Here is a 72,089-nt window from a genome sequence, read left to right on the forward strand (position 1 = left end):
ACTTTACTGCCAGAACATGACACAATGCAAGAGATAAATTTCAAAGTTCCACAGATAATTTATAATGATTCCTTTTCAATTACCCCCAGTTAGTGTGGATAAACATTTCCCCAGAAGACAAAACCCTAAACCACATTCTGGTATTCACATTGACTTTTTGGAGGGACTGACTTTTACAAAGTGATATGCTGTTTCATGGGAAGAAGAAAATTCCATTTCTGAAAATCAAGCCTTTGTTTTCAGAGAAACCCATACAGATTGCATTTGCTGACTCTCTTCATGTGTTGCCAGTGAGTGGGTATGGCCTGAGCCTGACTTTTCCTTCCTCATTATACGTGGTGCATGTTTGCTTCTTTCGTGGGCTGTGTTTTCAGTGTTTGCTTAGTTTCTCACTGTCTGCCATACTGACTTCTTTATTCTTTCACTTCTGAGTTTGCTGCATATTTTATTTCTGTCTTGCATCTGGCCTCTTCTTGTTTTGCTCAGCTGGATTTAGCATCCTGATTGTAAAAGGATGTGTCTTTTTTGTCATTTTAACCTCTTCTGCCTTAATGCTCTGTTGGAGAGACTGAAGAGGACACGTAAAATAATTAAAACCCTAAAATAAAGTTCTACTACAGCAAGAAGAAAATTTAAAAGCAAAAAACCAGTCTTTGCAAGGTTAAAATTATCAGAACACACACAAAGTTTTAAAATATGTATAATTTCTTCCCTTATACATGATCCAGATGTTACTCAATGAAAGAATCACGTTTAAATATAAAAGAGTCTAATTATTGTGTTGCATAATCACTGTATTAAGTTCAAGAAACATATGAAAAAGCCAGGTTCAGTAATTCGCAGCTTTCACAGGAATGCAAACCTTTCTTAGCATGGTTTATGGCCATCACAGAATATGATCCTCTTATCTCTGGTAAAAGTCTGCAAGGTTTATCATCAGCTCCCAACACAAATGAACTTCAGATCTGGCTGCTTTTCTACAGAAGCTATCTGGGATCAGTGGGGTCATGCTATATCTGCACTCCCTGCAGAAATATCTGAGAGAATCATATTGGTTATCTTCTTGCTTCACATCCCCTCATGGAAAACTGGTTGTCAACATTTGTGTCAATGGGATGTCACTTGATGAGATACCTCAGATTTCTAAAGTGAACAGCTGTATGTATCTCATAATCTGTAACTGAACATAACAATCAACCAGCTATAGCCAAGCCTGGGAATAGAGAATGTCAGAAGGAGAAAAGAAGCTATCTCAAAATAAGTTTGAAGAGAAGATGAGTAGAGCTGACAGATGGTACAGCACTTCAAGGAAATCACGACTTTCCCCTTCTTCCATCAGTTGCTAAGGAGAGATTATATATAAGAGAGTATCAAGAATACCAGCACCCAGGTAATACTTCATTCTGATAAGGGTTTGAACACCCATGAAACCATCTTACACCCCTTCCATCTTAATCCAACCTGCTTCTTGGGGCTGGGACATTTATCCCTGTATCTATGTCTAAAATGGAAGATGGGAATGCTCTGTCTTTTGAAATGTCCAGAAAGCTGTTCAGAAGCATTAGCCAGTCTACTGTGCAGCTATGTATCTCTTGAGCTGCAAAGGGAAAAACATACAGCTCAGAAAGTATCTCCCTGCAGCTTAGTGATTCCCCATTCAGTCACTGCTTTAAACCAGAACAATGATCTTTTTCTTTTTGGCTTTCTGTAGGATAGGGTTTAACCCCATCCTGCATGGGGTTAAACTGTATATATATACAGTTTAACCCCATAAATACAAGGACTGTATTTCCCTCCTTACCACTCCAGGGATACTTGCCTCAAATATCCTGAAATATCCTGAAATACCCTGAAACGGCATAAATACCCTGAAATACAAGGACTGTATTTCCCTCCTTACCACTCCAGGGATACTTGGCTCAAAAGGGATGATGTAATTGTCTTGACTGAAATGAAACTCAGATCAGTTGAGGGGACTAGTGTGAGGAACACACATTTACTGCAGAAATTCATCTGGAAAAAAATGCAGATCATTGCTTGCTTTTTTAAAAAAGATGGCAAGGTGCATATTTTTTACTCAAGCTTTAACTGACTGGAGGGTAAAACTGAGAGTGTTGTAGGGAATGAGACTACGTCTGGATAGAGATCAGTCACCATCAGTGCTCCTCAGGGCCTAATCCTGGGAACAGTTATGTTCAATATGTTTATCAATTATTTGGGTGCAGGAGTTGAATGCACCATTAGCAATTTTGCTGATGATACTGAACTGGGAAGTGTTGTTGACTGTTTTGAAGGACAAGTGGCCTTGAAGAGAGATATGGATAGACAAGAACATTGGGTTATGATTAGTGGGATGAAATTTAGCCACCTGAAATACCAGATTCTGCACCTGGGAGGGAATACTTCTGAGTATAAGTGTAAACTAGGAGAGGAGTGGCTGGAGAGCAGCCCCATGGAAAGGGGCCTGGGGCTGTCAATTGACTGGAGGCTCAAAAGGAGTCAGCAGTGTGTGCCCTGGCAGCCAGGAAGGCAAACCTCATCCTGGAGTGCATCAAACTAGTAGCCAAGAGGGATAATTATCCCACTATATTGAGCTGCTGCAACCTAATTTTGAGTATATTGTGTATTTCTAGGCTCCAAAACTTAAAAACTATGTGAAGATCCTTAGGAAGGCATATCCTTTGAGTTGCTTATCTCTTCTCCTTGGGATGCAGTGATAGGATGCATGGGAATGGTTCAAAGTTGCACCAGGGAAGGTTTAGTCTGGACATTGGAAAGCAGTTCTTTACCAAGAAGGTGGTCAAACACTGGAATATGCTTTCTAGAGAGATGGTTGATGTGCCACAGTTGTCACTGTTCAAGAGGCATTTATTTGGACTAAGTCCTTAATACCACACTTTAACTTGGTCAGCCCTGAAGTGGTCAGGTAGTTGGACAAGATGATCATTTTAGGTTCCATCCAGTTGAACTATTCTATTCTATCTTCTGTATATTCTATATCAAATATTCTGTATTCTATTCTAAACCTTCCTTCAACAGAAGCAGGCTAAATTATCTCCCTTGTCTCTTAACTACCTTATATCTACTAATTTCTCAAAACACAAAAGCTATTGGAAAGATGCTCCAGCTGAGGATGAGCCAACATAATTCTTGGATGTAAGAGAAGTCACGTTTACAACATCTTCCTCGTAAACAACATGCAGAACCCTAAAAAATGGCCCACTTGTTTCAGTAAAGCAGACTGTTTTATGTGGTGGCCATCCATAATCATGGCAATTATGAGGGAATTCATATGAGTTAATGAGAAGCACTCTTACTTGAGAACTGAGACCCACTAATGGAACAGGATCTGCAGGTGTACAGGATGCAGAAACTCACTATCTCAGAGAAGGAAATTTGTATTTCATGAAGGGCCTTCAGGGAAAGGAAAAGAACCAGGCTTCTACTTTTTTGAAATGAAAAGCAGAAAAGAGAGCCCAAAGCACCCTTAAGTGTTAGTGGGAGAATCCTTTGGGCTGTAGCGTGGGTCAGGTTTGAGTAACTGGCAGCAAAATGTTCTGCAGATTAAGTGTACATGATGGTAATATCCAGAATGGGAGGCACAGAAAAAACAAGGGACTGGTAAAGCTAGTAAGGGGACGGAGCCAATGGTGGTATCTGGGGGAAATTCATAAATTTCATGGCTGGAAATGAAGATGATGAGAAGCAAGGCTATAAAAGTGACTAATATGATTTAAGGTCAGTAGGAGAGAGACAAAACAGTCGCTGGAGGCAAGTTTTTTTGGTCAGAGCACAGCAGTGGGGGTGAGGATAGCCAAATCACTCAGGTTCATTTCCCAGACCTTTCTGTATCTCTTATTCCACATAACAAAGACTTAACAACCTCCTTAAGACTCTTTTTTGGCTTGACTTTGACTTGACTTTAATGAACTATCTTCCATACTGGTGGTCTTCAGAATTGGTCTTTCCCTCGTTTTTTGCTGTGTGGTCTGTAACTATCTCAGTCAGACTGCAGGCTCCATAGTAAATGATTATAGTGCTAAAGTATAAATCACAGAGAAATGCAGCACCTGTACAGTAGCTAAATTGCACTTATGGTGTTCTATAAAATAAAAAACCACCCAGGAGTTAAAATCACAAAAGGGTAAGATCCAGAACTTGAACTAGTTGTGCTATAGCTCTGGTCAAATTAGGATGCGGTCAAGAATTTTAAACATTACGCTACATATTTTATCCAAAGCATTAGGTAGTACACAGAAAACCTCTTCACTTGGGAAGAAGCTGTGATGTATTTCTAACCCAAGAAATATCACAGAGTGATCACCAGTGAAAATCACTTTGGACTCAAGTGAAAGAAAGGGTAAAAAATGACAATAGGAAGCCATTATAGGACACTGGGGGAGGATGAGAAAGCAGAACAGGAAATGTTTATGTAGATAAAGGAAGCCTGCAAAATAGCTACAACAGGAATCATAGGAATTTCAATTGTCCTGTCACTGAGTGGAATCGTAATTAGGAAATATCAAATAAGCGTGAAAAGCTGAAGACTAACATAGCTCTGAATTGTCTTTAGAAAGTTTGTGAACACGCTCTACATGTAGAAGCAACAGCCTCAGAAATCTCACATCCTGGCTTTTATCTCCAAATCCAAAATAGTGCAGATTTGAAAGAATCAGTTTATTGACCTTCTGGGTTATACTACTAGCTCTATTTTCTCAGGCCTTCTGCAGATGGTTGGGGGCTGGTATATTCACAGAGGATGTGGTTCATTTAACTTCTGGGGATTGACTCTTGTCATGTTTGTGGAGAGCGTGAGCAAAAAATTGTTGAGAAGACAACTTTGCAAGCTATGAGATGGTAAAGTGGCTATAGGTTTTTACTACCTGAGTTATTCTTAATTAAAGTTGGTATAAAAGATAGGCAATTTCTGGAAATCTAGTCATTTCTGGAAATCACAGTATACACTAAAAAGTTTAGTCAAATTTGTATTTAAAAAAAAATGTGCAAAATCCAGTCTTCTGCCAACAGTACCATATTGGCTTCTGTGAGGTTTAAATTCTCTGCTGCAAAAGTGCAGTTAAGAATGGGAGGCATTGGCAAAGCTTCTTTGTGTTGCAGTTGTAAGAAAGAGCTGTTAAATGAAAAATTACTTTCAGCTACTCAGGTGATGTTAAAGCATCTGGTAGCATTTGTCCTCTGTCCATCCCAAGCTTTTTTGCTTGCCTTCTACTCAGGTTCTTTGTGTCTGCTGCACCACTGCAGGCTTCCCTTTGCCCAGGGTTTCCACCTGGTACTTCCAGTTGACATTCAAATGCCCTTGATGCTTGCCCCATCCAAAACCAGTTTGTTCCACCACGGGGCCAGCATAAAACAGGTGGCAGTTCCCTCTGATACTGGACTTCAAGAGACTCGAGGAACATTGTCTCATACTAACAGGACTGCACTCAGGAAATAAGAAGAGTCGCAAGAGTAACCACCAAATATTTATGAGGAGTAATTAAAAGTGTGTTCTTCTGAGAAGCTGAAGCTCTGAAATTTATTGCACTAGACTCAATTTTTGCAAAGATTTATCTGAACAATCATCTGGTATGTTCCAATTCATAGCACATACGTCTGCCATTGTATCATTCTGCACAGCAATAATCACTTTAGTATTTATCTCTGACTTAATTCAGTATTGCTACTATAACACAGAATTTTCCTTGACATCTGCAAAAAAGGACAACATAATTTCACAGTATTTTATCTTTCTGGCCTTTATTTGCTCTGGTGAAAGATGATATAGCCTGATATTTCTCAAGACATAACTGTTGTGTCTGGAGTCATCTTTGTTTGTGTAACAAGGATAGCACTTGTGAGACTTGCAGGGGATTAAAATGAGCATTTATTTTATAACGTGATTGTAATGTAATTCACTAAGGTTTTGATGAAACTGTGGGAGAAAGTGCATAGTTAATTCTACTTTTCTCTGGCTCCATGTACATTCTGGCCTCCAAAAGTTGCACAGAGTTTCTCAAGAGTAAACTCTAATCAAACCTTTTCACAGGAATTTTTTGTTAGCAGCCTGCAGAAATGCCTGCTTTATTTTAATGAGCATTTTCAGTAGTATCACACAACTGTTTTCATAATCTTAACACTCTTATTTAAAAAACTGTGACAATCAGGCCAATTATGCTCCCATAGACCAATTTTTAGTTATCTTTGGTCAGCTTCCACTAAAAACATATTTGTGCCTCCTTGCTGTCAGCTGAAATTTTTTTTGGAAATCAGTATTATTTGTCTCACTAATTAGTCTTTAACTTGCTTTTGCTTATTTTTACAAATTTTCTTTTTTTTTCCCTCTACTAGATTATTTGCTTTTTTAAGGCTTACTACTTATTGTTTCTCCTGACCTTTGGATCCCTGAGCCTATGAGGCTCTGGGATATATTTTCCTATTTAAAATACAAAAAGGGACATTTTAGTTTCCTTTCCTTTTCTTTTTTTTTTTTTTCCCAAATATTTTCTGCCAGCAATTCCCTTTCATATGACTGCTTGATTTAGTTTCCCCAACTCATAGAAATTCAGGTTAAACTAGGAGTGGAAGAGATTCTTTTGGCAGCCTGCCTGCTGAACTCCAGAAATGCCACTTCATATAGTCCATGCTATGGATGGTTGAGTGAGCTCCAGAAGATATAGCTGGGAAGAAAAACCTGCGGCCTGAAGCCTGTTAGTCTGAGGAGAGGGGAAGGTATCCTGTAAAGTGCTTCTTCTCGAACATCACGTCTGTTTTATTCTGAGCACTTCACGTTGGCAAAGCAATTCATTCTCTTCACTGCTCCATTAGTCGGTCACAGTGAGAACTCAGCCAGCAGGCACTAGGTGCTGCCCGTGAATTTTGTGCCACTGACACCCATTTATTAATAAGCCATTAAGATATGGCAGACAGACAACCATACAGTTATTAGATAGCAATGACTTCAGACCTGTGCTTACCTGAGCATCCTTTAGGACAGGAATCTAGCAGGGAAAGGATGGCTCTGTTGTCACTTCACGGTCATCCTCCAAACACAACATTCCTAATTATATAATTGGGAAGCCCTAAAAGCATCTTGGTCCTTCATAAGTGAAATTAAGCTGCCAGTTTAAACATCTTTGCATGGAAACATCTTTGCATTAAACACTCCATCTTTGCATGGAAAACGTTAAAATTCACAGCAGATTTCCAGACGTCTGCTTCCCAACTGTTTTTAAAATCTAGGTCATTATATATAGGTGGCATCAGATATGTCTCCATGGAAGTCTCAGAATATTTTAAACAGCAAAATGGGTCAGCCTTCTTTAAAGCTTGTAACCATCTAACACAAATTTTTGTATGTGTACAGTCCAAGAAAGGTTAAATATCTCCCTTGACCCCTCATTGAATACGGATTTTTAATGTTCCATGTTCTCATAGCTCTGTGAGGCAGCATTTTCTAGATAAATGCCTCTGCTATTTCAATTTGTATGATGTTGTTTTGCCATCCAGTATGAAATCTATGGCAATATAAATCCTATCTTGTTCCACACATTGATCATTCATTTCCACATGTTGTGCAGTCATTCCTTGACTGCAGGCATTTTCCACAAGCTGAAAATTTGTTTCTTTGATTTTGTGATTATTATTGTACTCATTACATTGCCCCAGACTGGGACTGAAACAGTGATTCCAAAAGATGCCAGGCTCCCTGTGTGCAATTTTACACATGCTTGCAAATAATTTTCAGATTAGCAGGCAACACACATTACTTTAAGCAGTGTAGAGCAGAGGTATGGGGTAGTACAGTGCTGGAGAGGGCTACTAGATGGATGCTGCTGGGAAGTAGAAGGGATTAATGGGAAAAGATGGTCACCAAGCAGGAGGGAAGCACAGAGAACATCAGACCCATGTGGTTCCAGTGCAAAAGGATGATGAATGAGTAAGACATTGCTGGGTGAGAAAATCAGTCACTGCTCTGACTTGGCCTTTCCAGAGGTAGAAGCTACTTTACCTGTAGAGCAAAATGTTGGGGATCCTGCTATCACTGACAATAGATGTGTCAGCTTTGGAACCTTTATCCTGGTACCCTTGTCTTGGATCTGGTCCACTGCTTAGGGCCATACTCTGGTTACAGAGAGGTCATGATTACACAGGAGTAAAGCCATGGGGGTCCCTAACAGTCCAAAGAAAGAACTACAAGCCAAAAGCCTGACACATTTTCCCACTGCCAGCCTGAGTGCCTGAGAAACCAGCTGAAAGCCAGGCCAGCGTGAGAAGGTCCTCACTGGCCTGAGTGAAATGCACGACATTTGGCAGCTCTATGGGCTATTGAAACCCATAAAAACATTCCCAGTGCTTCCAGAGGACTGCAGATCCTGCCTACAGAACCTGCTTTCCTTGCTCCAGGAGCTCAGATAATATTACCACCTTCTGCACATTAATCCACCTGCATCTGAAAGTGTTAACTATTTCTTCCTGAACTTTTTACCTCTGCTACTAGTTTTGCTGTATCTTCCCACAACTGCCAAAGAATGAACTTGTCTCTTTTTAAATTTCTTTCCATTGCAGCCAATATAATCTCCTTGTGCCCATTGCAAATTCTGCCACCACTGAGCTCTTCTGGCATCATGCTGGCTTGTGTTTTTAGGACAGAGGGGAAGAGGGTTTTGTGTGGTCATTTAATGCATGAGAAAACTCATTAATAGATTTTCTGGGTAACTGAAATGTTGTTTTTATCTGCAGAATAGAAGGAGCCTAACACTCCAAGTTTCCTCCTGATGCCCTGGCAGTCTCCTGCAATTCCAATTTGGTGTGACTGTTTCTTTGGAAGGGAAGAGTAGCTTGAACTCTGTATTTATTCATTCTCTCTGCTGGAGCTAATCAATGAAACAATTGTAACTTTTTGGTGATGTGAGTGTTGCCATGTTTTAAGGCGACAGGAAGCCCATTACTTGCACAATTGCTAGGCCACAAGGTAAGAATGAGATGGAAACAGGACAGTGACTTAGAATACACAACTGAAGAAACTCACAGTGCACTTCTAAACACAGTTGAAATAACCTGTTCCTTCCCAGTGGGGCATTTGTAACCTGTTGCTGTGAAATTATGGTAATGTCAAGAGCAGATAATTACTTAAGCTAAGCTGTATGAAACAGCAACGCATAGATGGCTCAGCCAGAGAGTTACAAAGATTTTGTCCAACTAACAAACACCTTCAAAAAAATAAATAGATGAACAATACTGTGTGCAAATTGAACCATTTGGAAACAACGAAGTGAAAAGTCTGTGAACACTGTCTCCTTGTATGCCTGGGGAAGAGCACTCTCCTTGGCCATGGCAATGCAGTGTTGTTCCCTGAAGGTGGCTAGAAGCAACAGAGCCATCTACTGACTGACAAGGTTAACCACAGCATCTCTGTGTTAACTTGCCACTTCCATCCTAAAATTGTGGCCTGTGGAGAACTGGTTTTCAGCGGAAGCTAATTACTGAAGCACACAGTTAATAGCTGATTAGCAGCTTGCTGATTCTCCCTATTACTCACCGCTTTGACATCTGGTTAGGTACCTGTGTGGATAAGCACTCCTAAGAATGTGCCATTTATTTTCTCAAGCATGAGATGGCAACACGTCTCGTGGTTGAGAAGCAAGCTTGGTATTTGCCAAACACTGATTACTTTGTAGAAAGCAGAGAAACACTCTGGACATCAACACAATGTTATTGGAGCAACCTGGCAAAATAAGAGGATGGATATCTTTGACTTGAGACTTATTGAGGGTCCTTACTTGTGTTTAGGAGCTGTTTGTAGGCTGTGTGCTGATGCAGGTGTTTGAAAATGGAGCCTGACAGGCAACACTCTTTGTGCTATGTGACCTGAGGGCTCGCATGTCCTAGGACCACGAAGTCTTGCAGGAAGTCCATGTCTTGCCAGAGATTCTCATTAAAGCAAAAAAAAAAAAAAACAAACAAAGAACCTTTCAAGTTCATGCAATTTAAAATGACAGATGTGAAAATGGAGTGAAAGTGCTTGAAATATTGATTTTAAAGACCATTTGTGTTACAGTAACATCTAGATCCTGGATAGATGTCAAGAAGCTCCCTCTTACCAACCTTCTGTTGGTTAATAATCATATAAGGTTCAGCAGGAACAATGTCTGTGCCAGCAAACTGAGAAAATACCTGGCATACTTACTGCACAAGTAGCTGGCTGAACAGTCCAAAAGGCACTCAGACAAACGCAGTCAAACAGCAGACTGTCAATAGAAGAAGTCTGGCATTGTTATGAAATGACTGTAGGGATCAAGACTGGCCAGAGCAACTGACCCTGCCCAAGCACTCTCATAACAGCTTGTAGAACCTGGTCTTCACAAATGGTGCATAAAGTCCCACGATCCCCCTTGGGTATAGGAGGAGGCGTGTAACCTGAAGTGCTCTTGAGGAAGCTCTATGTGCTCTGCTAGGAAGAAGGCTGATTACAAATACACATAGGATTCCTTGCTAGAACTGGAGCACCCAGATTTACACGGCTATGACTTCTCTTTGAAGTGTCACTATGAGGAAATTGTGTCTTTCTTCCTCTTGCAACCACTTCAGCATGGCTTGAATTAAATTATAACTAGGTTTAATCCCTATTGCGTACACAACCTATAGGCTGAATTCACCCTTTGCAATTTTTAGAAAATACAAAGGCCAAGACTTCAAGAACTGCAGGCAAAATACTTCTCCTAGGTTATTTAATTGTATCTTGCTATTGTAAATGGGATGTGAATATAGATTCTCAGAACACAGTGTAAAGCTCCACATATATGAGCAAGGAGCTTTTGAAACTTTAAACTGAGACTCAAGACTCTTCTTATGATATTCAAGAACTTGTAAAATCTTTCTTTAAATAAGAGTGTGATGTTTAGTGAACAGAGATAAATGTTATTATAAAATCTTCTAGCTGCAAGAACAGCATTTCAGACTGAGAAGGTTATATTTTTCAGAGTACAGATGTCAGGATGACACCTAAAAAGACAAACAAGAATAGAAAAGCATTTGGAAACAAAATATTTGGAAGCAAAATCTAAACCAGCTTGTTTCCACTCAAAAATATATGAGTGTCATTACAACAGGCATGAGACAATGGCTCAGATATAACAAAATATAAATATACAAAACATATGGATTTCCAGGACAACTGGATCTTGTTTCTGTAAATACCTATGCACTGAAATGGATGCATGAAGTTTCTTGGGACTGCTCATGAGTAAAGTTATTAGTTAGAGTCTGTAAGTCTCCAGTCATGTGCTGTGACATCTGCAAACCTGTAAGACTGGAACTTCAAAAATGATAAACCGTTCTGAAGAACGATGGTTTCTTTTCTGTGGACTGGATAAAACTCAGCAAGCATTTGATAATTCTTGTTATAAATAAAAACAAGGCATAAAAAGACAAGAATTAGGGAAGGTAGATACTTTATAATCATTAGACTGCCCCTTCTCAAAGACACAATCTCAGCATTTCACATTCTTCTGCCAATTAATGAATTACTTGTGTGGCTATTTTCACCTGTGTAGCACTGACACACAGAGTGTATGGCACAGGGGGAGAGAGAAATCCCGAGGGCATTGCTGCGAGGGATACTGCCAGGAGGTAATGGCTACACCAGAGTTGCAAGCAGGGAGGAGCTGCCTTGCTAATTCCAAGCATTTTCATCACTGAGCCTGCCACACCTTGTTCTCATCATGACAATTCTGCCATAACCACACTCCTAATTCTATTCCTTGTCCCACAGGTGCCACTGAAAGAACATGCTGGGCCATACCATGCATGAAGCATGGTGAAGAAGGCTTGGAACTGGCAGTGCTGCACTGCTCTGCCCTTATAATTCCCTTGAGTGTTCTGCGAGCTGGGGAGGCTCTCGGCGACAAACACCTCTGTAGTGGTTAGTGGAGGAGCAATCCCTTCTTTCATGAAAAGCTGGATATTCACCTACATATCTTAATTCTTTCCATGCATGTCCTTTCTTGCCCTCACCCCCGAAATCTTGTTAACACAGAAAACCAGGAGTTTGGTCTTAAGTCTGGAATTTCTGGATAGATACCAACCTGAGTGGATGTGCAGTAGTGCAGATCAAGTGATGTCTGTCCTGATAACTGGCCAGCACACATACAAAGATCAGCTGTACTTGAAGTGAATAAAAATCCAAGGTATCTGGAGCATGTCACACTTACTGTGCAGGTGCCAGTTATCTGAGCATTTGCCAGGAGATGCCTGCATCCCTTTTTCTGCCTGTGTTGTCCTGAGCTGAAATTATACATGCTGACACAAACTTTACACAAGAAAAGGTAAAACAATTATAAAATATCTGATAGAGCTTCTATAATGTAGATCAGGAACCTATCAGGTTTCAGAGAAAATTCTCCTTTGAGCATGAACAATTCTGGCTACTACAAGTCTCTTGATTTTTTTCCCTTAGGTTTTTAGCCCTGAACACACTCAAAGAAAAAAATAAGACTATAGGAAGGAGTGATCTTTTCAGTGGCAGTAAATTTTATATTGCTGTTGATTCAGATGAGTCCATTACTGCTTCCTGGAGGTGAAAGGGATGATACTCTTATTGGCAATGCTTCAACATAGCTTGTATGCTATGGAGAATTAAAAAGGCACCTTTTCAGGCTGCACTTGTTCTGTTCTTAGCTGGGGGCCAAATTACTCCTTTCCTACCATGAATTATGCCCTTCCCTAATCAAATGCTTCCTGACACTGCCCTCAAAACTGGGGTTTGGGAGTATCTTTAGATATCAAGTTCACAGACTAATTATACACTTTCGTAAAAAGAACTATGAAAAAAAGGGTCACACTTTGTTTCTTATTTTAGTTAAGTATCGCTTTGTTCTCAAATTATGAGAAATCCTTTCGAGTTTATTGCTTCTATGGTTATGGACCCAGAACTGTGGGGCTGCATGGGCTGTGCCCTGATGCACAAAGAAGCCCCAGTTCCTGCAGACAGTTATGCACCTCCCATGTTTCATACATGTCCATAAAGCACAACCAGCTTGTTGCTTGGTCTACAGCCAGGCACTGTGGAGAATAGTCTCTGCTCCAAAGGGCTTATAAACCTCAAAAGGAAGTCGAGCAAGTAGCAGAAAACAAGGAAACATTTAGAGTGAGAAACACTTTTTCAGCTCTCAGTGTCATTTTATCATATACTACCATATCAGTGTCTTTGTGGGAGCTGCCTGCAATTTCTTTCATGTGGGCAGACTGACAGGTCTCTTAATGTTAATGGGGCGTCACATGAGTAAAGAATGCTTCTAATGGAAGCAGAAGCTGGATCACAGCACTGATCTCATCAGTAGCCTCTTGTGGGCAGTAAGGTCAGAGGCTTTTTCAAAGTTAAAAATCAATTGTATCAGTAGACTTTCCTGTACTTACTGCCTTGCAAGAGATCATTCTTTGCAGAAATGCTGATTTGTCTCCAATTTTTCTTTGTAGAGTCTTAGAATTATTTGAAATTTAAAAAGACAAGGAATTTGCTAAATGTATTTTTTACAAGAAGAAATGCTCTTCTAAAAAACCCCATGATAATAGCCAGTTTTGATAGATTTCCAATGGTCATTTTAGCAATGTTTTAAATTAAGTATTTGAAATAATTTTTCTTTTTCTTTCAGAAGCCCATTTCCATGTTGCCAAATATTCATCTGCCACCCCTTGCAGACTCGTGGGGCCTTAAACTGTCTCATTCTTTACATGATTTGCAAGTGAAAACAAGTAATTCTGTATTTCCCTCTCAGTCTGCTCTATTTGAATTCTCTGGTGGCTAGAAAGGAGAAAGATTATTAGCTTTCTTATCAGTGAATATGTTTATAAAGTCTCTCTCTCTCTCTCTCCTAATAGCCCTGTAGTTCTTGCGGCCTTCAAGTAATTTCTGACTGCTACCCCTTGTGATGTTTGATGGAAATTTGCCACTGAGTTAAAAGTTTAGAGGAAGGATCAGCTGGTGCATTAAGTCCTAACAAAAAAACGTGAAAGCCCATTATTATACTTAAAAACATATGCATTTCAGCTTGTTTGCTTACAGAAATATCAGAAATACCACTGACAAATCGCATACTTCTTGTCAAAAGACATGTAGTCAAACCTGTTTGTCAGTGCTGTTAATATGGCAACAAAAAGGCTTACAGAGACATTTTTCCTGATGGAAATCCATTATGGAAATTCCTATAGTACTGTTGGGAATTGTAATATTTCTAGTACTGAGAAGATGATACACACTTCCAGAGTGAGAAAATCCATGTGAACATGACCTTTCCCTTAGTTTTCTTAAGGAATAAACCACTCTGGCTGCATGTATACAACTGAACGGAGCAAAAACAGCACAAACCCACTCTTTCTTCCCCATCAATCAAGTTTTCCAAATCACTAACTGAAATGTAAATTCTGTGATTTATGAGAAAAAATCTTGGCAAGGACTGAAATACTGATTTTCTCAGTCATTTGTTCTGGAGAACAAATGTGGGAATCCTTGTGATTGTTTCATGGTAAGGCAGAGTTTTTAAAAAGTCTTGGAGAGAACTGATGTGTCTGAGCATAGAGATTCTCAAGTTCCTTCTGGTTGTCATCCCACATACAGGTCAGACATTTCACATGACCCCTACTATTAGTATAAATAACAGAAGAGGCTGAATTTGTTAGTTGCAACTCAGCTTGTAACTCAGCTTGCAACTGCTGTGATTTTACTTCATGTTACAGTGCCTAAATTGTGCCCTGCTGGCTTCTGCAGAGGAATGAAAGAAAGAAATGATTCAAGTTTTTAGACTGTATACTACCTTATCAGTCAATAAATAAATTAATAAAAATGATCGAGAAACAGAGATGGTATTTTACTGCCAATAACTTGAGATTTTCATCTATTCCAGCATGATCAGTGGATATCAGCATGGACTGGAATCACAGAATCACAGAATATCCTGAATTGGAAGGGACCCACAAGGATCCAACTCCTGCCCCTGCACAGAACACCCCAGGAGTCACACCATGTGCCTGAGAGCATTGTCCAAGCACTTCTTGAACTGTGTCAGGCTTGGTGCTGTAACCACTTCCCTGGGGAGCCTGTTCTGGCAACCAACCACCCTCTGGTGGTTGCCCAGCCTAAACCTCCCCTGCTATAGCTTCATGCTGTTCCTTCAACCCCTATCATTGGTCAGGGAAGAGACCAGTGCCTGCCCCTCTGCTTCCTCTTGTGAGGAAGCTGCTGGCTACAATCAGGGCTCCCCTCAGTCTCCTCCAGGCTGAACAAGTCAAGTGACCTCAGCCACTCTCTGTATGAATTCCCCCTCTAGACTGGTCGCCATCATCATGGCCCCCTTTAGATGTTCTCTAGAAATTTTATCATATATGTATATTCTGTGCCTTAGTTAAGAGCTTGGAGATGCAGGATCTTGTAGGCTATGAATTTCCTTGTGGATCGGCTAGTGGCTGTATAAGAAAGCCCAACTCTCAAATCAGGTACCTGCTTCAGACATTTCAAGAGTCAGAAGATGACCCCTCAGTCTTTTATAACATTTTAATGCATGAATTCCTTTACAAAAAAGAAAATTTTTGGCATTCTTAAAGATTTGCCATAATTTTTTTCCTCTGAACTACAGAAATGTCACAGATGATACGAATATGCAAAAAGATTACAGTGGATGTGTCAAGATAGGTCAAGCCAGACAAGTATTAAAAATAGCAACATAATTTCTTGCATGTTAAAATATCAAATGAACTCTTGGTGTCATATGATACTTCACAGTGTATATTCATAAGACATTTATGCCCCCATGGCAGGGGTTTGGAATGATCTTTAAGGTTCCTTCCAACCCAAATCATTCTATAATTCTAGGAGTCTCATTTTCTGGAGCATAAATTAATGCTGAACCATTTTTACAAGGTTTTAACTTTTAGTCCTAAAATGAGATTGTTGCAAGTGTCATGCTGTCCCCCGAGGGCCTGTGCACAGTGCAGGGATCTGCTCACAGAGCTGGCACACCATGCATCTTCTAAAATGCCACCACCAAAGAGATCTTACTGTTCTCAGGTTCTAACTCAGGAGATTTCTCAGTCATCCCAAGTCTGAAATTTTGTATAGTAGTTAAAATGTCCGCTGTAGAAATACTGTGTGTATTTACAGACCACCAAGTTGTCAAGCTATAAAATTTCAACCACTCTGAATGAAAAATTCTGTGGACTATTTGCCTTGATTTTTGCATATTAATCTTTCCAACTCCCCTAATCAGCTAGCTGATCCTTATGTACAAATATCTGCCAAGTGTTTAGAAATTGTAGTTTATTCTTGGAGAGTCCCAGGAATTCCAAGTAACATGCTCTGGTAGTGACAGCATGATCAGAATTTCAAGAGCAAACAATTGCTCTTAAATAACAAGGGAGGGAACTGGGAAGCTGGTATGAGCATGTCAAGCGTTGTCACTGAAGGTGCTGTCAAGTACCAGTTGTCCACATTTACAATTTGATAAACCATCTCAAAGACAACAGGTGCTGTAGGAACACACCTGAGGTCTCATGCTCCGTCTCAGATATAAGGCATACAGAAAGGTAATTAAAGGCATACAGAAAAGTAATTAAAAGACAATGAACATAAAAATAAGGACTGTTTCCTCTGCTTCTGCAAATTCTAACATTAGCTGTCTGCATCCGTGTTTTATTTAAACAGGAGAATTAGGTCCTGGGGGCTAATGATATTCCTTCATGCTTTTCTTTTTATCTTTCCCTTCAGAAGCTGGAGTTCTTTATGGTCCTCTCTTCATTAGCAAACTTCTTCATGCCTCTCTCCAGCTTAATTAAAGGTCTGAATCTTTGGCATTAAAGGGACACTATCTACTGGAAAAATCAAACCTGTCTGAAACCCTTGAGCCTTCTGTAGCTACATACAGTGTTTGATGACAGAAGGGAATAGAAGGAAACATTGTTTGTTCAAGAGACAAATTGGGGTTTTATAAGCATTTTTAATTTTTTGTCAAGTGAGTGAGGCCAACTTTTATTGCAAAGATTCATTAGAAGTATCATGAACTGAACTTTTCCCTTATTCATTGTCATTTTATCCATCCACTTTGATGGTTATCCTTTAAAGTATTTTCTTCCCAACAACTGAAAAACCACATTCATGATTAAATGTTTGCAGTGCTAACCTGGAAATTCAGAAGCTCATTTTATGGTTTTAGACAGAATTCTTGAGCAACATTTGGGGTCCATATTGAGACAAGTGTCTCAATATCACTATGTCTATCAATATGTCTTTAATATCTCCATTAATTATATAAATAAAGGGACTGAGTGCAGTCTCAGCAAATGTGCAGATGACACCAAGCTGAGTGATGCCGAGATGCCATCCAGAGGGACCTGGACAAGCTCAAGAAGTGGGCCCATAGGAATCTAGTGAGATTCAGTAAGACCAAGTGCAAGATTCTGCACTTGGGTTGGGGCAACCCTCGGTATCAGCACAAGTTGGGGGATGAACTGATAGAGAACAGCCCTGGGGAGAAGGACTTTGGGGAGCTCATGGATGAGAGGCTGGACATGACCCAGCAAAGTGCATCTGCAGCACAGAAAGCCAAACGTGTCCTGGACTGCATCCAAAGCTGCGTGGCCAGCAGGGTAAGGGAAGGGATTCTGTCCATCTGTTCTGCTTTGGTGAGACCCCACCTGCAGTGCTGCATCCAGCTCTGGGGTCCCAGCACAGGAAGGACATGGACCTGTTGGAGTGAGTCCAGAGGAGGCCACCAAGACAATTAGAGGGATGGAGCAGCTCTCCTAGAAAAAATGGCTGATAGTGGGGTTGGTTCAGCATGAAGAAGAGACAGCTCAATCTAGGGTCACTGAGTTGCAGCCTTCCAGTATCTGAAGGGAGCCTACAAGAAAGACGGAGAGGGACTATTTACAAGGGCATGTAGTGACAGGACAAGGGGGAACGGATTCAAACAAAAAGATAGTAGGTTCAGATTAAATACACGAGGAGGAAAACTTTTACTGTGAAGGTGGTGAGGCACTGGCACAAGTTGCCCAGGAAAGCTGTGGATGCCACATCCTGGGTACTGCTCAAGGCCGGGCTGGATGGGGCTTGGAGCAACCTGGCCCTACTGCAAGATGTCCCTGCCCATGGCAAGGGGCTTGGAACCAGATGATCTTTAAGATCCTTTCCAACCCAAACAATTCTGTGATTTGGTGATTCTTTGTGATTCAGTGGCCTCCGATCTGGTTATAAAATAGCATTTCCTGACCTCACAAGGACATTTGGGATAACTACACTGCGGCGTTCCCACGCAACGGTGATGGAGACAAGACACACAAGCAGCAAAGCTTTAATTGCCATGCTGAGAAGCATTTGAGCTTTCCAGTGGCCGAGACCTTCTTGTGAATGAGCACAGCGACCCGAGCAGCCGGCGAACACCCACACCCCGTAGCGCGGCCCGCAGCCACAGCCACAGCCCCCGCCCGCCACTGCGGCCCGCGCGCGCCCCCGGGTGCCGCTCGGCGGGAGCGGCGCGGGGCGGGGGCAGCGGCGGCGCCGCCGCTTCCGGCCTCCATTTTACGTGGTGGCGGCGGCCGCAGGCCGAGGCGGTGCCGAGGGTGCAGGGGTTTGGCCCGGACGGGCGTGTTCCGGGTGCCGCGTTGTTTCTTCTTCTTTGGGCGTGGTGGACGAGGTTGTGATCTCCTGTGGCTGCGGTTCCCGGAGTGCCAGCACGGGGATGGGCTCCCCCAGCTCCCCCGGGAAGTTCGCCCCCGGCCGCTGAAACCGCCCGGAGGCTCCCCCAGAGGTTGGAGCGGCGTCGTGTCCCCGGGAGGAGGAGAGCGGGGCAGGGCCGGGCCCCGCGGGCAGCATGGACCAGAGCGTGGTGGAGCACCCGGTGACCCTCATCATCAAGGCCCCCAACCAGAAATACACCGACCAGACCATCAGCTGCTTTCTGGAGTGGACTGTGGGCAAGCTGAAGTCCCACCTCTCCAAGGTGTACCCCAGTAAGCCGGTGAGTTGTTGGCCAGCCCTTTTCCCTCGCCTTGTCGGTAAGGCTGGCACTGCGGCGACTTGGGGACAGGCGGTCAAGACTTCCCTTAAGCCTTGTTAAATAAACAAACAAGAGCCCTGCTGCCGAAGAGTGTGACCTGCGTGAAGGCGATGGCCGGCCCTTTGCTTTCAGGGAAGTTGGCAGTGTAACAAATATGAAGCTGCTCTTCTACATCGTGTGAGAAGATCGCAGTGTAGCATCCAGAAAGGCGATATCGCTAAAGATGCTTACTAATGCTTCACTTATCTTTTTTTTTTTCGGGAACTGAGATTTAGGTATCACAGTTAACTGAATTTGAGACTGAATTTCGTAAATCTAAGAGCACTGGCTAAGAGTTCTGTCTGTTCTCAAGTACAAGCAATATACTTAAGGTTAACACGATGTAGGGAGTTAACTGAGATGTGAAGCAGATAGATGTTTATTCATAAAATTACTTGAAATTACGTAGTTGAACGACCTCCAAAATTATTTCCTCTTTGAGAAGCCATTTTTCTTGAGATTGTGCTGAAAATTCTTCTGTCAGGTGTTATACAAACTTGTATGACAGCTGTGACTGTATTTTGAAACTTAATACCTATAGCTTTTTGTGTTTCTGAGGGGAATACGGTTTATTTCGGAATTCCTCTTAAATTGTAAATGTGGCAATTAAAAAGGGCTATGAAAAAGCATAGGCAATAGGTGATAATACTGTATATGTGTAGAATAGCAGTCATGCAGAACAGTATATTTAAAAATTTGTTCCAGAGAACTGCAGCAGCATGTGGGGCCTACAACCAGGCTTTAGAAAACATCAGAAGAAGGTGGCATTTATATTTTAAATTATTTTTCACCTAGTTCAATAGAAGAATTACTGTCATTGTTGATTTTTTGACATAGGAAAATAAAATGATTGCTTTGTCTCAAAAAGGTTTCTGCCTTTTGGAGAAAGAAGAAGAAAAGCAGCCAACAACTTGGGCTGTGTCACTGGTACATTGACATCTGTTAAACAGTTGTGAGAGTTTGTAAATATAGTTACTGCTGTGGGTAATTCTCTGAAAGAGCCTGTCTTCTATGGAAAACAAAAATTCCACTCCGGCTGATTGCTACTTTGTCCTCACTAGAATTTCCTCCAGTGAGTGTTTGTGTTTAAACACTAGTTTTCTTACTTGTCCTATGAATGATCCTGCTAAATTGAGCCCCTGAAAGGAAAGAACCTTAATGAACAAGAGGTATTCGTGTTGCATTGTAGGCTTGAAACAGTACTATAGTGCTAAATTTCATCCTGAAACATCTTTCTTCTGTTGAAAATAGATTCCTCAACATACCTCTCAGTATTACATGACCAGTTCAGCATACTCAAGTCTGTTCTGGGTTAAAGAATGGGGAGTTTCTTTAATGAGAACTCTCAGTAATTTTAATTTGGATTTACTGCACTTGCAGTGAAACTAATAACTGAACACAGTATTTTTATTTCACAGGACCTTTCAAATTAAAGTAATAACATGGGAGAGGAGAAGGATGTTTAATAGGATATCTTTGTCTTGATATATTTTGAGTGCTACTGCATTTTTCAAATGTAAGTCCTTTTGCTTTTAGGAGCTCCCCTCCCCCTCCCTTTTTTTTCCCTTTTTTTTTCCTTTTTAACCAGATCAGTGTTAAAAGTATGATTTCTCTGTTCCCTCAATATGATAGGTCCTGGAAATAATTTCTATTACAATGCTATTTTAAGGTGGTGGGAATACACCAGAACACAGAGACTACAGGCCTTGCAGTGTTCTTGAAGTTAAGAGTGTAAAATAGAAATCAGTTGCTGTCATTGCTATACATAGTATTTCAAGTTTTCTGTGTGACTTGAACCTCATTCCTGTATGTGCATCTGCAAATTAATCAGTAAATTATGATAACTGTAAGTGTCCTAATTAAATTTACAATTTATTAAGAGTATGTTTTTAGAAAGTGAGGTGGTTAGAATAGGCAAATGAGAAGTTAGGTCTTGAGGCAGTGTTGTTTGGGATTTTTCCAGATTTTGTGTAAATTAATTGCCTGAATACATACAGATTTCAAATACAGGCAGATTTAGATTGGTTTAGTTGTTATTAAAGTTGATATACTTCGCAAAGTAAGTACTTGAATAAGCTAAATAGGCTCAGAAGAGTGTTAAATTAGTTTGTGAGTCTTTGCTAAGATTCACATTTGTCAATACTTATGCTCCCTGTCTGAACCAGTTTTCACAGCTAGAGTACTGCAGTTACAATGTCCCTAAATGAAATACTTATGTGGAATAACACAAGGCTGTTGTAAAATCAGCCTGGGTGTCTCAGTCTGGCAGACCCTACCTTCAGTGCATTAGCTGCTGCATTGATTACACCCATAAAGAGTAATTTAAAACTGCTGTTTCTCTTTTCCCACAGTACTTGTCATCTAGCATTTGCCTGCAGTTCTTACTAGATGTGGTTGTCTGGATTTTTATTAGCTATGGAAGAATGAGAGAGAGGCTTGGTGAACTAAAATAATACCTGTCTGGTAGCTGTAACTGTATAGCTGAGAGATTGCCTGCGTTCCTACAGAATATTGCTACACTGACTTAGGTTTGGTGTTTTGTAATGTGCTGGGCATAGCTAGTTTGGACTAAGCATTGCAAAAGAAGTCTTGCGTGAAAAATGGAGGAAAAAATTCCAAACCAGTAGCTCTGGAGTTCTTAGTTTTGAATACATATATTTTGGATTTTGAGCTGCAAACTGTCTTCCATCTCACTCTAGGTTCTAGAATAAATTTTTTTCTTATGCCATTTGCTTTCTTCTGAAAATGGGGCTACTCTAATTATGTGGTTTGAGGTGTTTTTTCATCACAGTTCAGTGTTTCAGCTAGCAGTGAGCATCCTGTTCTTGAAGCAGGAGGTGTGGTAGTGAAATTTCCTCTGGCAGAGGATGAGTTGAATGCCTTTTCCATTTACTTTGGCATATATGTGAGGTACTGTGTTTCCACATTTATTACCTCTTCTTCCATCTGCATTAAAAAAATAAATGTCCATTTCAGAGTTGCAGGCTTTCAACCTGAGAATTGCAAGTGATAATCCTTTAGTTCTCAGGTAGGTGTTTAATTTATGAAGGGAGGAGCATGGGGTTTAAGGCCTCATCTTCCCCATTAAAGTACTCAACATATGTTTAACCTTTTCTTCTGTGGTTTTGTAGGAAGTTGAAATGCATTACTGAAGGCCGTGTAGTCAGCTTTGAGGGGCTGTTCTAATTTTGCCAGTTTCACTTCTGTAAAATACTCATATTTAAAAATGACTTGTATCCTGTTTGAGAAGATCCTTTAATTAGAGGGGATGGAAGAGGGACTGGTTCATGAGGTACTGAAGAGAACAATTGAAAGTAACCATGTAGAAAGCTCCTTTATGAATGAGGCAGGCAAAACAACACTCTAGTGCTATGCTGGATGGTGATTTAAAGATTTGGAGCTGGCGGGGTTTTTGCTGTTGGGCTTTCCTTGTTTTAAGTGCTTATCTGTTCTTATTAATCTCCAGATAATCTGTCTCAGGACCCAGAAACAAGGATTCTTAAAATTTTTCTTCTGATTGCACTGGTCAGTCTAAAGCAACAAGTTTCCAATTAAAAAAAAATCCAATTTAAAAAATTCAAGTTTTCTTTAATCTTGATGCTTAAATTCAGATTTTTCAGTCCTTTCCCAAACAAAGAATGCAGGCTTGCATTCTGCTGGTAACCTGCTCCAGCTTGAAGGGAGCAACAAAATAGTATAGCTCAAAAGAAGTTACTGACATGAGTCAGGCATTTTTTGTTGTTTTAAATGTAAATAGAAATAGTACAGCATTGTTGACTATATTGCAGTATTTTATCCATTTGAGCTACAAATAACTAGTTCCTTGTGTTGGGAGACATAAAAATACCGTCCAAGGCCACTAATTAAAAATTCAGAAAAGTGCAGAAGAGTAGAGAAAATTACTCTTAAATAGAAGTGATAAACAGTTCTGCGCAGTATGTGGCAGGTTATTAAAAAAACCAAAACAAAACAAAAAACAAACAAACAAACAAAACCCAAACATGTATTTAATCATGAATGGCTAGTATGGTTTGGGAAAAAAGTTAAGGCTTCAGATTTCCTGAGTACGTATTAGCATTATTTGCTTTGAGTATCTCAGTTTTATTCTAATGATATGACCATTCTTTCCAGGTTAAAAAAGCCCCAAACAGTTTTGTAACATTTCTGTGTTCTGCTAAATTATTTGGGATCTGTAGAAGGCTATTGAAAGAAAAAGTCAAAACTTCTGTGAAAGCGTTGCTGAATCACAGAGATCTGGGGCTCAGCTATTTATTTGTCTTAGTATTAGCATGAGCAAGACTGTAGAATGGGCTGGGAAAGGAAGAGGAGAGGTGTAAGGCTTGGTATTCCCGTGATGGGGAAATTCTTCAAATAGTTCATGCTGATAATGCATGTCTGTGTTGCTGTTAGGCTAGATTTCTTTGTTTAAGCATTTGTTTGTTTTTCTTTATCTTGTTTGTCTGAGTAAACTCCTTGATTTAGCATACTGGACATCTTACTTCCAGATAGGGATGTTAGTTTCCTTTAAAATAATTGTTATTTCTATTGTGTGGAGTAGTCCAAAGTTACTAAAATATGAACAGGATATAATTTGTTAAAAAAAGAAATAAAATCTTTGTTTATAAAATTAGATTATTTTAAACTGGGAAACTTTAAAAATAGGAAAAAAAAAACTTAGCCAGGTTGGAAGGCTACCTTAAAAAATGCTTTTGTTGCTTTTTGCTTTTTAATGATGCCCTTCTTGTTTTTTTGTAACGCTGTTGGCTGTTGGTTTTAGTTTTTTGGGTTGGGTTTTTTTTTTTTTTGTGCAGGGGGTTTGAAGGTGGGGGAAAGGACTAATAACAGAAGTCCTTTGTTGAAAATGACTGCAATTTGTGCTCCTCTATGTATTTTAATTGGCATTCCATTGTTCTGCTAACTTTCTTTGCCCCAGCCACTTGTCCATCTATATTTTCAGAAGGTGCCTGGGACGAGGAGCAGGGTATAGAACAAATCACTAAAAGACAGGAATTATTGAATGTACTCAAAAGTTTTCTTGAAAAGCATTTACCCTTGTAGATTGTTATGGCACTCTTGCTGAGTGCTTAATAGCATAATTCTTTTTCAGAAGTAATTTGTGAGTTGGACTTGAAACCTCTGAAATGTTCTTAAGTATGTCTGTTGGTGATTTGATTTAGCATTTGCAGATGAGAAAATTCTTTTTATCTCCACCTATATACCTGTGCAGCAGGAGAAAAGCTAAATTCCTTTCTTTGTCCCCATCTCCTAGTCTACAAAGGATCAGAGACTGGTGTATTCTGGCAGACTGCTTCCGGATCATTTGCAGCTGAAAGATGTTCTCAGAAAAGTAAGCTTTCTATCAATACCACACAATATTTGATCAAAGCCCATTTTTGGGAAAGAGGAATTTATATTTGTTGTTTAACTTAAAATTTTCATTGTTATATTGAGAGATGTAACCATATAATGTTGATAGGTTCTGGAACACTATTTTCAAGTATGCCTTGTGTGTGGGATTATGATACTTGTGGATTGAGGAGGCATGTTTCCAAATGGTGGGAGAGCAAGTAGGCTATGCTAAGTCCCAAGCAAGTGATATGTTGTGTATCACAGAATCATGGAATGATTTGTGTTGGAAGGGACCTTTATAGATATTCTAGTTACAACCCTCCTGCTTTGGGCAGGGGCACCTTCCACTAGACCAGGTTGCTTAGAGCTCCAACCTGGCCTTGTCTTCTTTGGACAGTTACCACTGTTGCATAAATGGAGTAATACAACATGTTTATGTTGATTTGGGACATCATTTAAATTCTCAGAGGTTCAAATCCAGAACTTTAGTCAAAAGTGTAAGCACTTGTGTAACCAGATAAAGACTATTCTATTAATTATGGAGAACCAAGAATTCTCAATTCCTGAATAATTTCCTGGGAAGGCTGTTGTCTTGGTTTTGATTTGGCAGCTGTTAACCATTCCTGATGATGTTTGAAACTTTGTTAGTTTTTGCTCTTTTCATGTCATACTTTTTAAAAAATTCTATTGATTCCTGTTGTAACAAATAATTCTTTAATCTGATTTTGGATTCTTCAGTCAACATCTAGATCCCAGTTCTGAATATGTGTGACATCTCATGAAGAAGTCTTGGATTACATGCAGTTGGTTTTCAAACTGGCTCGAATAGCTTGGATTGATACCAAGTAATAAGGACTTTGAGTTAGCAAAGTTCCTAAAAATGTGTAGAACAAGACATTTAGGGTAGATTATAAAGAGCTTTTGTTTCAGTTTTGATAGTGGCAGGAAACATGGTGCATTATGTTGAGTTGTCTAAATTCTTTGTGAACAGCTCAGGATGAACCAATAGCTGTTACTGGGGAAATACCTTAGGTCCTTGCACAGTTTTTAGTCCTATGAAATAGATGAACTCTGTAATACAGTAACTGGTAAGGATACTTTTTTGTACTGTATTGAGGCAAAAATTAATCTACAGGCTGCAAGAATGTGAGGGTCACATTTTAAAACCTCCTGTGGAGGAAAGTCTCCAAACGTGGATGGTGCTTTAGTGAAAGTGGCCACCTGAATTTCCATATTAAGATGGAGAAACAGATACAGAGGAGTCTTGAGTATTGCTTCAGCAGACTAACACTTTATAATCTTTATTCTGAAATAGATTTTATTAAATGGGATTAAAGTTCTTACCAAAGAAAATGTTTGCAGTTTACTATGTATAGGTTTACTAGAAAACTGAAGCTGGGCTATTGCAAACCAGTGTATGCCCTGTACCGTTTAAAAGTTCAAGGAAATGGTTTTTGAACTTATCTCCAAGCTTAGTTTTGCTTGCTAAGGACAAAATTAAATCTGAATTCCTTAAATTGACTTGGCCTACTTGCTGCACACTGGCTTTAGAAAACAAGCCAGAAAAACTTTACGTACTGGAGGACAAACTTTGTAATTGAAGTCTTACTTCACCGTACAGAGGCTGTGCTTGACTCTAAAGCCTTGGTATAATGCTTTAATGTCATAATGGCAGTTATAGGCCTTGGGTGTAGTTAAAGAAATTTAGCGAATGTGGAAACACACCAGTCTTAAGCACAAAGTTAGAAATTTGTATTGGAAGAAGAGGAGTTTTTGTGCTAAAGCTTTTGAGAGCTTTTGGAAAAATATGATTAAACTTAAATTCAGTCTCATTCTGTGCCAAAATCTTCCTACTGGATTATCTATAAACTCCTAATATTATCTGAGGACTTATTAAATTGCTAAGTCTAGCTTTGTGATACTTGCTTCTTGGTACTAACCAGTGTCATTTCACTGATACAAAATGCCTCAAGGCTGGAAGTTGTGACACTCTTCTAGCACAGTGGTGTCCAACACATTACATATGAATAGAGGTATGTTACAATAAACTGCCACATTTAATAAAGGTGTATGCTGCAGGCTAACCAGCGTTATGCCTACCTTCCCTTGCCTTTCCCTGGGGCATACATTCTTATCTAGGAAAAAGGTCATTAGTTAGTTTCAAGGCTTTTGACATGGTCAAAGCTCTGATCACCTGTGTTCAGTGCTTTCTGATCCTTGCTATCAGTGACTGGTAAGAAATTACACTTAATGTAGCAGTGAGGCTTGTGCTTGGGGTTAGAGGCCAGTACTTGGGGAGGAGTTTAAATGGCTGAGTGTGCATTGCCTGTGCTAGCAGTAATGCACAGTGATGTATAAAAACATTTATCTAGTTTTCTCTATTCCTAATGATCAAAACCATAAAAATGGGTAAATGGCTGTTATAGCACATTTATATATAGTTTTAAAAAAACCCTCCAAATGCAGATTTTCTGAATGTCATCTCATTAAAAATGGCAGCTTGCCTGCACCATGCTGATTTCAGAAGAGGATAGAGGGATGTTTTTGTTGCTCCTCTTGTTTAAAATTTACTTACTGAGGAAGCTGCAGTGTGCAGTTTAAATATGCAGCCATGGCTGTTGTGTTGCTATGGCCATGTAAGGGGGTGTTTTAATTTGGTACAGTGAAATAGCTTCAGATTCAAGTTATGGCCTCCAGACTGGGGGTGAGCATGCTCCTGCAGAATTGGCATGGCCTTGCTACATGGCTTCAAGTGGTGGCATGCATTTGCTTCCTCACTTTCAAATATTTAGGAATACTCAAGTCCCACCTAGCACTTTGAACAGCATTCCCGGAGCATGGAATATCTGCAGGTGCCCTTCAGTTGCATGTCAAGTTTGGCTCAAGCCTGAATGCAATGGCTGGCACATTGTTCCTATCTTGGTCTGCTTGTGGATTTCCAGTGCCTACGTTTTTCATGTACCCCGATGTCTCTGTTCAATAACCTTCTTCATAGATTTCAGTGCAAATGTAAGCATTCTTAACTTCAGGTAAACTGAGCCCTGTAAAAGGTGTGAGATTTTTCCAAAATAAAACTTAAAGCTTGTGATATGCTTCCTCATGCTTCTCCTGAAGCCCTGCCATTGGTTCTGCTGTACTACAGTTTTAGGGAAAACTGGGATAAAGTCAATGTTCCATAGGTTATTGTGGACAGCTTCTAAGAAGACATTAGTTGTGAAACAGTAGGATTCTCTTGTGCTGGTCTCAAGTGTTGCTTTATGGTCTTTTTTGTATAATATTTCTTTAGTGCTTGCAACTTTGAATTTTTAAGAACTGTTTTTTTACTTGTAAGTTTCTCCAATATTGTTGCTTTAGCTCTTCAATTTCTTTAATTTTTAGCAAGATGAATATCATATGGTTCACCTGGTATGTACATCTCGGACACCCCCAAGTTCTCCAAAACCCAGCACCAGTAGAGAAGGTCACGGAACGTCCACTTCCAGCAGTAGCTCAGTGAGTTTTTTTCATATACAGGACATGAATTCCTGCTACGCTAAGGGAACTTGCCATTAATTTATCTTTTAACTTTTTATATTTGTCTGTAAAATGGTGTGTTGAAAGTAGAGCATGCCATATGAATTTGTACAATTAGACTTTATTATTTAAGGATGTCATTTTATTTAAACAAAGATGACGTTTTTCAAATTGTAATAGTTATGTTTATTAGATTATAAAGCACTAGTTTTCCTAAGCTATTCTTTCTTTTTAACACTGTATTGACAAGTACACTTTCCTTTCTCTCCATATCCCTGTATCTTTGGCAGAAATTGCACAGTGTATTCAGAATTTTAGGAAAACTAAGTTGAGATTTGTTTTGTGAAAATTTAAGAGTGACTAGTCATAGTATTGCTGTTGTCATGAGACACAGGTGGACCTTGGCCAGTTTTTTTTCTGTTTGATAGGAATTGGCCAGTATTTATGTATGAACTTGGAGCTAGTCATAGCATTTGTAAGACAGTCAAAAGTAGGAAGTGTTCTTACCACTTTTATTAGTTAAATTGTTTACAGAACATGTCTGTTTATGGTGTTTTGAACCTTCCCCTCCTCAAACCCTCTGAAAATGATGGTCATCTTTGGTTATCTTGTGTTTTAAAAGCAGTTATGATTTCTGTTGAGAACTTGGTAGTTCTTTTTTTCCCAGAATTGGCAGTATCACTAAGTAACCCTTGAAGGTTAGTCTGAAAGGGATATATACAATGCCAGTGTGGGCACATTTCATCTGAGATGTGTGGATTGTCAGCATATGGGAAAGAGCCTTTGAAGCTGTCTGTCTTCATTCTGCAGTTGATAGGGCCTGTGTCAGGCTGCTGTGTGACAGTCAGAAACACAAGCAGTTTAAGCAGTGGTAGAGAGGGGACTGTGGCTGCAACATCTTTTCAAAGGCTTTATTTATATTTCTGTCTACAGGCAGGACACAGGCAGCCAGCTTGGCAAGTGTTTTATTGCTGTGTACATTAGTCATCAGTGCTGTATTTGAATGACTGTATTAAAGACTTCTTAAAGCAGGCAGTATGCAAAATTCCTAATACTTGGGAGAAAACAGCCTAAACTCAAATCTTGAAAGGCCTTTGTCCTTCTATTTGATTTTTGTTTTTATTCCTCCCCACCCCCACTGTCTAACAGTAAATTTTACTTGTGTTCATTGTAGGGCAGATGTGATATGGGTGTCTTAAGTAATTGCACCTCCTCACTTCCTGAGTTGTCAAAGTTAAAGAGGATGTTTTACTAAGTAAATATTATAGTAATTCTTAGCAACAGGATTTGGGGATTTATTAAAACTGAAATAATGCAACTCAATCGCCCCATTGTAATCTTATTATGGTGATGGTTTAGAAGCCAGGTATCAGAGGTCTGACACTAGTTTCAGGTGTGTTCTTAGAGCCTAAATAGTTCCTAGCTGTTTCCCGATTCCCATTGATAGCCCGCCTTGTAAGCTAAACAATTTGGATTGGGCAGGTGGCACAGCTGAAGTGGGTGAAGAGTAGAAGGCGTAACTAAAGATAAGGCTAGAGGAATGGTATTTTAAGCCACTGTCTCTGAAAACAGTCATATCCTGAAGTTGTAATTACTTCTGTTAACAATAGCCACTAGAATTTTTGTTCCTGCTAAATATTCTTTCAATTAAGTTTTAGTTTGCTTCAGCTTTTTGAAACTGATTCCCAGTGACTTGTGGTTTTCTCTGGAAACTATCAAGCGTTGGGTCTTTCTGAAAAATATTTTTTTTCCCCTCTTGCACCTGAGTGCAATTTTGAATTTCTGTTTTTACTAAGGCTTGCCAGAACCAATAAAACCACAAAAGACTTACCCAGTGTTTACACTCTTAATAAAACTTGTGACAAAACATTAAAGCAAGTAGTTTTTTTAAGACACGGTAGTAAATCTTGTAACTGTGGCAAAAGATCCATGACCTTGATTTTATTTATTTTTAAGAATTTAGACTGTTCTGGGTCAACTGCTGCCTCACCCACAAACCAAGAAGCTTCTTCTACGTCTTTGAACACTAGTGCAGATGGAGTGAGGCATCGTAATCTTCTACAAGCACACAGCAATCCCACGCCAAGCCACCAGTTCCCTTATTTAATGCAAGGGTAAGTGAGACTGAAGCAATCCCCACTCTTTGATATTCTTTACAGTGCTTTAAATGTTCAGTTGCAATTAAGTTTCTTTCACAGTCTGGAAAGCCATTTGGCTAGTTCACCTTGAAGCATAAGCCACATTAGAAAAGTTTTCATATGAAAATTAATGTTTTTAGCCAGGAGTCAGTCAAAAAGGAAGCACTCTTGGTGCTCTCCTTCAGGCTGATTTTTTTAATATTTTTCTTTATGATTCCTACCATCAATTTTCTTGGACAAGTGCAGCTTTAATATGTCTTGTACATGTAGTTAGTAATGTAACTGATAGAATTGTTACTTCTGGTTGTCTTTTCTGTCCTTTATTTTAGCAGTCAACACTAAATTGTTAGCAGAATACGATGGTTTCTATTTTTTTTACACATAAGAAATGTAATTGTTCATTTCTCCATATTTGATTCAACTGTAGAAATGCTATGCAGGTGTTTTGGGTACTTGTGTATCTACAACAGAATGTTTAAGGATTTTCATACATACCAGTGAAAGGTAACCAGACCTAGATCAGGTCAGTTATTACATAAATATTAAAATTGTGTCTTTTCTTTTTGTGCTTAAGAAGCAGCTTTAGGAATTTTAAGCCATGTGACCTTAGCAGCTGCTTAAACATGTTTTTGTTTTTAGTAGCAGTACTAGTAGCTTCTTCCAAGGGGAAAACAGGAGGATGTTGTGTTCTGAGATGATAGCTGTCATTTCTTCAGGGAGTGCTTTCAAGTTTCCTTTCTGACAAGGTGTTCTCCCAGTACTGTATAGATTCTAGAAACCTACTTTGGAGAATGTTGAAACCAAATCCTCTAAAATATGAATGTGCTAACAGTAACATTGTTTCAGTTGCTGGAAAGAAAGCAGATGCCAAGAGCTGCTGAAACTTGAAAAAAGTTTTGGTTTAATTTACATGCTCTCATTAGAGTTAACTGAGTCTTTACTGTTCTTGCTAGTTTTCATCTTGAATTTGTTAAATTATTTTTATTATCTGAAATGTACTATCTGCTGGCAAGAGTGGGTGGAGGCTTGCGTTATTCTTATTGAATGCATCTTCACAGACGTGGACGTGGTCATACTTGCCCTTCTGACAAAGCTAGGTGACACCAGGTTGACTGTCAAGACTGCTTGGTGTAATGTGAATTAATTCCAGAAGCAATTTATTATGTGTTGTGTGAATGACTAATCTGTAAGATGTTTGAACGTTGTTCTAATTAGCTTTTCACATAGACATTCTGAGTGAGTTTTTGTTAAGTGTGGTGAACTGAATAGGCTGTGGACTTCAAAAAGGCAGCAGAACCATTATTTAGTCTTTGGGCTGAATTAATCTGTGTCAGTTTGGGAGATACTGCTGTCTTGGAAGGAAAGAATAACTTATATTAAAAATACTAAGTCTGTGACTTGCTATGTCTAGCATGTAATGTGGATTGAGAGGAGTGGATTTGCGGGCTGAAAGAAGTGCTGAGAACCTGACATGACTGTACATATTTTAAGGGTTTCAGTCCTACTTGGACTATTTCTAGCTTGATTACCTGGAATAGGGTCCTGCTTGCATTTGTGGTGCATTAGCAGTGCACCCAAATCACATATTTCAATTTTGTGTAATGCAGAAGGAATCCAGATGGTATTCCAAGAGCATTCTGTGGTGCAAACAGAACTGTAGTAAGAGCAAGTGACTGGAGGTTTCCAGGAGTGCATTCCTAATCTGCACAGAAATGCCAAAATAAACGAATGCTAAATAATGCTAGGCATTTTCCTTTTTTTGGAAAGTATTTTAATGGAATGCTGTCAGAACTTGAAGTAGATCTTTGTAGACTGTTGGGTACTGGCTCTGCTCAACTTGAAATAATCTGTGCCCAATGCCTGCTGGAGCCTGCTTGCTTCTTTAAGAACCCTTTTTAATGCTTCAGTAATCTTTTCAGATGCATCTGCTTTTGATTTTAGGCACTGCTGCTTGTATTCCAGCAGTAAGAAATGCCCTCTCTTTTTTTTAGCTGTCACTGAAACATAATTTGGGACAATGGGATCTAGTTCTAATGTAATTTATATGCAGATCAAGACTTGTTAGGAAAATGAGGATTCATAGCTGAAACTGGTGTTACTTTGTTGATTTTTCTTTTAATTTTCATGACCAAACAATTTTTATTCTAGTTGCATGATGAAATACAGGCACTACTGATAGGGAAAGATGCCCAGGTGTTTGATAATTTATGTAAGGGTCAGTTTCCTTGGGTATTTTGCAATACTTGATTGATTTGTACAAATAAGTAGTGTGGATGTTAGATGATTAAATTACAGTTTCGATGTTTCTTCAGCTCCTGGATTAAAGTTGCAGTGTGAGAGTTGAACATACTTTGGGAAAACAGCATTTAGTTCAGATTGTTGAAGTATTACAAGGGAAAAAATTAAAACCTTCTGTTACTTTTAAGCTTTTGCAAATGCTGTTTTTAAGAAATCCAAATTTGAGGTGGGACTGGACAAGTAGTTTATGTATGTACCAGGTGAATCTTTAGCTGTGAGGAGCAAGCACAGCATTGTCTGCTCCCGTGGACTTTGTTGGGATCAGGGCCTGTGCTGCACAGGTACCAACAGAACACATGGGCTCAGCCCTGACAGGGTTCACATTTCAGACTGGAGAGCGCTTGGAAGCAGTAAACAGACAAGAGACATCAAGGCAGTGAAATCATTTCTCAAGTGTGGGTGGCCCGTCTAGTGAAATGTTTTTGTATTGTGCACACAGTAATGTTTGAAAGCTAACAACAAAATGACATACTGACAGCATGCAGTATACTCTAGCACATAAAAACATTGCTGCATCAGTCACCTTTGCTCTGTATTTTCTTCTAAGTAGCAGATATCATAACGGAGGATGCTGAAATACCACCTGAAGTTGATATCCCAAGCTTTTAAGTCTGAATAAAAAATATTCTTTTTTTACTAGTGGTGAACAGTATCTTTGTGATAGCCTTACCTTCAAATTCAGTGTAGGTTAGTTCATTTGGGTGTCTTGCATAGACCAAAAGAAGTAGTTTTGTACTTTTTAGCCATCCTGAGGAGCACTGTGTGTCTTTTCAGAATATTCTGAAGCTACCTCTACCATTTGAACGGTTTTCTGGCTTATCCAACTATTCTTCTATTGTCTGCTCTGCTTTGTTCTCCAGTCTTGGAATGCCTGTACAGATCCTGTCTGCTTCTTTGTTCTTATGCTGTTGCTGCCATTCTTTTGAAATACTCTGCTTCCTACCTCTTTCTCCTCCTTTTGGAAAAAGATGAGGAGAAAGTATAGTGCTACTTTACTTTTTCCTTGAACAGCAAGCTGCCTTGCTTTGCTGAGAAGATCTTCTTCCTCCGTGGAGGTTCTTCTCGCTGAAATACATTGTTACGGTGTAAAGTGATGTTTCTGAATTTCATAAGCTTACTTAATATCATGGTAGCTGTAATAGCTGTATAATTGACAACATCTACCTATATTTGATTTTTGATGAGCAAACAAAATACTGCTGTACTAGTTGGCATTCGAAGCCAGAAGCCAGTTGCAAGCCAGTCTGCTTTTGCTCAATTAACGGAGCCAAGTCTTGAAAAATTAAGTCTTGCTTCTCAAAAAGTCACGTCTTCTAGAAAAGCTATTGGGAAAAAAATTAAAAACCCACCACAATATTTGAATGTGAAAGAAATCATGTGAAAGAAAACATGACACAACTGAACTTCTGTGGTTTGTCTTGTTTGACTGGCTACTTAATCTACTATGAAGTTTTGAGACATCAAGAAAGCAGCTTTCAAAAGAGTTTGAAAGAAAGGCGAGGTTCAAATCCGGTAATATTTCTAAAAGACTTATCTGTGAGGGTAAGCTGTTAGATTAAGGCCTCTCAACTTTTTTTGAGGTCAACATAGCAGTTACAAGGAAGAACCCTAAAATCTGTATCTGATGAGAAAAGGAAGTGGCAAATTCCTTCAGAACTCACCCAGGCAAGTTGAGTAGTATTGCATTTTGGTGAGGTAGAAGTGAGTTATCCTGCCCGTTCAAAACCCCACCTGATGCTCTACTTGCTTGAAATTGAGACACTGCTCAGTGATTGGTCTCAGCACAGTACTTAATGACACTCATGTAGAATATATACACGATCTTTACATTTTGAGGTCAAATGTTTTGTGAATTTTGGAGAAGTCTTCCCTCTCCAAGTGTTTCCCAGTTCCACGGATAGAAAAACACATTCTTATAGCTTGCAATTGTAAATCATGATTAATGTTTTTCAACAGTAGTTTCGTGGCATTGTTGTTTCAACATGTTAATCATGCATAAATAATAGCATCAGCAGGGCTGCTAGTTAACCCTTTCAACATTTAAAATAAACCTTGAATTTAAAATGCCTGTGAGTGTCTCAGTTTGTGTTTGGTATCAGGAAAGTACTTTTGCTTTTTTTTTTTTTTTTTTTTTTTTTCCTAAACTGCTGTCAAAACAGATTATGGCAAAATGCAAACATAAGTTTTAGCACAGGTCATGGAGTTGCATAGCAGGTTCTTGTCGAGAAGTACAGTGAAATACTTACTCATGTGTAACATGGAAAAAAGATTTTAATGTCTTCCTCCCATCTTTCTTTCTGGGCATGTCGTGTATATCTGAATGCCTGGTAGACTAATGAAATCTCTTGGTGATATCTTTGCAGGGAGTGCCTTACTTAGGGAACAGGTGTAGTCTGCAGTACAATTACAGCAGTCTCAGCTTTTGCTGCGTGCAGTCTGAATAAACTTTTCTTCATGCTTTATACTCTCATGCTGTCCTGAAAGATGTCCTGGTTTACTACAGTTCACTACATCAAAATCTTTTGGGAAAGAGTTGGAAATCTTGCCAAAACATGCTATATGCTCTAGGAGGTAAGAGAGGATAAGAAGTCTAATAGCAGACAAAACCAAACATAAAACTTAATGTGCAGGACTTTTATCTCTCTTGCATGTGAATCAGAATCACATATGCTCAAAATATTGAAGGGGGGAAGTAAATCCATTACAATGTTCTTAGTTGCAGTCTTCAGAAGCTGTATCTGAAAGATTAGTTGGTTGTTTTTGCTTATGTTATTTCTTCACATCTCTGATCACAGTGATATTTCAGGTATTGCTTTTAAAAGAAAGCTATAGAAGATAGTAAGTTTTCCCTTTAGAGCTCCTGTAGACCTTTAAGGATGACCTCTGAATTTAAAAGGAATTGTATGAAATAATTTCTGCAGTTAGCATAGTCTTGAAAAATTTCTAGCATTGTTTTGTCCCAGAGATGCAGCTTGTGACATACTAAGTACAGAACCAAATATTCTTCCTATGGAAATAACTTTGCTTATTCATTTCTTTTATGATAATGTAATGCTTTTTCTGGAATGGGTTGGATGATGTCACTGTTATTTCAGTGTGTTATTTTAGGGGAACAAATGAGAGGAGAAATGCTACTTTAATTTTTTTTGATACTAGCACTTTTTTTAAATGTCACAATTCAGAGCTGAATGTTTTTCTTTAAATCATTTTCTAGCAACATAGGCAGCCAATTTCCAGGCCAAGGTGTTCCTGCTGGATTTTCTGTGTATCCTGCATTCAGTCCCTTACAGATGATATGGTGGCAACAGATGTATGTACGTCAGTACTACATGCAATAGTAAGTCTGCATTACCTTAGTACTGAGCTACATTAGTGAAAAGAATATATTAAATGTTTTTTTCAGGATCAAAATGTCTGTGTTTATTTTGTCTAGCTCTGCTTTATACTTAGTTTTGTCCAGCAAATTATGAAATCTAGTCTTGGATTAGAATTAAATTAATGTCTTAGTAAATAAAACTCTAAGGGAAAATACAGTTTGTTTTGACATGTATTGCATCTGGAACTGTAGCAAAAAAGACGGGCTTAGTAATTACGGTGCATGTTTTTTGACAAACCAGGTTTATGTTTAAATTTTTAGCCAAGCTGCTGTTTCAGCCCAAGTGACTTCCAGTGCTGAGTCAGCGAGATCTGCAGTTGCCCAGGCTGTAAATTCAGAACATGCTCCTGCAAATGAGCCTGCAGCAGTGCCAAATGTAGCCGTCCAGGAAAACAGGCCTGTAAACCAAAATGTTCAGATGAATGCACAGGGTGGCCCAGTAGTGAATGAAGAGGACTTCAACCGGGACTGGCTGGACTGGATGTACACGTTCTCTAGAGCAGCAATTCTTCTGAGCATTGTATACTTCTATTCTTCTTTTAGTCGGTTTGTCATGGTAATGGGAGCCATGCTGCTGGTTTATTTGTGAGTACAACAGTTGAGTATAGCTGCAGATCTGAGATGTGGAGTATGGTGCTAATGTTTATTCCATTTAAAATAAAAAATTATCCATATGCAAAAATTTACACACTGCTCCTCTACAGTAGGGTGTGTCTGTTAAAAAATAAAGTTAAACAAGTAGAGAAACTGATGTGAAGAAAGAAGTAATTATCAAAATGTTTTTACAGTGAGTTGGATACCTCTTATATCTGAAACACAATGTTCTTACATATTGGTGATATTAATAGATCACTATTGTTGAAATGTAGCATTTTGGGATGAAAATTTAGAAATCAGGGGTGTGAGGGGAGGGAAGCTCATATAGGTCAAGCATATACTTGCATAAACTTAAGCTTACTACTTGGATATGAAATTGCAGAGCAAAACTCATGTATTTTTCCAAAATAACTTATGGGATGTATGCAGTAAATTTTCTTAGGCAAAGTTAAGGTAGTGGTGCTATAATGGTGGTGTCCTACATCTGGTAGAATTACAGAGACAAACAATTTTTTTAACTACGCATCATAACAACCTAAGCACATTCTGTGTTTAGTTAAGAAATACCAGTACTGTTGTCATCATTTCCTTTTGTATATGAAGGTGCCTTAATGATGTAAATAGAAGTGGAAAACAGAAGTAATGCTTGGTATTTTGGACTGATGTCAGTCACTGAGAGTTTTCTTACATTGTAGTCTCAGTCCTAATTGGGACTGTTCTTTCATACAGGCAGGGTAGTTGAAATCAGAATATAGATGCTTGGAAACATGGGAGAGACTTATTTTATTTACAGTGGACATGTGGTTCAAGCATTAGCTGAAATTTAAATTGCTTTTTTTTTTCCACAGAAAATTAAATTTAAACTGAGAAAATTAAGATTGGCTTTGAAAACTTATTTAACTTCAGTACTTAAAAATGAGAAGGAGACCCATATTCTACATATTTAATCACCTAATTGTGGTACATTATTTGTCTTCTGGGGAACTTGAGGGCTGTGAACAGCAAGACCTTAATGCAAACATTGAAGAATAGCCATTCAGTCTAGAAGGATGAATTACAGAAAAATAGATGTAACCTCATTCATTTGAAAATACTTACAGAATTTGCTGCAGTAGTTAGTGTAGAAGAAAAATCTTTTTGTTCCTTTCAAAAGAGAGGTTTTCAACTGTTCCGCTTTCTTACGTAGACACCAAGCTGGATGGTTTCCCTTTAGGCAAGAGGGAGGCCAACAACAGGCAGCCAATAATGCAGAAGTGAACCGTGATGGGCAACATGCAAATAATCCTGATCTTGAAGAGATGGTAAGTAAAGGCAGACATGTCTTTTGAGACTCCTGTGTATTTTATTGTAAAGTATGCTGTGGTGCCTGGACAGAAAGCCAGTTTTTGTGGAATGGAGTTGGTTTAACCAGAAGGCTTTCAGCATTGTCCTCAGGTTGTGCCTGCTGCTTAAATTCTGTATTTCTCCAGTCTGACAATTACTGATTGTCTCTACTTCAATCACAGACTTTCTTCATGCTAGTTACTTCAGGAGGTTGTTCTGAGAGAAGTCACTTAATGTAGGAAGGTACTGTTGGTTACCTTATGTCAGAATTCTGAAAAGAAGCAGTTGAATTGCTTCAATTTCTGTTTTTAAAGGAACGACTTATGGATGATGGGATTGATGAAGACAATGGAGAAGATGCAGGTGAAGATGGCAATACAGAGCAGCAGCCTGGATTCATGGCTTCTGCTTGGTCCTTTATCACAACCTTCTTCACATCACTGATACCTGAAGGGCCTCCACAGGTTGGCAATTAAAGTGGAAAAGGAACTGTGTCAGGCAGCCTCAGTAGCCATACGTAGAAGTGGAGCAGATTCTAGAGAGTGTTCTAAACTCAGTGCAATTTCTGAAAATTTATAATGTTATCTTTTTGATCATGGTGTACAAAAATGTGTATTTTTCTTTTGGCTTTCTCATGCATTGACTATTTTAAGCACAAGTGGACTACTAAATGCTTTCTTTAAGATTCTTCTTTTTCTGAAGAATAAAATGTAAAGATATTGGTCTTCCATGTTTTGTTTTAATTTCAAATGTGTGTTACTCTGAGGCAAAGAGCTTGTATGTAATCTGCACCATTACCTCTTTAAAGAGCTGTTAAAAGTATGAATGTTGACAGACGTTTCCAATGCTCTCTATTTACCTGAATAACAAATCTTGTGTTTAATGCAGGGTATGAATTTTCCCATGGGATTTGGAATTTATATAATTCCTGAGAGAATGCAGTAACACAAGGGTTACTTGTTAATGGCATGTTGTCTTCATGTCAGAACATAGTAATCTTCTTCATTTAAAAAGCTGAGAGCTTTTTCTTGAGACTGTACTGACATTGATTAAAGTTGGAGGTATTTGACAGCTCTTCAAAGACAATTGGCAGTGATGGGATAAACCTTAAATGTTTGATACATACAGTACTTTTTAAGGAAAATATAGCTGTGCTGGGGCAAAACATGTACATTAGGTTTTTTAATAAAAACTGTTATGGTAACTCTTTTGGATGTTTATATGCATATTTGAATGCAAATGGCTAAATTTTGCCTCCTTAAGGACAAGGATATGATTAATTTGAGAGTGTAATAAAGTTATCATGGTGGCATTACTGACATTGACCAAAGTGATGTGTTTGTAGCAGCATCTATACAGTTACGAATGTGATCTCAACAGCAGACTATCTGTATTCTTTAACTTCATTAACCTAATTAAAACTGAGAAAAAGAAAATGGTACATGAAAGAGTAGCAGAGTGCTATGTCAAGTTTTTGGTTGCTTTCCTTAATCATAGTCAAGAAGGTACATTTGCATTTGTTCTTAATTCTGAAGTTATCGCATGCTCTCTAACTTAAAAATGTCTGCAAAGATTCTCTTACACTACCATCAAAGTAAAGCCCGTTTGATTTCCAAGTACAGGGCAAAGCTCCTGAATATTCTGAATGAGTGATAAATAGGAATTTATTTTTCACTTGCTTATGTTAAACTGCTATGCAGCAAAGTTTTAAACCCAAAGAAAACCTTTTAAGTTTCACAAGTTTGTCAGAGGAGAAATAGGGATGCAAGTCTTAAAAGCATCAATTATGTTACTTGCTCTATAGGTAGCAATGATGAATAAGTAATTTTTAATCATGATGTTTTCTTCCCATTTTTACTACGGAAAGCTGCTCTCAGTTTTAAGTTCTTTACTAGATATACGTAAAATGTGTAGACCTTGTCCATGAAACATTACCTTTTTAGTTTGGCAGATGGATCTAACTTGACTAATATTTAAGAGCTGCTACAAAAACTTATTTTTAAAGGAGTGTCACAAGTGTCTTGTATTCATAGGCCTTACTTCTGAAATACATTGAAGAAGTTTCATCTGTTTAACCTGTGTGTTCTCCCTCTCACTTTTACCAAAGTTTTTCTTTTACTATTTTTCTTTTTGTCCTTGTGTTAGCATGACTGTAAGCTGTGCAGTTATGACCTGACAGTATGCAGCTATCAGCACCCATTTGTTGCTTCTTTCCAGTGTTACTCAGGTTGGTTTGTTTTCCATGCTGCTGTAAGCAGTTGGTGGCAGCTCTAGACTAGATTAAAAAAGCTACTCTCATGCTGCTAGCCATGGTTTGGTTAAAAGGTATAGAATTGTCACTGCTGATTTGTATTTAGACAAGGATAAATTTGACAGGTTTCACAAGGTTGAAATAGGGAAATGAGAGATTCTGGTAGTTGGTTGGACGTTGAGGGAGATGTTTTGCGAGCTTTAACCAGAACACAGAGCTGAAATGGTGCATCAGAGTGGCCACACTTTCGTGAGATCATTAAATCTCCCAGCTTCCACAACTTACCAAGATACAAGCAAGGAAAAGCAAAAATATGGTTACTGAGGAAAGTGAGTGAGAAATAACAATGAGATAGGAAGCATTACCAAAGTGTTTGAGGCAGAGGAAAGCAACTGGCAGAAGCAAAAATAAGACAAGGTTGTGATCATTATTAAATACAAAGCAAGCATTGAAAAGCAGATTGAGGTAAGAAATGTACAGTTTTTAGAAAAGGAAAGAACATGGTGAAAATTAGACAAGGTTGTTGTTGCATGTTTTTCTGAGCAATTTGCGTGTAGAATTGAATAGCATATGAAGTCACAGTTCAAGATGGGAGAGAAATTAAAACCCTAGGAAAACTGTTGATTTTTCTTAGTATATCCTTACAGGAACTGTTTAGTAGCATAAAACAAAACACAGTTATGTAGTGCATGGTTCTAAGCAAAGCTGGATGCAGAACTGTATTAAATCTGTGGCATGAAATGTATCAAAAGGTGTGAGGATTAAAGCACCGTAGAATGTGTCCCAGTTGACCTGTAAGTCATGCACTCTTACAATTTTGCATTTAGAAAAAGTGATTAAAAATGATTCTTTCCTTTACTTTGCAGGAAGACGTGAAATGACAGATGCATTTAGGTTCCTCTAAATGTAGGTTAACAGTGAATCTGTGGCATTATGTGCAATACCTTCATAGTGTGTTAATGTAAGAGACTCGTATCAGAAACAAGACACAAGTGTAGCACATTCCCTCCATAATACTTCTGCTGTGAAGACACAGGTCAGCAGTGCTCATGGAGCAGGTGTATGAAAAGAGCAACAAAGAGCTACTCCTTAGCATGATTTCTTAATACTGCACTTTGCAACTCCTGTGTATCCATACATACACGTGCATTGACTTCTACAGCCCAGCTTACATTGAGTTTACCAGTGCCACTGTTGGCTTAACAAGCTGTCATAGTTTAATCCCAGTGGGCAACTGTACTATGCAGCTGCTTGTTTCCTTCCCCCTTTCTTCCCTCCCTCATGGAATGGAGAGGAGAATCAGGAAAAAAAAGTAAAACTCATGGGGTAAGATAAGAGCAATCTAATAATTGAGATAAATTGAAAAACAATGGTAATACTAATAATTGTAGTAAAAAGGGTACAGAGAAAACCCAGGAAAAATGAGGCACAATACAGTTGCTCACCACCTGCTGATGAATGCCCAACCTCTCCCTGAGCTGCATATGGCACCATTTGGGATGGCTTCCCCCAGTTTATATCCTGGACATGATATTCTTTGCTTGAAATATTCATTTGACCAGTTCAGGTCTGCTGTCTTGGCCATGTTTCCTCACAGCCTCTTGTGTGCCTGCTCCTGGCAGAGCATGGGAAACTAAGGAGACCTTGGTTTAGAGTAAGCACTGCTTGGCAACAAGAGAAGCATCTGCATGTTATCAGCATTGTTCTCACACTCTGTCAAAAACACAGCACTTCTTAATACTGGCTACTAAAAAGAAAATTAATTCTATCCCAGCTGAAACTGGGACACAAGTGCAACATAAAGTCAAGCTGGAGAATTCTTGGATACAAAATAGTGGACAAAAGGATCTTTTTTTCTCCTGTTGTGAGCTTGCCATCTCTTACTTATGCTACTGCTTGGTTAGGAGACCTTGAGAGGCAAAATTGGCTTTCCAGTTGTTCCCTGTTGCCCTTAAATTCAGGTGACTCATAGAGACGTTAACCACCTAATAGTCCAGGAAAAGTTTGCTTCAGTCTAAGACAATACTGCCTTCTTACTATTGTTGTAGCAAAGAAAGAAGGAAAAAAATCCCAAACCATTGCCAGTGATGTTTGTAATCTTAATAGCTTATGCAAAATGACTGACACTCCATCAGATGGTATGATTAGTCATGTTTCTGCTGCTTGTTTCCTGTACATACTGAACATTTTCTAGCGTAATTCATATTTAGCAGCCTTTGCTGTTGACAGGAAGCTGTTCAGAATTTATCCCAGTGAGTATGGACTCTGGCATATTTTTGGTTATGTTTGGGTGGGTGGTTGCAGACCCAACTGCAGCCCAGCTGGATGCACCCTGGTTAGTAAGGTTGGGGGCCTGCCTTTACTCTGGTGCCAGCCAGCTGCCAAAGCCTCCAGGGTACAATGGGAAAGCTTTGATGCTGCTGGAATTCAATTTAAGGGGCTTAATGCCAGTGTGGCTGTTCCTGTGGGTGAGGGACTCTTCTTTCAGATTACCGTGTTAGCGTAGGTGGGACGATGCGAACTGGGAATGAGTTACTTCATCCATCACTCCCAGCCTTCGTTTGTTTCAAATCTGCTGCTTGTCCAACTAACAAGGTAATACAAAGTTTCCTTTGTAATTCCCACCCTCCAAAAAAAAGACTATCTGACCATTCTGCATGGTGGTGGCTCTGCGAGAATGCTGTGTCTGGAGTACCTGTTCAGCTGCAGCTTCTGGGCTGGATTTATTCACTTGCAGCTGTCTATGCAGGCTCTTGCTTTTGAAGGAAGCCAGGTGACTAATGTGAACACTTACCAGTTTAGACTTATTGAAAGGACAATCAACCCAGTAGCACTGATTGGAGAGGAGGGAGGCAGATACTGCACCTGAAGGGACTGTCCATAAAGAGGCTTGGACTGCCTGACTTCTTTTGCGTTTGCAGAGGCAAGCAGTGTCCAGTGGGAGAATTCCCATGGAGCAGCATTTTCATTTCTTTACCAGGACAATTTTTCTCCTTTTTATCAGGATTAATTTGTGCTTGTTTTAGACTTCATTAAAACATGAGGAAATGTTGCTATATAACAATAAATATTTAATTTTTTTTTCCTTTTATGCATGTCAGTGATATTGGTGGATGATTCTTGCAGAGTTTTAGCTGTCCTAGGAATAAACTGCAAAATCACTGGTAATTTTTTGAGTAGGGAGTTTATACCAGGGCAGCTGCAACTGGAATTTGCTCACACAGTGGTGAGGTGTGTTTAAGCAGGGGAAAACTTACAGAGACTGTTGACATCTTTTTCCCTAGCCTTGCAGAAATCTAGAGAGGGAGAAGCTAGGTGTGAGGAGCTCATGAGACAAATGTAAATTGGGTAGTGGATACCTTCAGTTTTGAAAGGTGAGGGGCTTTTTTGTGCAAACTATGCACACATAGTTTCTTTATGACTTTAGAAAGACTGCTTGGAAAGCCAAAACCTGGTCTTTGTGTCAAAATTATGGTATTTGGGTCGCTTTCTTGGAGTGTTTTGTTTAGTAACTTGGTGCAAGGTCAAACCGTAGCTATGAAATAACCGCAACAATGTGAAAATACGCTGCTGTAAAAATAAATGAGCCGCTTGTCTAGCCGGTGAGCCACTTGACGCTTTAATTTGCCAGCCTGAGATAATTAAGGAAATGAGTAATCGACAAAACAAGAGCACGTCATTGGTGACGGGGTAACCGGGGGTGCTTGAGGGCAGGGCCGGAGCCTGCGTGGGGCGGCGGCGCCAACAAGCTCCAATGAGCCGCTAGATGGCGCTGCCGCCCGGGCTGAGGGGGCTCGGGCGGCCGGGCCCGGGAGACCGCGGCTCCGGCTGTCGCGGCTCCGGCTGCCGCGGCTCGGCTGCGGGTCGGCCCTTCGCTGCGCTGCTGCAGGCAGCACGGGGCTGCAAGTGCGGCTTGGGCCGCGGACGGCGCTCCTGGGTTCACTTCGTGTGTAGGAAAGCCCGTTGTGTGCTCGTCCCGCGGCAGCAGGTCACTGTGGTTAGTGAACGGGCAGAGCAGAGGTTCTGTGCTTATAAAGGTTTCTTTTCACTGTTACCAAGACTCCTTGCTAGCAGAAGTGTGGCAGTCACCTTCAGGAGGCAGCTGATGCTGCCAGGGAAAGGTTGGTAGCTTTCCCTTCAAAAAAATTGCATCCCTAGCGCAAACCCTCCTGCGGTACCCTCAGCAGAGGTGAGTTCCTGCAGCTGGAATGAGAGCTTGCTCACTCCATGAGTCCTGCTTGAGATAAGTGGATGAAGTATTGCGGGGGAGCTGCCAAATTGCTCCCATTGTTGTAGCTTTTCTCTGGCTCGAGGGCATCATATTCCAAACATGCCTCCAAACAGCCGTGTCTGTAGCTTGCCTGTTCCCGAGCCGCTAGATTCTCCCATTCAGGTGCTTGTGGTAATGCTGCTTGTGTAGTGAAGCGGTGCTGTAACAACCTAGGCACTCTGCTGTCTTCATCTGGCTGAAAATACCCAGCCTCCAGATTATGTGACACAGAATAGGGTATGGGAAATGTGGAATCATCAGTTTATTGAGTTGTAGGCTAGTTTTCCAATGCTGTTGATTTAAAAGAATTTTTTGCCCTGTGGCCAGAAGGATGCAGTGCAATACATAAGTTACAGCCTGAATACTGTTAATTAAAATGATTATACAAGACTTGGCTTTGATATATCTTAAATTAATTTTCCTAGCAGCTAGATGTAATGCAAAAGACATTGTGGGTCTTCCTAGCAAATAAGCTCTGATGTATGGATCCATTTCCACTTTATAATAAGTTTTTTTTTAATTGCTGAAGCAAACATTTGTCTTAACTCATCTGAATCATTCCCAGCCGCTGCTATGGAGGACAACTGATACCTTCTTACTGCTGCTTTGCCAACTGCATTTCTCTAAGTGTGGGCTGGAATTTCTATGGCCTCGGCCCAAGGGCTTTTGCGGCCCTTTACTAAGTCAGGTGACAGGATCTGCAGAGATCCAGTACTGCAATACCGGTGACATTACCCAGTGACATCACAGCACGGCACTAGGCGGGAGCTGAAGCCTGTAGAGGTTGTCAGCTCATAAGGGGTTTCGGAGGCTGGATCAGTTCTCTGGTCTCATTCCCAGCACGGGCACATGGGAAGCTCAGCTGGTGCAATGGAGGGGGCAGCATGATGTGTCATGAGAACACTATTCAACAGCAATATATTAAGGGGATGTTGCTGTCAAAAATTCTGTCTCATGGGACCAGAGTTAGTGTTCCAAAGTCCTCTTCAGGAGCTGTGAATGCACATTTTAAATGCACTTAATTAGCTGGGACAGCATGTTGGGTTTGAATTTCTCGGGAAACATGTAAGAGTAAAATGTAGGCAGAACCCTAAAACAGTTGTCCCTCTCCTTCATCTGGTGTTTGCACATCATATGAAGCCATTTAATAAGCTGGGTAGATTTGGGCCTGTTTGCACTGCACAAAGATCTGGCCCCAAAGTTAACTGAGCTGTTACAGATATGCATCATTTTACTTGTATATTAAATATATAATATCATATATGCTTCAGTTTCTCTCTTCCTTGGCTTGTGTGTGTACAGTGATCCCAATTTCCTTTCATTTTTCTCTGTAATGACTTCACTCCCCTTTTTGTGATTGCACTTTAAGGAGCTTCCATGTGTAAAAGGTGAAGCATAGATTAGTGTGATAACCATTCACCTAAAGTTTGCTTTTCTTGTTTTGACATTTCTTTGCTTCTGTGAGAGTGGTGTAGCATGAAGATGGGCAGTAGTGAAAAACAGATGGTGAAGCTCAGGGAATACATTGTGAGGGAAAACTGTTGTGAAGATCTCTTCCTCTTTTCTGTGTGTTTGTAAACATTCTGAAATGCCTTATATTTGTTAAAGAAGGAGGTAGAATTTTAATATTTATTGAAGGGAAATAATATCAGATTTTTTTTGCTAGCCAAGCTAACTTTCACTTCAAGTGGTATAATTGTCCATCACTGAGGGTCTGCAGTGTCCCAACAGTACAAACAATAGTAAGTAAGACAAGTGAGTTTTCAGATCAGATACTTGAGAGCACAACTAGCATAATTGAAACAGGTTTCAAAGAGCTTTGTTGATGCCATGAGATTTTACTTTGTTCTTAAGCTGAGAGAGAGCCTGTTGCCTTGCTATCCACAATGCAGATGATACCACTTTACATTCTCTAGCCCTTGTGATGCCAGAAGATAAAGAAATTAGGTCAAAGAACATCAAGGGTGAATTATCCTGATTTTCCAAGTTTTCTATAGAGTTTAGTGCACTGCCCTTCTGCCTGTGTAGAATTTTCCATTCTTAAGAGCAAAAATTGGAACTGCATACATGGATAATGGTCATCTCAAAAATCAATTTGATTTTGATTTTAATGGCTACACTAATGTTTTTGTCCATTGTAATTTAATAGCTATAGTGATCTTCCTTGTATGGATAACAGACTGACTCACTCTGTATATTCACACAGACATGCAAGCACCTTCAGTCACATGTATATCCAAGGAACTACTGCTCAGTTTGGTACAGTGTGTTCACATACACCTGCAGAATCTGCTGCAAGATGGTTTATGTGTAGAAGAGGAATTATAGGTCCTAGACTGTCAGATTTCCCCCCAGGGCATATGTATATGCAGTATAATGTATAAACATACAAACCTTTCAGGTTTTTTTTTTAAAGACAACCATCATGTCAAGGTCAGCAGGGTATTAATACAATAAAGTCATATGAACTACCGGTGAAGGACCTCAGTGGGATTGCAAGGAAGCCGGGTTGGCACTTTGGGAACAGAGATCATAAAAGAAAATCTGATTTTCAAAGAGGTGCACTATTCAGGACAGATTAATAAAGCTACAGGTGATGGTAATTCTCTTTTCGCAGTATGACAAAGAAGGAAAAAGGCATAACACTAGTCAGATGAACACACTTTGGATTAAAAATTTATGGGAAGAATGGTGAAATAAAAAATCTGCTAGTATAATGCTTTGAGTCCTGCTTGCAGATACTCAGATTTACAAACAGGTGGGTTTCTATAATTAAATTTCATCTGTAAAATCTAGGTGGGAAAACAGTATCTAGGACTAGTAGGATCCAGATAGTCTTGTGCCCAGTAATTTGCAGATTTCTTTGCTAGTCGTAATGGGAGTCTGATATTGGTGCTACAGATTCCAGCAGCAAAGAAGTGATTGTCAGAATCAAACCAAACTGCTTGTTTTGACTGAATGCCCATGGAGTTCTTTTAAATCAAAAGGTTGTTAAATAAAACTAAGGTGCTTTATTTCAGGAGACCAAACTTTATGAGTAGGAATGAACGGATCAAGGGGAAGTAACGAGCTCAAGGATTTGTTGTAAGAGGTGTCTCAGAGCTGCTGATATCAGAAGTACAGAACTTGCCTTGACTTTGAATAAAGACAAAATCTTTTTAAGAAAGTGCTGGATAGACAATTGGAACATGAAAGGTTGTGTCTGGCAGACCAGATTTTATGGTCCTTTGAGACAATTTATTAGTTTAGATGGTTAAGATAGGGATGAATACAAAAGCTAGATAAAGAAGAGATAATGGGAAGCTTTGCTGACAGGGGGATTACAGGACTGGAGACATGTTTTAAGCATAGCCCTGAGGAGAAGAATTCATACTGAATAGTTCAGTTAATGATCTTGCATAAAAACTAGCAGCATTTCTAAGGACAGATTACCGTGGGCAGTGAGATGGTAATCGGGTAACATCCCTTCCTCCTGGAGTTTTGCAGTGGTAGGTTATGTGTCGTGGTCACAGTCCTTCTAGCCAGGGCACGTCTGTGACTGGGCTCTGGAGTGGCAGTTAAACTTGGTACTGACATGAAGTTATGAGGCACCAGCAATATGAAGAGGATGGTAATAAGAAGAATTACTCTTACAAACCAAAAGCATAGCACTTGGAGACAGCAAAGGAGAATATGTAGAACATGGTCCATGATCAGATGTTTACAGGGAGTTATAGGTACAAAGTAATGAGGAAAAAAAAATCTACAATCCTGATGTCTTAAGGTACCTCAAATGAGGAATTGGCAGAAGGGTAGGAGTTACTAACTCCACTGTTCAAGGGGTTAATGTACACTTCTGTGTGTAGTTCCACTCTCTCATTTTCACCACAGATAATCTCCACAGTGGAGTGGTGTGGAGGAAAGAGACACCTGAATGACCAGGACAATTTAAATTATCTAAGAAGATGAAAAGTGAGAAATGATGAATGTTGCCTATGAACACATCAAGGAGATAAACTCTGTCAGGAAGAGCAGCTCTTTGGCATGAAGGACAAAACTGGCCTAAAGAGAAATGGTTGTAATTTCCAAGAGTAAATTTGGGCCAGAATATAATTACTAATCATGGAAGTGGTATCTTCCCAAGAAGAGTGATGGGGGTGAAGACCATGGGTAGGTGTAAGGTGGTGCTCAAGGAATCCTGTTACAGGGGAGTTCCCTTTCAGTTCTCTGATCCAGCACCCTGTTACAAGCATGTTCTTTCAGAGTTTGCATTTTGTGAGGAAGCATCCAAAGTAGTGGAACAATAATGTATTGATGCAGCAATGTTGTAGATGTCGGCGAACTCAATGGGAAGAATGATGATGTTTGATTTATTTCAGAAGGCTGAATGATTTCTTTATTATAATTATGCTAGGATACATTAATATATTATATAAAAGAGGATATTAAAAACTACATGCTACTCTCTCTAACTATCATATCTAACTCACTCACAACTTGTGACTGTGTTCGCCAGGGTCCAGACACAGGTGGATCCGATTAGCCATCAGGCCCAAACAATCCACCGTGTTCTAACCAGGCATTCGCTCTAGGTAAACAATTCTCCAAACACATTCTACATGAGAAAAACAAGGAGTAGAAATAGAAATTGTTTTCTCTTTCACTTCTCTCTGTGCACCTTTATAAAAATCCTGAGAGAGAGAGAAATGTGCTTGCCACACAGCAGTGCCATACAAGACCAGCAGGTCCAGAGATGTGATACTTCTTATCTGCTCTGCTCTTGTGAGAGCCCACCTGGAGTACGGACTCTGGCTCTGGGGTCCTCAGCACAGGAATGTCATGGATCTTTTGGAATAGGTCCAGAGGAAGGCTACAGAGATGATCAGAGGACTGGAGCACCTCTCCTATGATGACAGGCAGGGAGAGCTGTGGTTTTTCAGCCTGGAGAAGAAAAGGCTCTGGGGAGCCTTTGAGCAACTTTCCAGTATCTAAAAGGGGCCAACAAGAGAACTGGAGAGGGAATTTTTACAGGAATATGTAGCAATGGGACATAGAGTTTTGATTAGATATGAGAAGGAAATTCTTTGCTGCGAGACACTGGAACAGGCTGTCTGGAGAAGTTGTAGATGGATGCCCCATCCCTGGCTGTATTCAAAGTCAGGTTGGATGGAGCTATGAGCAACATGGTCTAGTGGAAGGTGTCCCTGCCCATGGCAGGGGGCTGGAACTAGATGATCTTTGAGGTCGCTTCCAATCCGAACCATTTTATGATTCCAAATCCCACTGAACTCTCAGAGCGCATGTAAGAGATTAAGTGTAGTTTTCAAACTTGGAATTTGTCCTCAGCACTGAAAGTAATGCTTGCCTCTGTGAAAAATAAAATGAGATTCCTGAAGACTCTTGGTGAGCTGGACTTTATTTTTATACCTCTTCCAAATAATTAATAATGGTTGCTTTGAAGACTTCAGGGAGCTCTCATTCCTTATGCTATCATCACTTTCAAAAGAAGAAAATTCCACTGGATGAGTCTGGACTCTCAGATGCTTAAGAAAAAAACATATTGGATGCCAGCAGTTTAAATTGGGTCATGTCTGATCAGAAGATTTATTCCTTGTGGCAAAGGCTATTACTAAGGATACTGTGAATGACTCCTATTATACTTTAAAATAATTTCCTTGGTCTTTGAATAAATGCAGCTCTCAATGTCTTGGAAGTTTTATCCTATCAAAATGTTCATAGACAAATCTCTTCTTATGTGCAATGCTTATGATCCTCTATCCTTAATTCACCCATTAGCCTTAATAATCTGAATAGAAAGCTGGGTAGAAAAAGGTGGATACCTGGTTATTAATATCAGAATTGCAATGCTCTTTAACCTCCTGTATCTTAAAACACTGAGAATAACTTTAACAAAGATTTCACACTAAACTTGAACCATACAGCTTAAATTGTTCAAAGTTTAGAGCTTTTAGCAGAGAGGGGTAAACCTTTCAAATAATCTTTGGATCCACTGGGCTGCACATGAGTTGCAGACGGGGCTCTCAAACTTCTGCCACCATGTGCCTGGTTGTATAAGAGCTCTCTTCCCTGGGTAGTGGAATGTTGCTTTGGAGGCTACCGAGGCGATGGAGTCTTGTGTCTCAGACACAAATAAGAAAAGACACAGATAAGGAAAGCCAAAGAAACGTAAGAGGCAAGAAGGATGTAAAAATGCCATAATGAACTCGTGTGTCTTGAGAAAACCTCTAATCTAATGAGAATGGATTTTGTTTGAGAGATTGTACTGGTACAATTAATTATTCATGGCAGCGACATCGTTAGGATTTCATTTTATTTAAAGGCCTCTAAGTGACTTGGAAAATTGGGTTAAGCTAAAAAGGAGTTTGAGGAGAGAGACGGGAAAGCTTTTCCTTTTATTGTCTTTGTCTAATATTTTTTTACATAGCTATTAGAAGTACAAACACAAATTACACTCAATCTCTAGCATTCCTGCATTAAACGTGGGCATAAATTTGAACCACATAAATACAATATCTGGGCCAAATGGGAACCTAGATGGCTTTTTGTGGGAAAAGTTAAGATACCATTAAAGTGACCTACTGTCACTTGTTGGGAACTTGCTATGTTTCAGCACTGTACATTAACACCAGCCTGTGATTGATGGCTGCAAACTTGGGCTTCTGGTGGAGAGAGGGTCTACATGGACTTTCTGTTTGTTCTGCAGCAGCATAAGTGTGGACACAAACAGAGGTTCATGGGGCCATTTTCCTAAAACTGGAATGGCTTTAACTGAGGTACATACATACAAAAGACACAAGTCTTTCCCTTGGCTGCAGTAGAAAGCAAAGGCAGAAATGGTCCTAAAAACCGGTAGTAACCAGACCTCCCCTTCATGTACAGTATCTAAAGCTCTTTACACTTGACCACACCACCAGGTGTATTGCCCCTGTTGTCAGACAAAAGCACTTTTCAGGGTGGTTTCTCACCTCTCTGGAGAGGACAACCTGTACGCCAGCCCACGTGTAGTGGGTGGTGTGCCTACAGACAGCCCTGTTTTATGGCCTGAGACCACGTGCCCTGCAAGGCACAGGTCACGGGAACAAGTCAGGGTTCTCCTCTCTCCCTCCTCTCACCCCTGTAAATCCATACCTGATTCCCAGATAGGTTACACAGCCTCAAAGCTGCTAGATCTTGTGCACTGTTGAGAAGATTGGGGTTTTTTCTTAACACGTGAATGCTTAGCCTGGGAACTATGCAGGCGTCTGAGTGTTTAAAAAGTCTGGTTTTCTTTTTCTTTTCATAATGTTTATTTGTTCCTTCCCTTGTAATTCTCCCTGTGAACTCATGGACATCATTCAGGGACAGATTTAAATCAAAGCAGACAGACTCCAGTTCTGCTCCGTCCCTGAAACAGTGGAGATTTGTTTAAAAGTGCTATTGGGAGCACACTTGGTATGACTGGAATGCTCAGGGCTTTATTTTTCATTTCACATCACTTGCAAAGTAATACAGCTATAGCTTGAGATGTTCATGTGGCCCTGGTGGTGCCATCTCAGCCTTGGTTGGCTGAGGGTTGTGTAAATTATTTACAGCAGCTTTACTGAGGATGCTCACAAACAATGGACTGGCCACTGGGAGGAATGTGAAAGCCATTGGGCAATGGGTCTTAAAAATGAAAAAGTGTGTCTGCAAGTACTGGTCTGGATCCAGTTTCAGGCTTGCTCTGAAACCCAGAAGCAATCACTCTTGCTTAGATGTCTGGAAGGATTTGTTTCACAACATTTATATCTAATTGACACTAGAAGGGAAAACTCCTATTGAAATTTTTTAATTAAGAAGGAACTTCAATAAGAAAAATGCCATTTGTTCTACAATGCCCAAGTGTCATCTTACACAAAAATCCACAACAGCTCTAAGCTCCCAAGCTCTCATTCACCTGAAACCTAAGCTAGGTTGTACCAAAGTTTTGGCTGGCATGAGTGGTACCACCTAGGTCATCTTGAATCACAAGAAAATGTGGCAGTTGTTGTTTTGCCAAAGCTGTGGCTTGCCAGCAGCATCTCCCAGGTGATGTCCTGGGCACCTTGGACCTGCAGCCCAGCCAGGCTGGGAAGTCACAGCCCTGAAGTCCTCCCCATTCTCCTGTACTTCGCTGTTGGTGCTCACTGCTCCTCTGAAGCTGGATGTGCAAACACTTATTAGAAGGGCTAGAGGCCAATCCTTCTGAATTTTGGAGCGCCTCTAATTGTTGCTGCAATAAAAAGAGACAGAGAGTGAAATCTACACCTCACAGATGGAGACTTTGCAGAACCATGTGGCTGCCTAAAGCATGTGTAGGCAAACATTTTGTACTGGTGGTTAATTGATTTCCAGTGAAGAGCTTGAGATGCCTCAGCTAAAGGAATTTCAGGTGGTATTCCCTTGGACACTGTTATCTTGTGTTCTGTGGTGCATATCATGCAAAGGTGGAGGTCTCTGCTCCTTTTGGCAGTGTACTTATGACTACTTGCTTTCCTCTGGCTGCATCTGGAGAGCATTGGAAACAGCTTCCCACAGTGTCTCATCTTAATCAGTCTGAATGGGTGATTATGTTGGGCTGTGAAGCCTCTCCCTCAATTCCTTAGGACCCTACTCTTGCTGCTTACCAAGAGAAAAACTTAGTTTCTCTTTTAACACCAGGGTCTGCCACCTCCCCAACTTCCAAGAGATGAAATATGGCCGCAGCCCAAGTGTTTATTTAGACTGAAAGAAGAAAGAACCACAGAAGGAAAAAATCTATTCAAATAATAAAACCTTTTCTCCTGATGGCTTTTTGATGACATTATTTTGGTAGCTAGATACTTGACTTTACAGTATATAAATATTCATTTGCCTTCCCATATGAGACGAAAATACAAGTCAAATAAATTCAAGTCAATTTGATACTCTCATTTCTCTCATTTTAAAAAGTTCTTTATTGTTTTTGCAACTAAGTAATATGTATTTGACTAACCATTAATTTTTCCCACAAGTAACCTTGGATAAATAAAATAATTTTTAAAACAGAGGTGAAAAGTAACTTCTCGGTACAGAGAATTTCTTCTATCAGTCATTATCCACCATGGCAAATGTAAAGCTTCATACTGTATGTGAAAGCTGACTGGTCAGTCCTTAACTCATGAACATAGTTTTCCTTTGGTAGTGGTTCACACAAACTTGAATTGCTCTCCCTGGGATTTTAGTGGCTCTATTCAAACTGTTGAAATGCAGCAATGCTTTTCTAATCATCCATTATTAAATCCCAGTCATCCAGATCCTTGCTAAGCAAAACTTCTGATGATGTCCTTTAGCTGTAGCCCAATTTTTATCCAAGCAAATTTCAAAACCCCTCTTCAGTTTATTAGAGCACTGTGTTGGCAGCTGCATAACAGCCTTGTGGCTGGGCAGTGCTCAGGGCAGTGTAAGTATGTGCTGCTTTACAAACATAGATCCAAACTCTACCACCAGGCTTTCAAGGGTTTGTGTTTCTGGGCTCAGTCATCCTGTTAGTCAACTTCAGAGAAATTTGCACCCTTAGATCCTGCTGCCGACTTCAGTGAGAAACGAATACCTGCCTTGGTGTAGATTTAACTTTTTTCCTTCATTTGGGATGGATTTTGAATATCCTTACCTCTGAGTGGTTGTTTAAGAAGACAACCCTTTCTTTTGGGAAAAAAGGAGTCTTTGGGATCTTTTGTCTTAGTGCTTTGTAAGGAAAAACAGTAGTTCCTTCCACATGGTGCTCCCATTAAAGGGGAACACCATGTTGTCCTAGGGGGAGAACTGGTGCTTGCTTTGGTTCCCTTCAAGGGTCCCCATACTGCAGGAGTTTTAATCTTTTTTCCCTAGCAAATCAGGAAAAAGCCCTTCTAAGGTTGACACCATGTGTTTTTCCTCAGAAGAAGGAACATACTGGTCAGAAAAACTAACGTCATATACTCGGTTCTGTTGTCTCAGTATGAGCTGACTTGAAGCAGCATCAGCTGGGAGAAAGCTGGTTCCAAGCTACAGCTGCTGTGAATTAGCACAGGCCCAGCAGGATCCTAGGGAAGGGCTGTGAGCCTTGGGGGGATGGTGGGAGAAGGTTTAGTATTCTTAAGTTTGCAGTGGCTGTTGGGTCAGTTTGGTCTGAGTTGGTGTGTGAATAGTGAGTAGCTAGGAAGATCCTTGTCCTTAAGAACTGTGTTGGTAAATACAAATTTTGAGCTTGTTGAAGCTCCCTGAACCAGCAGTAAATACAGGAGTGCTGTGTAAGAAAGGATAGATGGGAATAGCTAGATGCATCTTTTAATAGATGCTGTTCCTGTGTTTTGGGTGGACTGGTATGACTACAAGGCAAGTGATCTGTGGCTAAAAGGTAAGTGAAAAACTGATTTGCCTTCATGGATGGTGATAGGAGAGAGAGGAGTGAAAGTTTCAGTAAAGAGAAGCAGCAAAACACCTTTGAAGCTGAGAAAGGAGAAAAGAGATGTCAGCACCCCTAAGACACAATTGCTTGCTGAGACCTCTTGAAGGCATCTGGATATCTACCTCCCATCCCATCTTGATGCCTTGAGTAGCTAGTGAAAACTTCATACTTCAGAAAGAGCAGCTTACAAAGCTGTGCTGGGGGCCATTCACTTTGCTTCAGTAGAGCTAGCTGCTAAAATATGTCTTTAGTGAGCTCTGTTTGGGCTGCCTCCTCTCCTGGGAATTGTGTTGCCTGTGCTGCACTGGTTGAATGGTTCCCTCCTTCCTTTCCCTTGACTTTTGCAGGCTTGGGCCTTCCCACAGAGCTGGCTGGTGTTTGTTTGACATCACACCCCTGCAGTGATAAGCATGTATCTGGTTGTTTTGTTTTTTAACTGGAGGTTGTTTAAATACATCAGTGAAACACTCTGTACTGTGGAACAGGAATAACAAACTTCTGAAAGCTCCAGACTCCTGCCTGGTGCCAGGAGAATGAGCGATGAAGATTTCTGCTGGCAAATCCCAGCACTAACAGGGCCTCTTGATTTGGTCCAGTAAGTCTCTGTATGTGGGTGTTTGGTAAGGTAGCATAATTTTAGAGGTGTGAATTGATTTGTCCTATTTTCCCACTACATGTCCCAGGACACTGGGAGAGGAAATCTTAGCTATTTGAAGGAGGGTGGGAAGAAAAAAATTAAGTGGCTAGATTTAATGAAAGCACAAGGCTCATTACATTTTCTCCGTCCTTAATTATTTTTTCTGCTTGTTCAACTCAATTAACACATAGGAAAGGCAATGCAATTTGGTGCCTGACTCTCAAAACGTTTCAATGTAGGCTTCCTCAGTAGATGTTCTAAAGCTTTACTGTACAGATGGGTAGCCTATGTTGCTTCCTGATGTTGGATGTTGTTCTCCTAGTTCAGCACATAGATCTGTGTAGATTACTGTACATTTTGTACTCTTAGCAGCTACACGTTTCGTCCTCAGAAATAATCCTTCTTCTCAGAGCCAATTCTTTTCCCAGTTGGATCTCAAAGCTAGACTTCAAAGCTTCATAGAATTGGGTTGATATCCATCTATGTTATTCTTAGATTGTAACAGCTGCCATATTTGAAGTAGATGGCAGCTGTTCTTGAACTGTAAGCTGCCTATCCAGGAACCAGCTGAGTTTAGGTCAGAGCTCAGCAAAGTCCAAATGCTGAAATTCTGTTACTCAGCTGAATTTTATGTTGAAGTACCGCTGCACTAAGCTGTGGTTACAGTGGTGACTGTAGTGTAGGCATAACACAGACATTCTTGAGTATCCTATTAGGCATCTAATACCATCCAAATTTTGGGTTTCTATCATCTGGGCACTTTTTGTGTTAGAGCCATGGTGCTTTGAAGTTACAAGAAAGCCTCACAAGGTTAATGTAAGTCTTCAAACTCATTGTATATTTTGCTTCTAATGTGAAAAGGCTGGGGAAAGGGGAATTTAATGTTTTGGCATGGCTTTTCTTTGTTGGTTTGTTTTTTTGGTTTTTTTTTTCTCCCCAGTAACAGGGTCATGTGCAAGAATAATCAGTATGTTGCTCTAGGTTTGTGTGAGGGAGAGGATCTGGCTGTCCATAGCTGTGTGGCCCTAAGGATCAGTGTACCTTTGCATAGCAATGCTGTGGAAGTACCACATGTTCTTTTTTAGGCGATCTTATCTGGATGCTGAAGAATGGGGTCCCAGCTTTGGTTTTGAAGCAGTAGCATTAAATTGGATCTCTTTGAATATAGCTTATATCTGGCCAAAATTTGGTGACTGTTTCATAAAGTCAGTGTGAATTTGTGCATATGTGCACCACAGTTTGTTGTTCCACAGCAAACCGCTGCCCAGAAGGATAGCTGCCCAGATGGATTTGGGTTATGTACCCAGACAAAGGTAAATAAATGCATATACACTTCATCAGATCTGAATTATTCTGTTAAAATATGAGCTGCCTCTTTTTAGAATACCACCAAATTGCTGCTCCTCTTCTAACTTACTTAAGAAAACCATTATGTTATATATACAGAGAGAAATTGTGTGTTATTTCCCTAGTTGACTTCTGGCTAAATTCCTTTGCTTGGTTTGTACCCTAAACAGCTAAATGCTTAGTCCTTAAAAATAATCCTCCCTCTTGGAGGCAAATGCTTTCCTTTCAACACTGTTTCCTTCATAACAAGGCAAGGGTGGGATTCTCAGCCTCAGGCTGATCTGCAGCTCTAGACTGAAACTAAATACAATGCCCTGGGACCAAGTCCCATCATCTGCAGAAACTGGGCAAGAGGAAATGTTTCTTGTATTAGCTCAGCTTGTGGCCACACTGGGAGAATTTGTTTTCACACCAAACAGCTGGCTGACTTCTCTGTTGGGGGAAAGGAGAATCAAGGACTGATCTCTGAAAGAAAAGGTTTGGCCTTAGCAGGAGTACTTTCCAGAGGCATGCTGTTATTTTTCTGTTGGTGTGTGTATACAGGACTTGCCTCCCTGAAACACAAGCGTAAATGTTTTGCTGGTGGTGCACTTCTGTGTGCAACATCAGGGTTCAGGAGAGCTGTTTGTATGTGCTGCTTGTTGTCTTTAAATCATTGCACAAGTAGAGTGGTACTTGCCTAGCTCTTATTCCCAGAACATCAAATTTGATGGCCTTGGTTGACAGGGTTTGTGTAACTTATGAATCTCAGCCTGTTTGCAGACTGTCGCTCAGCATGTACTTTTGTTTAAGGTTGACTTCCAGGTTCAAAGAACAACATTTAAAATGCTGGTTTGAAAACACCATACATACACTTGATGATTATTCTTTATAACCTATTTCCCCTGTGTAGTTCAGTGCTTTCTTGCCAGGAACAGCCTCTATTTGGTTCAGGTTTCGACCTCCCATTGTGCAGGGAACTGAAAGTCCTCTTGAAGCCTTGGAGCTCAGCCTGGCACAAGCCTAAACACAGAGCCTGTCTCTATGTGAGGTAAAGAGACTGTCACTCTGGGCTTGTAAATCGCCACCCATCAGGAGCAGAAGGTGAATGCTCTTCTTGTTGTTGTAGCAAATATTTTGAGTGAAGTTTTCACATGCCCTTCTTGAGTGATGAGAGGGGACATTAGAGATGCTTGGTTGAATTCTGTGTGTATGGGGATTTTGGATGCCTGCCGGTTTGCTAAGCATGTTCTTTAGCCTTTATTTTTTAAATGATATTGCATCTATGCCAGATAGAAAGTACTAATTTGTGCATCATCATTTGGAGTACCAGCAATTCCTGGTTATTTGTGTAACAGACAAAGCATTTGGGGATGGAAAAGTATCTTCTTCAGATGAACAAGATACTTTGTAATAACTGGCTCCCTATGAAAAAAAGCAATAGGATGACTGGAAATTGTGACAAAATATTTTCATTACAATGCATAATGCCTTCCTGAAACTACAGCAGTGGTTTTCACTGGTTTTGTTTAAAACATTGCTGTTAAATCTTATCCATTGGGTTAGATAACAAAGCTGTGTAGTCTGTAGAGATTTCTAATTTTTCAGACTATATCATAATTATTGCTGTCTTGTTAGAATGTAAATCACTGAGAATTTGCTGGGTCTAGTAATGACAAATAATTTCCAGTAGCTACTTTCTACTTTTTGATAACAATTTTAGATTATTCTTTTGACCAACAGACAGCATAGCCACTTCCTAACTCTAAATGGTACAGTTAAAGAAGAAAATAATCTTGCACAGCCTTGTAAAAGCTACCCTAACTTGGACATGGCTCTTGAGGTCTGGAATACTGAGCCACAGCTCAATGTCAAAGTCCTGGCATTTGGCATACTGACTTATAAGAAAAAGGTACTTAGTTAAAAGTAAACAGGAGACACATATATGTGGAAGCTGGCAAATGTCTACTGCCATTCCACTCCTTGCTGGCAGTGAGTGAGAGTGCCTGTAAATGGTAAACAAGAATGGCATGTTGAATATAGGTTCTGCAGTCACATCCAGTTTCTGGTTTTTTTAAGCTTTTAGGGATGTATTATTTTTTTCTAGTTGGTATGTATTCAATTTCTTCTATTTCTCTTCTAAAGTCTGCTCAATAAGACCACAAACTACTGCTGAAAGAAAAGGAAGACTGAGTCAGTTGTTAACATTGTCTGCTGTTTGATATCCTTAAGCTTATTGCCTAATGGCATGTATGTGTGTTTTAGAGGACAAGAGGGATTGTGAGGGGAATAAAATGGAAACCTCCATGGAAATAAGATTTAACTTTAGCATTCTGGCTGAGGAAAGAAGAAGTGATCGTATTAAAACTTTTGCTCTTTAATCTCTGTCTTGATCTATCATATCCACCACTTTCTTTGCAATGATACCACCTGAAACAAGTGTTTTCTGAGTAAATCCATGTAATGTCAATGGTAGAATAGAGCAGAGCCCAGTGTGATGCTGGTTCTTTGGCCACACCACCTGTCAGTTGTCTAGGCTCCACTGGGTTCAGTGGTCAGGTCTGTGAAGTGCTCCCTATCAGCACCTGCAGGTTTGGCCTCATTAGGGCATCTAGAAAGTTCGTCAGTCTAACCATATAACTTGTGTAGGATTTTGGAGAGCTGACCCTTCTTGAGACCAAATCTTTCTGGGGTGGCAAGATAAACAAGCGCAGCTACAATCAAGACATCTGTAACAGAAATAGCACTCCCTTGCAAATTTATCTGGGAAAAACACTGAAGTAAAAAGCAAAGTATCACTCTAGTAAATCTATGCCAGTTGATTTCACTAGGCTTTTACCAAGAGTGGATTTTGTTAGGGCTTTGCTGTAGCAAGTAATAGTGCTCTCAGACTGAACAGTAAATTAGCCGACCATTGCAAATATGCAGGTGTATTAACTGTCTCATCTGGGGAATAACTTCTGATTGTCTTGGGAAAAGTATATGTGTTGATTGCTTCAAACAGTGAGTATTTGCAGAGCAGTTATCAGCCTCCTGCAGTTAAAGCAGAACAGGTTGCTGAGATGCTTGGATATTGTCACATGATCTGTACCACCTACACCTGGTGCTTTAAGATGGGAAGTGTGGTGTTTCAGAACAGGATAAGAATAGTCTAATTCTAGCATGAACTCTGTCTTTCACTTTCTTTTGTGTAAGAGGAAGTGAGATTTGGAGGAATTAGAACAGAATCTTCCTCCCCAGTGTATTCTGGCAAGCTCATGCAGGCAGGATAACTCATAGTTTGGCTTTCCTGGGAGCTGAGCTGAAGGCAAGTACCATGGTAGACCATACGTTGTCTTAGGCAGTGGCTGGCTGATGCCCTTTCTCAGGATTTCAGCACAGACTTGCCAAGATGGACTTCTGCCGTATGAAGAAGTAGCTGTGTATTTGATCCGTGGGGAAATAAGTTGCTAGCTCCTCTTTTGCTTTGAGGTTCAAGCCATAACCAATCGATAAAGTCAAGGAATGAATTAGCTTTAAAGAACCTCTAGTGAATGCAATGCTCAAAAGCACATACAGTTGAAGAAACTCACACTTAATGCAAGCCTTCCTTCTAAACATAAGAATTTAGGAGGTGCCCATGGTTCTGATATGCAATTATAAATGAATAGGTAGACACATGTTTGAAAATGACATTTGGGTTAATCTGAAATTAAGCTTTTATAGAGATATGGAGTCACATTTTACATCTTGCTTTAGTTTCTACAAATATGTTGAATATTTAGTGCAGCCAAGCAGCAGAAGCACTAGCCATTAAATATAACTCCTTCTAACTTGTAGTTAATTTAGTTAAGCACAATTCTTTCCATCACTTTCCTTTTTGTTTTGCTGCAGGGAGAGGCTATACTGGTAGTTAGTAGTGAAATGGGTCACATGTGCTAGCCATTAAATAGTTCAGTGTCAAGGATCATAAGTATTAGAAACCTAGACTTGGGTTCTGATGAATTTTGTCAGGCTCTTCTACAGGAGTTAGTGCACTCTTCTGCCAAGTGTAGTGTGGGCACATGTTAGGCTTGAAGCTTCCAGGAGCACACCACAGCATTTCTCTGAAAGCTTCTGCTTTTGTAAAAACACAGCAATCCTTTAGGGATGTGTAGGAAGAGTCTATGTTTAAGCTAGCACTTAACACTGGAGTAGCCCTACTTTGAGTTTTCAGTGTGTTTAGGGACCTACTGTTCCTGCAGGCTCAATAGCTATGAAACTTAGTCTAGAGTGTCTTGAACTCTGTCCTAGGTAGGAAAGCCAAAGGTGGCACTGAAATGTTCATTTTCTGTATATTTCTAAACTTAACAGAATAAACTTCAACCTAGATAGATCGTTGGCTCTGTGGCTTGCAGCAAAATGTAATAAAATGAATAATCGTAGGCTTTAATATCATCTCACACAATTGTATTACTGCCCAATTACTTTTTTGACCTCTTTGGAAACATGCTTCCCTTAAAACACACTCAGTCTGCAGTTCTCACTGTCCTCTCTGTGTCTTTTGTGTCAAGCAAATTGATAACTCAGTATTACATCATGCCTTGGCTCCAGTTTGTAGGAGCACAGCAAAGTGAAAGGTGCTGTGTGTCTTGAACAAAGTGTCTGCTCAGTGGCTGCTTGCTCAGTTTCTCAGACTTGAGAGGGCTCAAGACAGCTATTTATTCTTCTGAAATTATTGTGCAAATATGACAATTCTCTTCTGTCTGTGGCTGAGTTTTTGAAGTCAATAGGTTGTTCTTGTGATAAATTAGGCCTTCCGATCTAATTCTGCCACCTCCTTCATTAAGTAGTCCATCCAGTCAATAGTGCTAACAGATACCCTTCACTGACTTTAAACAAGTATGATGAGATACTCCCTGGCTCTGATTTAGGAAGTAATTCCATCGTCTTCCTGGTTGTTTTCAGTCATGAAAATATTTTACATAAACTGATACTTGGCAGAGAAAGATGTTGACAACAGCAACTGCTTCTGGATAGTCTAGAAAGGGCACCAGAGAGGGTAGTTTTTTTTTCTACAGTTGTTTTGAAATGTGTTGTAGGATTTTTGTTAGTCCACAGTGGGTGCAGGACTGTTAATTTTGTCCTTGTGTGATACTGGACAAAATATACACCCATATTTTGTGTGGCTGCACAAGGGGCCAATAAAGAAGAATTGCAGGTTGTTTATATGGACTAAATAATCCTGGACATCTTATTTTATCATCCTAGGGTTAAAGGCTCAAACAAGATCTTTAAGGTCTGGAGGATCAGATTTATGTGCTGAACATCCACAAATCATCCTAGGCTTATTGTACAATGGAAAAGTACAGCTTGGCACTCACTTGTTCAGACCTGGAAAAACTTAACCCATAACTGTATTAAGGAGTAGAAGTTACATATTGAAGTCTTGGAAAGGGAGATTTGCCATTCAGTCTGAGAGCAAATGTATCTCACAGGTGGTATTTTAAATGAAAACTTCTTTCCAAATGCCAAGTCCCATAACATTCTAGGCGTTTCTAAAAATAATGAGGGAGAACTCTGTTAAGAAGTATTTATTTTGTGCAAGACATCAATGGAATATATAATGCATTTTGTGGTATGTGTAATATTACTTTTCAACTTTTAGTAGAGAGCTTGAGTGCTATGACACCCTCCATTAAGTCTGATTACTGTCTCTGAAGCTGTCCAGCTAAGAACCAATCACCATAACCAGAAAGTCTTTTCCATGTTGATAGGCAGAGATGCCTGTGCTGATACAAAATGTACTCCTGGATATCCAAACTCTCTGGCAGGTTTCAGGTTCACAATTTTATGTATGTCTCAGTCCAGTCTTCCGTGTTATTTCAAAATATGGTCCTGTCAGACACCTCCTAATGGGAAGAGCGCACCCTGAAGGTGGCAAGACCACTGGTAATGAATGTCTGCCTCAGCTCAGTAGCCTCCTTACAGATAAAGAATGTAGGCTTAATAGGGGGCACTGGTGTCTTACTGGACAAATGCTATCTAGTGTTCTAGCTCATTTAACTGCTTAAATAAAATGTTTCAGAACCCTCTAGTTAATAGAGATACTATTACCTTTGCAGTTAGTAGTCTTTTTTTATAAATAATAATTCATTTACAGATAGAAGGGGCAAATTGGAATGTCAGCATTCAGTGGGTTTTATCCCTAGATATGAAGGGAGAGGCTAGACCAGGTGAAGTAGCAATGGACATGGACTTCTCGATTAATGTTGTTTGTAACTGAGATTTTGAAGCCAGCTGTAAGGCATTGAGGACAGGGAATATCTCTTCCAGCTTTAGCACTTTTGCCTCAGTGAATAATAGAAAGGGCAAGATTTGGTGTGTGTAGATGCTTCAGGTCTCTTAAGACAGCACATCTCAAAACTTGCTCACTTTTTCCCAGCTGTGAGAGTTGATCTCTTATATTACAGTGAAGGAAAAAAAAAAGGTTTAAAAAGAAAGCAGCAGGGATGATTGCAGTGAAAGAGAAATATTAAATGTAGTTTAGAGCTGGGGGCAACCTTTGTTTTGCAGATTATTTTCTGGCATTCAGCCTGATCCAGGAAACCACTTCTATCAAGAGAATGAAAGATTAAAGTCAGAAATTTAATTGCTTAAGAAAAAAGATTTACTACCCATGAGGTTCATTGGCATCCAAAATAAGGCCTGGTCTGTAGCGTACACTACATCTCAACCACACAGAAAGCTATCACAGAGAAATAGAAATCCTTGCAGCTCCAAGAACAGACTTCTAGTTCCACCACAAGAAAGTGATTGCTCAATACCACTGGAATGTGGTTTCTAGTACAGAATTTCTGCTTACAGTATTCTTCTGTCATCTGGTGAATTTAAAGAATGAAATTATAAAGCAGGAAATATTTTGTTATTATAGATCAAATAAATTAAGGCCCAGTTAGATGAATAGCTTGTTGAGTTATCCATAAGACGATTTATTTTTCTTCATGTCTCATTCATATAAAGTAGTATAAATGTTGCTCTTCTGGCTATTAGCTTGTGATGCAACACATACTATGTCTTTGTGCTGTCTAGGCCATTGCCAAGAAGATAGCTCCTCTAGTGCAAAATGGAGCAGCCAAGAGGCTTTAGAAATGCCAATTCAGTATTTTCTGAGCTGTGCTCTTATTACAGTGATTATTATGAAAAAGAAAAATAATAGTGTGGATTTAGCCTTTCCAAAAAAAGAAAGCCCCCCAAAAATCCAGCAAAAAAAAAAAATCCTCGTCACCCAAAACCCCCAAACTCATGCTCTAACCACATGTGTTAGCACTTTGTATTCTTAGGTACCTTGCTGTGGATTACCTGGCTAGAGGGATAAGGGCTTTCCTTCCTCAAAGGACAGTAAGAGAGGTAATGGAAAAAAAATCCTGAAACTTTCCTGGGTTTTATTCTTTCTCATTATTGTTGTTGGTTTTTGGTTTGAATTTTTTTTTTCAGCTTGGTTTGGTTTTTTATTTTTTGTTTTTTCATTACCAGAGCATATAGAACCTCTAGCAGGAACTGCGATCCCTCAAGGAGTAAAGGGCTCAGATAAAAGGAGGGAAGGAAAACTGTGGGATAGAGCAGTAATTTGAGTATCTTGGGTATTCAGTAGCTATAAGATCAATCGATCAACACTGATAAGGGAGGTTCTGGACTCCCAGTCCGAAAGCATACACCCTCAGCTGTGCAGTGTCTGTCTCCCTCCATGCACTGGGAGGGAAGGCAGGGACTGGACTCTGGAGGAGATCTGGCTCCAGCATGTTTCCATCAGGAAGGATTGTGCTGGAGTGGAGCACAATCTCTTTTTCTTGAAAGAGAAAAGAAAAGGGGGAGACTCTGTGCTCAGCTTCTGTACCCATGGTTCAGTTGTGACAGAAATGGATCTGAAGCAACACTGAGGTGAACCTACAGCTTCAGACAGTGGAGAAGGTTGTCCTAAAGAGGTTTCTGTATTTTTGAGTGTAGTTCGCTTCTCTCGTGCTTGTCACGGTAAGATCACCAACACCCTTTTGGTAACAACCTTTACTAGAAATGGGCAACTTGGGGAAAAACCTGAACCTGGAGCTAAGCCAAGGCATCTGGTTTACTTCCACATGTCCAAACACCAGTAATACCGCTAAAGCTATCTTCAGGCATATACCATACAAAAATGTGCAAAATTATATACATTGGAAAGTGGTTGCCAAGAAATAATGACAGTAATTATTTTAACTGACTCTTTATTTTTTTTGGCTTGTCCACATCTGTGAGCCAAGAAATAAGTCAAACCCAGGCAATGTGCTGGAATATGAATTTCAGATTAACCACCTTCTCACCATCCCTCTGGCAACACGTTTGCCTCAATGGCTGATAGACACTGTGGTTCCTCTGTAGAACACACCAGCTGGGAACTGTGGCAAAACTTACCTTACCAGAATTAACTTGGGGACAGGATTTTCTTTGGATGGGAGGATGGAGGACTGGAATCCAATTTAGAGGTCAAGCACAGAAGGAAAAAATATTGTCAAGCACTTCTACCTTCTGAATCTTCTATTTCAGTATTCTTTAGCATGAGCGGTTGCTCCCCATGTTTCCCAGCTCAGCCAGACAAGCCTATCTGCTTTGTAATTAACAGGCTGGTGTCTGGTGTCTGAAAAACACTACCCATCTCACTGGCTTAGTGCTTCAGAAAGGCTTAAATTTGAAAAAATCATAAACATCTGGGTTGCATTCCTTAAGTATCCTTGCATATCCAGAGTTGAGAAGACCAGAATGGTATGTTGGATAAGCTGGCGTCTGAAGGTTTAAAGACTTCTGGTTAGTGCTTTGTAAGATATAACTTGGCATTTTGTGGTACTTCTCACTTCTGGACTGTATTTTCCTTACTCTCTTTGAAATTTGTTTTAAGGTTTTTGATGTTATTGTGATTTAACTAGAAAACTGGTCTTATTTTTGAATGTACTGACTTCTTCTTTGGTTTTATGCCTACAAGTAGGTACTAGGCATATAAGTTAAAGGATCAAGAATTGCTGAGATGTTTTCCTGCAGCCTGTTAGCTCATTCATCAAGAATTCAGTGGTATCTGAAGCAACTTTTTTCTTTCTAAAGCTCGAATAAGGACCAGTACGTTTGCAAGGCTTTATCCCTTGTGCTTTGCAAATAGCTTTGCTTTTTACATCGCAGAGTTGTAGCAGGGGTCCCTTGTTCTGTGTGAAGGTGCTGATTTCAACAGGATTCACAGTAAAATGTCAAGAGTTTGTGAGGCTCATGTGATACTGTAAACAAGAGAAAGGAGTGTGTTAAAATGCCTCTACATTCAAGGCACATACAAAACTTTCCAGAATTTGCAAAGGGTGATTTTAGCATAGTAGAAGAGTCGGAATCTGGTCTCCTAGTTGGACCGCATCAATACTTGCTGCTTTGCAGCCTGCCTGTGCTGGGACACATGACTTGTTGACATGTGCACGAATAGCATTTTTCCAATCCCTCTTCCTTGTGCCTAACCGTTTGTTCCCCAGCCATAGGTAAGCATAACCTTGGTATCCATTGTTTGTAGCAAAATTCTTCCTGTGTGAAAAAGCTCTTGCTGGTGTCCTCCAGCAACACCTCACTGGATTTGTAGACACTGTGAAGTTAGTATTCTGAGCATGGAATAATGGACCTTTCCTGGCACAGAGAATGAGATAATTGATTTAGCAGGAGGAAAACATCAGCATAGAGCAGGTTGTGGGGCAGGACGAAGGATGAGCCAAGTCTATGGGTGTTTACTCCTGTAATGTGAATGCTGTGACTGATGACAGAAGTGCAAGGATAGACAGCTGAGATCAATGACAGGCCAAAGATGAATCTCCTCTGTTGTATGCTGCTCTGCCATAGGGCTCTTTTGAATTGCCTATCTCTGTCAAACAAAAGATGAAATATGTATGTAGAGCTTGCTTTGGAAAGACTTCCTCTATGTTTCCAGTACTTGCTCAGCATATTTTTATTACAATGAAAAAATACATTCCAGTTAGTCAGCTAAAGGATCCTTATTTGTTTATTCCATTTAACTGAACCATAGAGGTCTAGGGGGAAAGTTCAGTGCTATGGGAAACAGTCCTTGATTCTGCTAACAGGAGACTGGTACTTGATCTATCTGTCCTGCCACTAGTGTCAAAAATAAGATTTAAATTGACCCCAAAATATATGAAGTGGCTGCTGAAAAAAAAGTCATAATTTCTTAAGAATTACAATAGTATGTGGCTGACAGCTTCAATTTAGCCCTCATGCACTGAGCCAGTTTGACATTGGCTGAATTCCCCCTGCCCTAACATATTTTTAACAGTCATCATCCAATCTGTTGCTGAAAAGAAAGTTACTATCTCCTTGTTAGCACCAGTGGGATGCAAAGCCTGACAGAAAATTACAGAGAGGTGAAAGCTGTGCTGCAGGTGCAGCCCTATGGAACAAATTCCAGTTGCTGTTGAAACACAAGGGGAGAAATACAGAGATACCTTTTGAGTCCTTTCATATGTCCATAAGGACTGAACCAGCAATGCAGCCTGTGTCTCCCAAAGAAGAAAGTTTGTTCTCGTGGACAAGCAGTTTTGAGGTCCTATTTTCTATTACTGTATGAGTCCTTGGGTATCATTTCTGTGTGGGGTGAAGCAGAAACATCCCATGGCAGCCCTTGCCCTCTGTGTCCCCGAATCAGCAGGATATGAACACTCCTCTGCTGTGCTCTTGAAACCTCTCTGGAATGTCAGAAAGCCACAGGACCCTCCATCCTTTGGGCTGAACTGTTTACTATGTGGAAACTTGTATGGATTCTCTAGACTGGAAAAACTGCTCTTCAAGACCCCTGTTCACAGTAGGGCATAGGGTGGCACGCTTGTGGGGTGCCTGCTCTGGGGCAGGGATTGCTATGCTGCTCACATGCAACCCCTCTAGCTTTGAGGGGTTGCATGTGAGCAGCTGGGGTATTGCAGGATTTCCTGAGGTGTTTGGGAGCTCATGGAGTCATGGTAGGATTCTGACTCATGGGGAAATAAAATTAAAATGTTTCTCACATGAAAAAGAAGCAGTCTCTTCCTCTGGCATAGTATATCAAAGTCTTTTGTTTTCACCCCAGAGGAAGAAACCACCCTCAGAATGTCAGTGTTTGCAAGGAACAGAAATATTGAGTGATCTGTGGTGCCTCTCTTTTTAGGGCAATGATGCCACAAAGGCATGAGCCAGCTATGTGCTTGCACTTTCCTTTGGAAACAATATTACTTTCTTAAGCTATCTCAGACTAAAGCTTTCAAGGCTTTCTCAGGGACTGCAGACCTCCCTGTAACTGGGCTCTTACAAGAGGTTCCTTGAGGCTGAAGGATACAAAGAGGGCCATAATATTTCTTAGTCGTCTTGAAAAGGACTTGCATCCTCATCAACAATCCTCTCTGAAAAAGTTTGGAACAGGGATGACAGATGTTGTGAAATATGCCTGTGGTGGCTGTCCAGCTGTTAGCACCTGCAAGGTTCATGGATAGGAGATACTAGGGGAAGGGTATGAAGAATTTGAGGCATGAAGAAAAGATATCCTAAGAGCAGATAGAATTGAGGGGTTTGACTTCAGAGACCCATATGTGTAAAATATGTAAATATTTCTTTGTAAAGATTGAATTGAATAAACAATGATCAAGTCAAGAAGGAAACAGGCTTGGTATATGAACTAGAGCGATGTAAAGGAAGCTGCTTTTAGGTACATTATTTATGATACCTAGCACAGTATCATGAGGTTGAATATAATGGATACTTATTCATGAGCAGTGCTCATCTGGTACCTGTGATGCTGCTTCTGGCTTGAGTGTAACCCATTGGGTGCATTTATTTGCCACTTATGGTTCTTTTAGTGAGGGTCAAGGGTCAGACGATAGAAAAAACAAGTATTCTTCCCACTCTTTAGTTATGTGTTATCTGGTGTTCAATGACAACCCCAAAATGGATGTCACTTCCCGCGCTGATGGTGGGCAGCAGAGAAGTTCTCACAAATCTAAATGCAATAGTGGAAACTGGAGCAGTCTCTGCTATGAAGAGAAGCATTTTTTGTTCACAAAAATCATTACTGGCTCAGCGTGAACTAGAAAAAGCTGTCCTCTGGACTGCGATGTGTTAAACACTTGCAGTCCAAGGCTCTCTGGTAGTATCTAGCTGATGTTACCCACAAAGGCCCCTTTTAGCTGCAGGACAGCACCCAAGAGATAAATGGATCATGAGGGGTCTTTCCTGTGCAAAGCTCTTGATGTCAATGCCTTGCAGATGCTATGTAAGAACAAAGCATGCAGCTGTAAATAGAAAAGGAAGAAGATCATGATATACATATTGCTGGAGTGGAAAGCCTTATCTATAAAGAAATAAAAAACGTTCAGCCAGCTTTGCACTAGACAGCTCTTGCAGCACAGGAGAGCTGTGAAATGAACACCTGGCTGGAAGAAAACTTCTTGGATATGAAGTCCATTGGCCAAGCTCCAGGGTTGGAATGAAGAGTGTAAATCAGAAAATTTCTCACTGGTATTGGTGGCTGTGTAGGGTCTCAGAAGCTGCATCACCCTGTTTGTGCAGGCATTGCTCTTTGCAGTGTAGGTGGTCTGAGGCTCTCAGTATTCCTCTAATTTCAGTTGCCTTCCTCCTGACAAGCAAGTTAGGGATTTATGATGGGTGAACAGTCCAAGAAATGCTGCTAAACCATCATGGGAAGCTTTCCTCAAGGCATGATCTTCAAAGCAGCACAACAGAGACTGGATGGTGAGAAGACCTGGCTGCAGCTTAGGAAGCAGCTGTCCCCTTTTCTCAGCTCATACCCACCACATGCTGGGTCCCTGCTCATCCTGTCTCAGTGGCAATGTGTTACAGACCTGATCCCTTATGGAATAGTATTTTAAAATAAATATTTTTACCTATGCTGATTGCAGAATAGGTTTATACAAGGTTGACCATGCTTTAGTTTCAGACAATCAGTGTGGGTTTTTCCTTATGAAGTAAATAATTGCCAACTCCACTACAGCAGCAGTGTTTTGTGCTTCAGAGATGGAACCAATCAAATTTATAGAGGGGAACAGCTAAGAGAATTATTCCATTCCTCCTGAATCTTAATGGAAATTTTACTGGATTCAGTAAGACCAGGTCAAAATTTTTTTATATTGAAGACTTTTTATCTGTAGTATGCAATTTAAACTTTGCCTAAAATGTCATCATACCACTTTCACTTCTTGTTCTTAAAGAAATATTTTGAAATTTATAAATAGCATTTCTATGACTTACTGTCTGTCTATAAGTTATGTTGTGCAATTTACAACTTCAGTTTTCATTGTCACCTTGGCTACTAAAATGTAGTTAAAATGGTGGCTTTGAAATACTAACTTTTCAAGTATGCCAAAGGCCAGGTGAGGATTTGTCCTTCTTCGTGTCAAAAATTGAGTTATAAAGGTTATATAGGTAACTTTAGTTCTGGAAAAATTATTGGTATAATTTTCTTTACCAGAACAGTTCCCAACCATTTTATTTAAAAATAAAAAAAAAAGAAAAAAGAGACCTTGGTGATTAATTCACAAACAGGATAAGAACAATCTGCATTGTTTCCATGCATTAGTCCGCTAAAATACTCCTGGCAAATCCTATCTCTTTATCACCCTAATCCTCCAAGTCTGGAAGGAAAATGCAAAAGCATGTTTCAAATGGGAAAGCACCCTCAGCCCCTCTCCCTGTTAAGAACTTGCTTTTCAACCTCATGCCATCTTGGGGCATTATTTGACTTAACACTGAGTTCCTATTAGTATATGCAGAACAGAAAATTCAATTTACCATCTCTAGGGTCTCTGCTGACAACTGTTCATCTGACACAAAACAAATTGTTTGGCTTTGTGTATGTGACCAAGATGCTTCCTACCACTGCACTTTCTCTCAGAGAATTGCTCTCTTGATCTTTGTTTTGGAAAGACAAACTTCTGAATTTGGGAATTCAAACCACCAAGGCAACGCATTGTCTCAGAAGTCATGGCTGCACATCTGCAACACACTGCTCTCCTGCTAGAGATGTTAGCAGTGTAAACTGTATTATTGATTGCTTTTTTAGTTGTGTGTAGTCACTGTTCTTGCTAAAAAAAAAAGGCACAAGAGTAAAAGTCATGGATATTTTTTTCCAGCAAAAAACATTTTGATGGTTTTACCTTAGGACACAAAACTCCATATCTTCACCTGGCAAAATCCAGCACTGCAGCCCCGTGCTTTGTGCATCATTGAGTCCTGTCTCTGTTGCACAGGAATGGGGAAGCAGCTGAGAGGAGCAAGTGCCAGGGTAGAGGCTCCTTCAAGCAAAACTTCAGCCTGGGATCTCTGAGGAGCATAAACAAAGAGAAGCAAGACCTGGTGCACTGGAGGGGGGGCTTGCAGAGAGTTATCAGTCAACAGCTGTAAGCTCAGACTCCTTGCAGCTGATAACAGATGTGCTCATTCAGCCTGGCCGCTTGTGCATGGAAAATCAAAGAAGACTGAAATCTGTCAGTCAGGGCAGGGGGAGGGGAATTACCCAGCCTTCAGTAAATGCCAGACTACCACAAAACTGTTGTCAAGACAGCAAGTGTAGTAGGGGAAGATTCACTTAGCACTACTGCTTTTAAAGATGCCTCTGCTGGTGATTGATCTGTGACATAGACAGTCCACTCATCCCTTGTAGCAGGAAATTAGGAATATCTGTATTTGGGGTTTGTGGTTTGAATTCTTGGTCAGTAGCAGTTGATAGAAATATTGATGTTTCTCAAACTATAGTTATTTACAAGCCCATGTTGCCCTCAAGAAAACTAGGGATGAATGAAGTTCCAAGCTACTATTAACTGGCTAACAATACTTCCAGTTTTTTACTCTACCAGATGCTAAAGGGCTATCCTGTCTATAAGGCTGCATGTAGCAATACAGAATAGTGAACACCGAATAGTGCTTATAATGTTTTTAAAAACCCAAATTTCTATAATTTTTATAATTTATTTTAAATTTTTAAATTCATTAAAATTGTTATAAAACATATGCTTCTCGCAGCCTTTAGGCTAGATGCTTCCATGCTTGGAGGTACATTGGGCTGCAACCACTTGTGTAGAGCAAGGATCCCCTCTCCACCCTGGTTTTTTAATAGGAAGGAAACCTAAGGACATCCCAGAAGCCAGAGCTGCTGCATTCTCTGAAAACTTCTTGCTCTTCAATGATGGAGGGGACCAGGAGCCTGAAGAAATAGCAGCACATCCCAGTAAGAGTGCAGCCATTGAGCCTATGATTGCCCTGGAGCAGGGGCACAGTGGAGAAATTTCTGTAGTACCTCCCATGAATGTGTAGGTGGGAACAATGTGCAACAAGCTCCTGAGTGAAAAAAATACCTCTGTTCACCTGGGATGGGCCAGTGTCAGAGAGGCAGTAATAAAACTGTACATCCAGGACAATGACTAGAACCTGGAAAATGGGCCTCTTTATGATGAGGGTGCTTTACAGGAGTCCAAAGGAATAGGGCTTTTGGGAGGAAGATTTGCTGCTATGTCTGAAAG

General features: G+C 40.0%; 1 protein-coding gene across 5 annotated transcripts; it reads left to right on the forward strand.

The window, feature by feature from the left end:
• Nucleotides 1-18,568: 18,568 nt before the first annotated feature.
• On the forward strand, nucleotides 18,569-38,992 carry HERPUD2 (HERPUD family member 2). 5 transcript variants are annotated; one of them, XM_068203861.1, is made up of 9 exons: nucleotides 18,569-19,001; nucleotides 24,349-24,426; nucleotides 27,807-27,920; nucleotides 29,898-30,055; nucleotides 34,862-34,948; nucleotides 35,592-35,714; nucleotides 36,015-36,338; nucleotides 37,537-37,651; nucleotides 37,988-38,992. In XM_068203861.1, the coding sequence occupies exons 1-9, from the start codon at nucleotides 18,855-18,857 to the stop codon at nucleotides 38,147-38,149; spliced, it is 1,308 nt and encodes a 435-aa protein (XP_068059962.1). In that variant the 5' UTR covers nucleotides 18,569-18,854; the 3' UTR covers nucleotides 38,150-38,992. The 5 variants fall into 5 exon arrangements, with proteins under 5 accessions (XP_068059962.1, XP_068059968.1, XP_068059985.1 ...); XM_068203867.1 differs by having other exon boundaries at nucleotides 37,564-37,651; XM_068203893.1 differs by lacking the exon at nucleotides 18,569-19,001 and adding an exon at nucleotides 19,053-19,840.
• The last annotated feature ends 33,097 nt before the right edge of the window (nucleotides 38,993-72,089 follow it).

The sequence above is a fragment of the Anomalospiza imberbis genome, chromosome 1, assembly GCF_031753505.1.
Source record: "Anomalospiza imberbis isolate Cuckoo-Finch-1a 21T00152 chromosome 1, ASM3175350v1, whole genome shotgun sequence".
In the NCBI taxonomy this organism is placed as follows: Eukaryota; Metazoa; Chordata; class Aves; order Passeriformes; family Viduidae; genus Anomalospiza; species Anomalospiza imberbis.

Bases quoted from the DNA above. Each gene is read 5' to 3' on its own strand.
- HERPUD2 (XM_068203861.1), top strand. From the start codon at position 18,855: ATGGACCAGAGCGTGGTGGAGCACCCGGTGACCCTCATCATCAAGGCC. The intron at 24,427-27,806 runs GTAAGCTTTCTA...TTTAATTTTTAG, and splicing joins TGAAAGATGTTCTCAGAAAA to CAAGATGAATATCATATGGT. The intron at 37,652-37,987 runs GTAAGTAAAGGC...CTGTTTTTAAAG, and splicing joins ATCCTGATCTTGAAGAGATG to GAACGACTTATGGATGATGG.